The sequence below is a fragment of the Magnolia sinica genome, chromosome 9, assembly GCF_029962835.1.
Source record: "Magnolia sinica isolate HGM2019 chromosome 9, MsV1, whole genome shotgun sequence".
Lineage (NCBI taxonomy): Eukaryota > Viridiplantae > Streptophyta > Magnoliopsida > Magnoliales > Magnoliaceae > Magnolia > Magnolia sinica.
In genome coordinates, this window is record NC_080581.1 from 3,854,272 (window position 1) to 3,925,382 (window position 71,111).

At 41.0% G+C, this 71,111-nt stretch overlaps 4 protein-coding genes and 1 long non-coding RNA gene across 5 annotated transcripts in view; 4 read left to right on the plus strand and 1 right to left on the minus strand.

Annotated features, from left to right (window-relative positions):
• The window catches only part of LOC131256105 (uncharacterized), a 6,269-nt gene extending 5,434 nt beyond the window's left edge, over positions 1-835 (plus strand). The window contains exon 3 of the long non-coding RNA XR_009176593.1: positions 737-835. This is a non-coding gene — a long non-coding RNA (uncharacterized LOC131256105). The remainder of the gene's footprint in view (positions 1-736) is intronic.
• Positions 836-10,654: 9,819 nt separating this feature from the next.
• LOC131256686 (probable protein phosphatase 2C 59) lies at positions 10,655-27,809 on the plus strand. Its single transcript, XM_058257673.1, has 9 exons — positions 10,655-10,818; positions 10,936-11,164; positions 15,139-15,266; positions 15,538-15,636; positions 15,751-15,909; positions 25,612-25,698; positions 25,833-25,924; positions 26,541-26,615; positions 27,422-27,809. Exons 2-9 carry the CDS (start codon positions 11,085-11,087, stop codon positions 27,566-27,568), a joined length of 867 nt encoding a protein of 288 aa, XP_058113656.1. The 5' UTR covers positions 10,655-10,818; positions 10,936-11,084; the 3' UTR covers positions 27,569-27,809.
• Positions 27,810-32,208: 4,399 nt separating this feature from the next.
• LOC131256689 (glutaredoxin-C8) lies at positions 32,209-37,491 on the plus strand. The gene is made up of 4 exons (XM_058257674.1): positions 32,209-32,401; positions 34,648-34,721; positions 37,083-37,181; positions 37,279-37,491. The coding sequence occupies exons 1-4, from the start codon at positions 32,247-32,249 to the stop codon at positions 37,353-37,355; spliced, it is 405 nt and encodes a 134-aa protein (XP_058113657.1). The 5' UTR covers positions 32,209-32,246; the 3' UTR covers positions 37,356-37,491.
• Positions 37,492-40,427: 2,936 nt separating this feature from the next.
• Positions 40,428-41,157, minus strand: LOC131256106 (uncharacterized). Its single transcript, XM_058257153.1, has 2 exons — positions 40,854-41,157; positions 40,428-40,732 (listed from the first exon to the last, which is right to left on the minus strand). Exons 1-2 carry the CDS (start codon positions 41,061-41,063, stop codon positions 40,574-40,576), a joined length of 369 nt encoding a protein of 122 aa, XP_058113136.1. The 5' UTR covers positions 41,064-41,157; the 3' UTR covers positions 40,428-40,573.
• Positions 41,158-49,687: 8,530 nt separating this feature from the next.
• LOC131256296 (homeobox-leucine zipper protein HAT22-like) lies at positions 49,688-52,021 on the plus strand. The gene is made up of 3 exons (XM_058257265.1): positions 49,688-50,014; positions 51,266-51,345; positions 51,748-52,021. The coding sequence occupies exons 1-3, from the start codon at positions 49,688-49,690 to the stop codon at positions 52,019-52,021; spliced, it is 681 nt and encodes a 226-aa protein (XP_058113248.1).
• The last annotated feature ends 19,090 nt before the right edge of the window (positions 52,022-71,111 follow it).

The following is a 71,111-nucleotide window of genomic DNA, read 5'->3' on the forward strand; positions in this document are numbered from 1 at the left end:
TCCCGTACTCGCCTAAACTCGTGCGGTCTAGCCAACTTACTGACCAACCTTATTCGTTAACCATGTTTGCTCACATATGCATGGAACCTGGAACACCCTTCAACCATTGGAGCCCATTGCCAACCATTTGAAATCGATCCACTGACTCGAGAGCTGGGCATGGTGGAATGGGACACTGTGTCCGAGCTGTCGGCCTACGCTGGGGTGACGTGCCTCCCTGTAGTGACTGCGAGTGATCCCACATTTCAGCACTGCTCATGTTCTTGAAGTCGGGGATGGGGGAACCCGACGGGATCAAGGATCACGAGGCTTTGGCCTCACACGTTGGGGGCCTTGGCCTCGCAACCAATTCAGGGCATTTATACATAGGGTGTATCAAATTCCTCAACCTGCTGGATGAATGGACCTAACTAAGAACTCGGATAACATGATCACATTGCATCGCACTAGCTAGGGTGGCGACTTGGCAGTCGAGGTTGTTTTGAGGGAGTGTTGGTCATACGCGATCGTTAGATGGAGTCGTTTGAGGAAGTGTTATGGCGAGGGCATGCATCATATCATCTATCATGCATACGCATTAATAAGATTAGTTAGGTGTTTATGAATGATTGTCTTTTATTAAACGCATAATATAATTGATGCCTGTTACAACTCAAGACTAATAGCACCCACTGAGTTGATCACTCACTCCCACTCTGGGACGGTGTTTTAAAACACCAACTAGACTCTCCCGTAGTTGCAGGTAACGAGGAGTATGAGGAGCCTGGTGGCACGAGCTTAGATGAGGAGGATGAGCTGTCCTATTTCCAGTTGATGGGCGGCTCTCCATCGGCTTGACAGGTGGGATTTGGATCGCTGAGTTGTGGACTCAGCTTTATTCTTTTGGACATATCATTCTTTTGTGATTTTGTTGGGCGACGCCATGTGCGACCCATTTATATTCTTTTGGACCTGTGTATATTTTATTTCTTTCATTTCAGTAGGCACGTGTGGTTGTGCTTCATGTTCCAGAAAATTCCATGCTGCGCATTTAAACCTGATTAAACGCATAATAATGAAAATTGGTTATAAGTGACACTCGGGAACTCGGGAACTCGGGAGTCGAATGTATGCACGACCCTCGATTTCCAGGGCGTTATAACCATAGTACAAGATTTTATTATTTTTTTTTTTTTAAAATTTTTTTAAGCACACCATTAGACCCACACACAGACCGTGATGGTACTCAAACCCATGAACCTAGGACTTGTTTGGTGTATGGTATTACATGGAATTAGGTGGTATGAAATTACATTTGCCCGTTCAAATTCCCTATTATATTTGATAATAACAAGAGGATTGAATTAATCGTGATATTATATATTCCAATGCCAATGATAAATATTATAGGGTCTAATGAATTTTAAAATCCACTATATTTGTGGGCCTCACTTTGACGTGTATGTTTTACCTAGGCTATCCATTCATACATGCCTTTTATACTTGATGTTCAAGCTGCATATGCTCACATGTAACTAAATTTAGTTGTGAAATGTAGTCTATTGATTATAATTGCATGGTCCGCCAAATGCAAATTTCGTATAAAACAGTGTATTTCCCAAGGGAAAAAATTGATCGCAAACATGTGATTGATGGTCAAAATACCATGATATTACCATACATGTAATCATTGTACAATAAGTTATGTTAATTCTATCTAATATTATAACACCTCAAAATTTTGCCAACTTGTGAATTAGATGTGACCTTTGATTTCTCAATTTAAGTGCATATCCCATTAATTGAATTTCTGCTACATTTCTTTACCTGAATACCAACATCTGATTAATTGGTCATTAGTTGTGCGACTATTAGCAACTTTCACATGTGAAAGAGTGCCCATGTATTTTGGCTTTTTCATTGCCACTAGAAGGTCAATTTAGCCTTGTTTCAAAGTTTGGGTGGCTCGAATTAAGCTCCCGGATCAGTTCGGATAGAATTGGTGATGTTCTATAATAGACTTATATGACTTAGAGACCAAATATCCATTCCATTGTATTTTTAGGACTAATCACGCCCTTTATAAATTTCAATTTCATCAAACCTGCTTGTTTAGAAAAATCTTCCTTAACTCTTCATCCATTATCTTTATTATTATTATTTTCAAAATTTCCCTTAACTCCTTAAAATAAACCAATTTCTCTTCATATTCTTCTTCACCCTATCTTAATCTAATAGTCACCCTTAGGAAAGAAACCAAACATGATAGAGTCAGGACATGTGGCACATGATGCAGTAATCGGGCCCACCGTGATATCAGCATTGTATGCACTCCGTCCATCCATTGGGCTAGGTCATATTTGGACATGATTGCAAAAATCAAGTATTCGAAATTCATATTCTTCGCATCATAATAGAGATTGAGCGCTCGCCATGGAAACCTTCTTAGTGAAAATGTGAACCCGTGGCGTAATGGGATTACCGCGGCTATGCTTGTAGAAGCTTGACGTACCTAAGGAATGAAGGCTATGTCTCAGAGGGGGGTGATTAAGTCCTATTTAAAAATTAGTTGCCTAGCTTAAACTAATTAACAATTAAATTAAGAAATGCAATATAACTCTAAGGCCTCCAAGGTCCAATCACGTATACTACAAGTGATATGTAAATAAGCAACTAGTCTATATCAAGATAGTGTATATGTGTTTTTGGGATATGCTACCTATCAATCACTAAGCATTTATCTAATCGTGCATGTATAATTAAACATTCAAATACATAAGCATAATTAAACAAGTGCATAAATGATAATTTCAAACATGATCATATATAGTGGTTCGATTACTTACCTACCCCACTCCCACCGGACACACTCAATCCATGATTGTACCGAATTTCACTATCAGAGGTTTTAAATCAGGTTCACCTCAAACCTTTATAGCCCTACACAAGGACTCTAAAATTTAGAATCTACTCCTGAGCCAAGGTCCTACACAAGAACCCAGTCATTTAAGCTCTACTCTTGAGTCAATGTCCTACACAAGAACCTATAATTTAGGCCCTACACAAAAGCCAATATCCCCACATAAGAACCTAGTTCGAGCTTGGGTTTACAAACTCTTACCCTCAATCGTACACAAGGAAAGAGAGTAAACTTGGACTCTTACAATTGATAACTTACTTGTGGGATTGAGTCCCTTTTGTAGTGCCTTCTTGAGTAGCTTGATCGTCGCTCTCTTGTACTTCAATCAGATCCCCGATGCTCCCTTGATCATGATGTTGCTGTTTTACCAAGACCTCAGCTCCAAGATTAACTACCTTGCATATAATACTCTTCCGAGGTGTCCAAGGTGATGAGAGGTTAATTAAATCTCATTCAACTAGTAGATGTTGTTTTTTTTTTCCAGGGGATTCACCTTGATTGGTCTTATAGATGATTTGGATAATGATATGCCAATGTAGTTTAAGTCCAAATGTCAAAAAAAATGGAAGAGTTCAAGCACATCTCCAATATTGAGGTTGGAATCCTCATTAGAATTGTAATCTCAAGGAAGATTGCTTAGAACTGAATGAAATAGAGGCTTGAGATGAGATATATGAATATGGAATATTCTAAGCTTCTATTGCACCAAAAACCCATCAAAAAATTTAAGAGTCAAATGCCCTTTATAAAAATTTCAAGCTCTAGCAGTAAAAAAACAAACAAAAAATGACTCTTTTGATGTCATTGAAGGTTTCCTCGATGCCATTGATGAATCCAAACATTTATGTTGATTTGTCGTTGGACATATCTGGAGCATTTTCGATGTCATCGAAATTACCATTCGATGTCATTGAATGTGTCCTCGATGCCATCAAAAAAGTCAGAAATAAATTTGATTTCTTGCTGGACAGTTCTAACTCTCAATCGATGTCATCGAGGGGTCCTTCGATGTTATTGAACTTACCCTTCGATGTCATTGAAGGGACCTCAATACCATTGAGAAATTGACAACATATATCATATGCTTGTTGGATAGTTTTGACTCAAGATCGATGCCATCGAAGACTCATAGAAAATTGTTATTTTGGGCTATCTTTTACACAGCAGCTTCGCACATCTTCTAGTCTTATTTATCATATTTCACATGGCTTTATAAGGCTAAAGGATTATCAATTAGGTATTCCTATTAAGCCTAGATCATCCAGAGGTCTATGGTTGTTTTAGGCCAATGGTTAAGGTCACTAAGGCACCTCATTTACCAATTCTTTTACTCCTTGATGCTGCAACTTTACTCGTATCTTCAGTCTTCACTTTTCAAAGGCTTAATTGACTACGCGACATAACAACTCACATGGACAAATATAGTACAAAAATCAGTGCACTAACACTTAGGCCTACAAAAGCTCTGGATATACTAGTATTTTCCCTTTATCCAGTTGGCAATCAACTTATGAAAAGGTTGGATGGTATATAAACATCATGGTGGGTGTGTCCATCCTATCATTTTGTAAGGTGTGGCTCACTTAAATTTTGGATCTCCCTTAATTATTTTTGGCTCATGTCCTAACACAAGTTAATGAAATTGGTAAACAGATTAAATGTCACACATAAATTAGGGTGGGTTCTATAGACCTTTGGTTGCATGAGCTAGGGGTGGTAAGAAATTCCAGTCTAGGCTGGCTCATCATATTTTGATTGGGTTTTGATAGGGTGCCATACAACAATACTGTATGGATGGGGTTTTCACTCAAATTGCATCTTAAATGGTGATCTCAACCATTCATGTTCTCACTATATTTTTACATAAAAGCTAGGACCTTATAATCATATTTTATTGATAATCTTAATATTTGACACTTGGATTTGAATATAAGCCATTTAAATATTCCAAATATTATTTCCATATATAATCACCCCATTCAACAAATATTTCTTAGTATGGCAATGTAGCATGTAATCTATAATATGAATGGTCTAGATCATCATCATCTAAAATGCAATTAAAGGTGAAAATCCTGCCCTCTACACTAGCTAGGGTATGTGGCACCCTACCCTATCAGAACCTATTCCACCCTTACTTGACTTATTATCTCTGGTGTAAAAAGACTAGTCCCTCTACAACACATATTTTGCCTTTAAAATACCCAAGCTTGTAGGGCCTACCGTATTATATATGTAAAATCCACTATGTCCTCAAGGAATTATATTCTTGACCATTGGCCCAGGGGATAAAAATCAGCTCGATCCACAATTGAAATGGGCCACACCACATAGAACAATGGGATGGGGTGTCGACCATAGGTTTGTTTGTGTGGCCATCATGGTGTGAATCTTTCGTCGAACTTGTAAATAAGGTGCAACTCACATAGATGAAGGGAAGAGACAAAAATCAGCATATGATTAAAAACACGAGTGGGCCATATGGTATGAACTTAATGGATGCGGGAACAATTGTACATTGTTCCCATTGCTGTGGCCCATATTAGTTTTTAATCAGGCTTATCTTTTAGAAGTATGGTTTTGAAGTAATGGTTCTAACCTAAAGGACTAAGTAGATTTTACATGGACCCCACAAAGCTTGGGTGTTTTATATGCTATGTAAAACAAGTTTCGTAGATGATATCAATCCAAAGTGCGTTGCATGTGGGCCCCACTAAGTATGTTTATGGAGTCCAGACATGCCAAAAAAGATCTCCACCATGAAAGTCAGACGCCTTAGAAATCAAATTGATATAGCTATCATAAGTGCTGTCACATGAATTTGGACATTTTTTTATTTTCGGTGTTTATTATTTTCTATGGCGTGACTCACCTAATGATTGTATAGGCTTACATAATAAATGGATTGGATGGCATATACACACACGATGGGCCCACCATAGAGAACAATGGACAATAAAAAAAAAAAACCCTCCAAATTCACATGGTGGCCACGGCCCGTATGATGGTTGGGTTAGCTTGATTTTTGGAGTGTCCAAATTTCAAAGTAGGGCAACCTTGATGGAAAGATTGGATCCTATTCAGACACCTAGGTGGTCCCCATGTTCAATATTTGTACAATAAGATTAGCCTACAAAGACTAATAGAAGATCCGGACTTGCAAAAGATTGGTACTCGTCTACAGGTGTGACAAAAACAAAAAAAAATATTAACGTCCCTTGTCAAATGGTGGGGGTTGATGGGATTATTTAGCAAAATAAGAGGTAGGGCTAGAATGAGAATATAAAAATGAGATGAGAGGTTTGGTCTCTATCCCTAAAATGTTTACAATTTCTTATACTGAAAGGACGTGTCTTCGTTTTAAGAAAATGTGCAATCAACTGTGGGTGACAAAGTAGAATAAAATGTTACAAATTTCTTAGGTATAAATGCTCACATTCAACATTGTATATGAACTTTCTAACACAAAGTTCTTCTTTCCTTGCAACATGTTTGATTTTTTCTTTGGAGGTTTCTCGGTTTCTTTGATTATGGTTTTCGGTTTCTAAGTAAAGCAGATTTCTCCCTTGACTCTCTATTTTTTAAGTATGGAATTCTCTCACAGAGTTGTAGAACTCATGACTTTTTTAGGAGGAAGAATAACAAACTTTGACACGAGGCATTGAGAAGAAAGGGTGCTTATGAGGAGAGACCATCTATGGTCCATGGACTGTAACGGCTTCGAAGCTTATTAATAAAACGCGCTAGTGCGACAAAAATACTAATTAGTACTGTTTGGAGCTGGGTAGGTATTTAGATTGCTTTCTTTAATTTTTCCTTAGGAAACATGTGGGCCCACTAGATGATTACTCAAGAGCCTTTGATCAACTCAATGCTAATATATCTTGTTTCCCAAATTTAAAAAAAATAAAATTTGAGAATTGGCATTGGCTGCTCCAAATGGCCCCTTAGACAAGTTACTTCACTGATTGCTACTTTGTTTGTGGGTGTTTCTCAGTGGCAAAGGCCATCCACATTCCAAGAGAAAATAAAAACATAATATGGATGTGATTGAAAGTAGACTTTCTCTCTCTCCTCTCCCCCACTACATTTTTTCCATAAAAATGAAGGCTTTCATGGGGCAATGGATTAGTTTAATTTTTTTAATCAAATGTTATGATAATTATTTTAATGATGGGTCAAGACTAATTCTTTAAAATGAAAAGTAAATATGATGGTCAAACAACTTTGACCTGTAAACGCCGGTTAAAACATGATTTAGTAACATTTGGCTCTCAAAACTCATCTCACTTCTGATCACAAGCGGGCCCATGATTAACGCACTTAATGGTCTAGATTCATGTAAAATCATGTATCAATTGTCACCTTTGATCTTGGAGAACTACCATCATGATCATTTAGAGACTAGGTTAGATCTAGATGTATAGATTAATGTTTCTTATAATTCTATATTTAGTTTATTTATAGCTCGAAGACAAAGTCTTTGTTATTTTCATCACTGATCTTGACATCGACTTCTTTTTTTAGCATCAAATAACATCAAAGTAGTATAAAATCAGTCTATTTCAAATCTTAATTAGTTTTCTAATGAACTCTAGGTCATGTAAATCTAATTAGCCTTTGGGTAAGCTATAGTGGATTTGAGGCATATAATTTTGTTATTTTTAGGGATTAATACAAATACTTGCTTTGCATTGTAATTGAGTAGTTGTTAACTAGATTAAGTCGGTTTTCCCCTTTAACAAGAAGAAAGAAGAAGATAGTAGATATTATTTTTCTTATATCTTTTAGAGTTCATTTTTGTTTGAATCCCTTACGTACGTATCTTCCAATTTCGGAGAATTTCATGTTTCAACGCTTCAGTCTCTATTCAAAATTGAAATCGTTAACCTTGACCAACCATACTGTGATTTCATTGTCGCTCAAAAGCCTATTCAATTATGAATACTTAACTGCATTGTAGATTGAGGTTACATTAATGAAAACAAATAATTTTTCTTTGATGTGACGCTTCTTCTATTACGAACAAAAAGTATTTATCGGTTTACTTTCCTTGGCAATAAAATATTTTTTTTTTTCAAAAAATTTATTGATGAGAAAGTAATTTTCTTTAATATAAGTATCAAAGGTAAACATTTTAAGAAAAAGAAGCTTTCTTTTGAAAATTGCAACTCAATGGGCTTCAAAGGGCCAAGGAAAAAGTAATTTCGACCTTCCTATATAGAATGTATAAGTGCAAAGCTTTCTTTCTTTCTTTGCTGGTATGAGTTTACCAAATGCTTTGTGTCACAATTTTGCTTCCCAGTTCCTCCATCTAATTTACCTTCAATCCAAACATGGTATTAAATTAACATACTTCTTATTAATATTAAATTAATAGTAGATATTTTGTTAATTTCTTTTATTTTTAATCATTTTAAACAAATCTTTAGCTAAAAAAGGCTAGAGCAAATCCAAGCCGTTGGACCACCATTAATTATATTGATTAATATATAAGAATAGCTTTGCTAAGCCTACTCTCATGTACAAGTCAATGTTGCAGGCCACATATGCCAGCATGGCAGATGGGTGAAATGTCCAGGCCGTCCATCATGTGAACCTTAATTACCTTCTAGATAAAGGTGGTCCACTTAGAAGGTGTACTATGACATTAGAAATAAGTGGATGGCTTGGAAATTTGGGTTGATTCTTTCTCAACCACAGATTCTTTCGGTTAATTGTGGCCCACATGATTAGTGGATTGATCTAATTCTAGAGATAGAAAATCTCTACATAGTCGTGCCCTTCTGATGGATGGCTTGGATGCTACACCTGTCTGCGACGCTGGCACATGTGGTGACGTGTTCTTTCGATGTCTTGTACAGGCGTGTGGGCTTAGTAAAGCTCATGCAATAATTATCAAAATTGATCATACGCAGCTTGGTGGGTCCTAAGTTACATACATCCCTGTCTTGGACATTCACCGCTCGCCACTGCAAATCAGGCTAATCCACTCATCCGACAGGCCACACCGTTGAAATCAAGGGATGGACGGTGGATGGATTTAGTGTACAAGAGTGGCCCACCTATTGAGTGGATCTGCCTGATTTTTGTCATAGATGATCATGATGGTGGGGCCGATTGTTTATGCAGCTTGGATGTCCCACACGAGTGACATTTTCGGCGAGAAGACCCAGCTGCATGTGTGCTAAGTTATCATGAATCCGGCTGTAAGTGGTCATATATCATTAAGTATTCCATTTGCTAATATAAAAAAAATAAAAAAAATCATACTCACGCAATCAACGTTTGCGAACTGCCAATCTTAAGATCGTGACCTGGCACAATTTCAACCGTTCAAAGCGTCTCCCTCGCTGGTCGGAACTGATGGTCCATCAATGGCCACCCCATTGATGTCATAGAATGCAAAATCTCAGCCATCCGAACTTTCCAGCTAGTGGCCCCCAGATGGACGGCTGGAGAGGTCCATCGGATGGAAGGTTTGGATCAATCGATACAAACTTTCTACCATCCACGGTAGGACCCACTTGAATGTTTCCTTCTACCCTTCACTTGGCAATCTTGCACGCAAAATCTAGATCATCCAAGTCATGGCCTTGTCATAGAGGGAGATGTTGCGAAAACTCCACTTGGAAACGACCTTGACAACTATGTTTTGACCGTTGACTTTGGACTACTAACATTTTTCTCTGACCATCCATTTCATGGGCATCTATCAGACGGTTAGGACATTTCTACTCGTGTGAGCTCTTTCTACAAATGGATTTGCACCTATCAGACGGCTAGGATCTTTCTATTAGGTTGAGATCTATCTCCAATGGAGTTGCACCTGGAAGACGGCTAGGATCTTTCTATTACTGAGTTCCATCTCTACCCACGAGTTTGACGGTGTCGATTGGCATGCATGTATGCCCAAAACAGAGTGAAGCGTGGCAACGGCGCACCGTAGCTTCTATCCTTACTGCCAAACCATGTGCTTTCGCTACATAACAAAGGTGCGGCAAAGCCACTGATCCGCCGTACACGTGGCACACTGAAGATACTCCGAAACAACTCAATTATGACCCTTATTACATGATCCAAACCGTCCAAACGTTTGTACATTTAATCAACTATAAAAATAACACCACCAACGGTCCAAAACCCAACCGTCAGAATACTAGGGTTAAGATCATCTGGTATCTGTGGTATTCAGGCCACCTTTCATCCGCAGTGGGCCATGGATGTTCTTGGTGGGGGTGCATGCAGGCAACCTGTACGGTTATGATTCTGTTACAAATGAAATGTGGCCATTCGAGTCCAACGCGTCTGATAGATCAGTTACACTGAATGAAGGTAACAGTACTCGCGCGAATGAGATTAGTAATAAAAATTTGACAAATCAGGAAAATATATAAGAGATCCAGACCATTCATAAAGTGGGGCCCATTTTGAAATTTCCGAATAGAAATTTGTTCTGGTTCTCTAATCAGATCGGACATAATCGAACATTAACTAAAAAATCATTCTTTTTTCCCGTTAAATTATATTTCTCTGATAAAATACTTTATTCACTGATCATAGAATGAGACCAGTTGAAATAGCTAACCAATGGTCCAGATCTTTTCCAAGATTTCCATGCAAGCATGTGGACAACAAGCCATTTCAGAATCTCACTCGCGTGAGTCGCGTCGTTTGGTATGCTCACGTTTGCTGTTTTGACCGAGTCCTCGCCGTTCCAAACGTTATTTACCGGCGACACGTATTGCCTGTTTTTGGCACGAAGAAACAGAAATCCCACCCGCCCTTTTCCCACCCTTTTCCTGGTTTTTCTTTCGCCCTCTCTCTCTCTCTGGAAGCCGCTGGTTTTCTCTTTCCGTTATCTCCCTCTCTCTAAAACCTAGTTCCGTTTCTGCGTGGCTGTTTCTCACAATCAACAGGTCTCTCTCTCTCGCTCCACCAGAATTACAGATCCTGCCATTTTCTTTCAATTCAGTTCATTTACAATCTCATTTCTGTCTAGATCTTCTGAAATTCGGGATTCCGTTCTTTTGCAGGGGTAGTTTTATGAGATGATGATGACGCCGTTACAGAGATACCTAACTTCCGTTGATCCCAATCGCGAATAGAATTTTTTTACTTTTAAAAAAAAATCTTGCTTTTCTTGTTCTTCTTCAATTTATCTGAGAGCTGCAATCGTTGTACCATGGGATATCTGAATCCTGTTCTGTCCACGACGAGCGGGACACAGGTTGACGATTCCCCCGTTAGTGGGGGAGGGCTCAGGTAATCTACCTCACATGACAGTTATTTCAGTTTTCCGGTTACGGTTTCCCGTAGGATTTCTATTATTGCTGTATCTGGCAGTTATGAATCGAGAGGATTGTGATTGTGTGGAAAATTGTCGGCGGAATCTTGAAATTAGGATCTGTAGGAATGACGGTTTTATTATCAGCAGAATTGGAAATTTGAATTGATTAGGGTGCATGTGGATGGACGAATGTTGAGTTCTCGTTTGTTTGTCTGTCTGTTCCATTGAATAGGCTGATTTGATTCTCATTTGATGGAGCAAAGATTCTGGTGTCTGCGGTCGATGTCGTGTTCTGTCGGTCTGTTGATCGATTGACGACTAGCTAATTTTGAGTGTGCCACGGTGTATTTGGATTATGCGGTTTTTGGTAGACATTGTTGTAGAGTTTCGATAGGGCGGCGCGCATGCCTCCACGTATGTGCGGCGCCTTCACATGTGGCTGCTTCACATGGACGGCCATGTCTGAAACATGTGGCATGTGGGCCTTGCTGTGAGGATGACATGGGCTGAAAATCAGGTCTGTTGGCTCATCAGGTAGCCCATGCATGTATGTTGGATGCGGACCATTGAATTTTTTTACTAAATCAGCTAGTTTTATCTATGTGCGACTAACCAGATGAGCTCTTTGGACCAATTTTTGGGCCATGTCACCTACATGGCGTGGCTTACCTGATGCATGTCTCAGGTGTCTGCCCCACATGCAAATTGGTTGAATGTAGGGGCTCATTCCATTTTTGCCGGCTCCATAAAGCTCTATTGCTAAAATTGGCCTCGAAACATTTTTTGGTTATAATTATAAATACTCAAGTGACGTTTAAAGATAAATTTGAACCTGGATTTGATGGGTTCTAGGTTCTGTGTTGACCGGAACTTGTACTCAGTTGATTTTTTGAAATGCATGCATAACCGAATCGCAATAAAGCAGAGTTTGGGTATGTAGATGTCTCTCATTACTCATAATGGTGTCTCACACAAACAGCCTATAAGTTTTCAATCATTTATAGCTTCAGCGCTCCACTAATTAGATTCCAATCTTAACCCAGCTTTTACTGTGCATCCATGTATACTTCCACTCACTAGATGGCAAAAGTGCAATTTCATTGAATATTTATACCATTTTTACCTAAATAACCAACCCCCTATATTTTCCATTCCAACTTGCACGATTTGGGTTATGGGTCATTTACGATCCGGGTCAATAATTTTGCTGACCTAGAAATTATGGTTCTATATTTGTAGTGTCGATTAGGCTGTAATACAAGTTTATGAAATTATGAAGGTTATTACTGTAGATCTTGCATGCATGATATTTAGAACATTTGGAACATAGAGATATAAGCAAAAGCATGCATATCGTATAATACTATGCATGCAAGATTTATAATAATAAACTTCATCATTTCATTTATAAATTACAATATGAAATTATGAATTTGTATTATAAGATTGTATTGTATATATGTAGTGCATGTACTGGAGTGAACCACATGACCTTTCCTGCACCATGCGCTGGAACAGCCCCTGAGTCAGATAACCTTTCTGGATACAATTTATTCTACAAATTGCCGGCAATTATGAGATTGCTGAACTTTTTTTTTTTTTTTTTGATGGGCAACTAAACCTTAGTGAAAAGGGTATAAAAAGATGCCGAATTCATCAGGCTAATGGATAGGAAATGCAAAAACAAATGTAACAACATAAACAATCCTATGGTAGGGTTGCCTCTTAACTCATTCACCTCTCTAGGCACAATAATGAAAATAAAGGTTAGGACCTCATTTGACTACAAAACGAGGTCTTCCCGAAAACCTGGTTTTGTGGGTCTGCCTGATGAAAGCTTTGGTGCCCCTATATGCTCCCCAGAATTGGAGTGGTGAAAAACAAATAGGAGTTGGTTTTAAGGAACTCCAATTCAGGTGAGGAAAGGTCCCAAAGTTGAAAAGGTTGCTGACATGTTGCCAGTAGGACCACAAAAAACTAGGTTTTCTAGAAACCCAGTTTTGTAGTCCAAATAAGGCGTAAGAGAAGCCACCTAGACTGCAACTTTGTTCTTCGCTGATAGTAAAGGAAAACTGAAAGTTCCATAGACAACCCTGAGGCCCACGAAATGGTATTTTTTATAATTCCCTTGCACCATGACCTGATCAGAGAAGGCATCATCGAAGGGAAGTAACCAGGATTTTATTCCTCGGATTTCCACTTGGATCTCCCTCCACCACCATAACCAGTTATGAGAATATAAAATTTCATTGGTATTCATACCAAATGTTCTTAAAATTCACCTACATTAGTTTGCAAATTCGAACTCTGTTATAATTATGTATGCCCAAAATGCCAATCCATTAAAATCTTATTTCACACCACCCCCCCCACCCCCCCAGCGGCCTTTACATGGTTAGTAGGAAGGAAGAGAGTTTTAACAATAGACAACTTACAGAAGCAGTCTCCCATCATTCTGAATAGTTGCTTTCTTTGTTATCAAGCTGAGGAAACAATCGATCATCTTTTCATTGCTTGCTCCTTCATGTCCAAGGTTATGTTCATTTCTTCTTTCTTCCTTCAACCCGTTCTGGATAATGCCAGATAATGCCAAGGTTCTCTTGTGGGCTTGGTATAGAGGAGGTTTGGGTATCAAGGATGGGGCTCGCTGGCACATTTCGCCTCTGGTGGTGTGGTGGGATGTTTGGGCTGAAAGGAACAGACCTTGCTCTAGAAATGTTTCTTCTCCAATCAAAGTAGTTATAGCTAATATTTCGGCCCAAAATTTTGAGTGGGCCTCTCTTCTGAAGCAACTGGCATGATAGCTTTCCTTTTTGGTTTCCCTCTTTTATTTGGCCTTGTACTCTTTTCTAGTTGACTTTTGCCTTCGAGCCTTTAATAAAATTTCATTATCCTTGACAAAATAAAAAATTCACCCTTTCACCCTATCCCTATCCTTCTGTTCCCATGCGCATCACATGCCGGCTTTTCAGTTCTAAGTCACACCAATACCTTTAAAGTCATTATTCTACTGCTTAACCATGCACTGTGCAATACTTTTAGAATGATCCATGCAGGAATTTAATTAGTTTGCAGTTTTCTTTGATGTTTGGTTTCTCTTTCATCAATCTACTATATTTCAAGGTCTCTTATAGCTCGTTATATTTATTGCTTGGATACCTGTATATATTTGTTTGTCTGTAGCCCAGTTGAAGGCATTGCTGAATCTCGGTTGTTATTTTTAGAAGATTTATGAGCCATACAATGCTCCCTTGACTTCCGTTTCAAATCATATTAAACTTGCCTCCATTCCTTCTGGATATAGAATCCAATAGCACTGGTTTTCTTTTTACAGTCATAACTAATACATCATTATTCTCATTGTCAAAATGAGGGGTTTTGGTTTTCAAATTATTTTCATGATATTTTTTCACTGCCATCAATAATCTAACGTTTGGACTCATCATGAGTGCCTGAGTTATGCTTTAGATATCTGCTTAATTTTAGATGCTTTTTACCAATCATATCATGTTAATCACATGAGTTGCTTATATGGGATTTAATGTGATGAAGGACCACCACCACCACTACCACCATCATAGCCTTGTCCCAACTATTTGAGTTGGCAATTGGCATAGTGACCTGAAAATTTTTAATGATTGATTTTTAGATGTTTTATATATGTCTTAATTTCTTAATGATTTTGTTCCACTGATCAAGATTGATTCATGTTTGAAACAACTGTCTTAGTGAAAACTAATCCAGAACATTCATTAATCTAGGAAAAGTACCGATATATTCATAGCAATCTTACTTGCTTTATGGAACATGCTAGCTAGAACTTTTACTTGCTTTATGGAACATGATAGCTAGAACTTTTGCTGCTTTATCTATCATGGTGGTAGGCATAGGTTGTCTGCATGGGTTGTCTCATCTCCAGTACTTATTCCCAACATGTTTCTTGCAACAGTCAGAATGGGAAGTTTGGCTATGGATATGCCAGCTCTCCAGGGAAAAGGTCTTCCATGGAGGATTTCTATGAAACCAGAATTGATGGTGTTAATGGAGAAATAGTGGGTCTGTTTGGAGTATTTGATGGTAAGTATTTATAGTTTTCTGTACATACTAATGCCACAAAAGCAGAATCATATTTATATGGTTGTAGAAATGGAGCCCATTCTGACTTGAAATTGCAGGCTACTTTCTTTTGCTTTGCATTACTAACTGTTGCTGGAGAATCTATAAATTTAGTTGAAGCTGATATTAGTTTGTGCTTGCAACTGTTCTGAAGGATATTTTATTTTGTACTCTAGATTGCTGTGTAATTTGCCTTTCTTTTGTTAATCTTATGCATTTATTGTATCTTCAGGCCACGGGGGTGCTCGAGCTGCAGAGTATGTTAAACAAAATCTCTTCAGTAATCTGATCAGGCACCCAAAGTTCATTTCTGATACCAAATCGGCTATAGGTATCATTCTTTTTTTCCCCATTACACTTGTGTATGCTCGACTTAAGGTTCCATTTCATATTCATTTTACACATTGGCATTGAGATTGTATTTGTTTGCTTCCTGTGTCTGCAGCTGATGCATACAACCACACAGACTCCGAATTTCTCAAGTCGGAAAACAATCAAAACAGAGATGCTGGCTCAACGGCTTCCACTGCTGTTCTTGTAGGTGATCGTTTACTTGTTGCAAATGTTGGGGACTCCAGGGCTGTTATCTGCAGGGGTGGAAATGGTAAGGGACTGATATTTCCTTCAACCATTTGAAAAGTTTCCATGCATGATATCTCCACGGAATTTTTGAAACTTCCAATTGACTTTGTATAACTTTAATTCGTTTCTGATTGTTATTTGGAGAATTTGACCCGACCGGTCATGTTTCATAGACCATTTAAATCTTCAAACTCATATCCAGATTGACTGATTCAATAATAGATCTTGTAGCATAGTCTAGGACTATAAATTCAATTGGCTTCTTTCTTATAGTGCTTGCATGTGACAGGAAACTTGCCATTCTTTGACTACATTGCTTTCATCCTTACTAGAGAAATCTCATGCTGCATGCATTGTGCATATATTAAATTTTTTCTGTATAAGGTGATACTTGTCTTCCATTCACTACATTGGTTTTGTCCTTGCGTACTGAAATCTCATGCTGCATGCATCATGCATATATTAAAATTTGTTCTCTATTACGTGAAGTTTCATGATAAATTAAATGCATAAGCCATAGAGGAGAGATCCAGCATGGCTTGTCAGTGCTACATCAGAGTGCAGATGCATTTATGGGTTGGTGGCTTGCCTTTGGTTAATCTGGACCAAATGGATGCACAGGCCCACTTGGATTTGCACATTCTCCAAAATTCATTGTGATCGGATGACCCCTATATTACTAATCTGTCCACTTGTAGGTGGTTACCTTATCTAATGGTCTGTATCAATTAAAGGTGGGGGGCGGCCTATAATCCGATGAGGGAAGGGCACATTGCACTGGATTGTCTCCCTATGCCGTAAGAGTTCACGTACACGTGCATCATTAAATATGACAAGGGGAGATTTGCGTGACCCTTTTTGCATTCATTGGTATTAAAGATTTTAATGAAATGGTGATTGAAGATCCTTTAGGAGTGAGAATATTTGCAAATCATTGCCTTGTCCTCTGATGCAGGACATGAAATTTTAAACATGATATGCGAAATTCCAGGCTTTAGATCATACTAGTTCAAAAAAATCACACAAAATTCCACATCCCACATAAAGTCAAGCACTCAGTTAAGAGGAATCTATGCAGGTCCAGACCTACACATGCTAGGGCTGGATCAATTAAAATTATAGACCAAACAATACTCAAAGGAGAGTAGATTCAGCCACACATGCACAAGAATAATTTTTCCAATCTAAGGGATTCACAAGTTTCAATTAGGGAAACCCTAGGGTTGGAAAAAAGGCAAAGAAATTGGGAGTTTAAGACAATCTAGGGTTAGGGTTAGGGAAATCAGGTAAGAGAAGAGAGAGTGAACCTAAAGACCGCCCTCGTGTGTGGATAGCAGGCCATGCCTGATGCACGTGCACTGAGGGCAGTCCACACGTGCATGGGGCCCATGAACCCAAAAACCCTCTCCTTGGAGCTGGTTGGCTAGGGTTGGACTATAATCCCCCCAAGCTTCGGTCCGATCCGACGTACGGTTCATGCATGGTGTTTCGTCGAAGTTTCAGCCCTCCTGCAAGGCCAGATTCCAGAAATCTCTTGTAGAGAAGGAACAACTGTAAAATAACGATGGATTTGTAGGTGCAATGACTATAGGAGAAGAGAAATATGGATGGTAGAAGGTGGGGGCGAATCGAGATGGGTGTGGCTTCGCACCATGGTAGTTAGCCCTTTAAAGAAGGGAGGGCTTCGCACCCAATTGGATTTTCATAACTCGGAGAGGAGCAAGAAAACGTAGAAATTTTATTCAATCATCGATCAGAAAAAAGAATACAAGGGGTGCCTATTTATAATAAATCCTATGCCCAAAAATCGCGCCACGTGTGCACCCTATTACTTGGAGATGAAGTAATAAAAAATAACAACTAATCAAAGCAATCTAAACCGTTCATGATATTCCTAATAAAAATAATAAGCAAAACCCAAAGTACTAGATCATATCAAATAGTGGGCCACGATTATGAGATCCCATGGTAGGATTCACATGACGATTGAGTCCACTCCAAGGAACCAAAACACAGTCCCCTAGCTAGGAGGCCCCCTTTGGACATCGTCATCGATCTAGATCGATGGTGGGGCTCTCCTCCTCCTTGTGTACGTGCGTAGGGGGTGTGCGTGTGCGTGTGATGTCCCCATAAACCATCCTCGGCTGCGAAGATTTCGCCACTGGCGAAACAAAACTCCTGGATCGCTCCAAGATGTCAGGATCAAGTCTCTAAAGCTCCTCCTCAGTGAGCCACGTAATATCTGAAGCTGGGCATGATTTCCACTTAACTAGGTACTTTTGAAACCTACTGTCCGATGTTGATACCATCTGATGGTCCAAAATATCCTCTATTTCTTCTATAGGTGTGGGAATGGTAGGTATGGGAGATAGAGGCTGAAAAAAAGGGTCGGGAAGAGGCTATGGATCAAGGGACAGGTCTGGGGAATTAGGATGGTTGGGCGAAAGGCCGGACAATGTATCAGTGGTCCCTTGAAAAGCAGCTAGATCCTCCACATTGAATGTGGAACTAATTCCCATGGAAGGTGGAAGATCTAACATATATGCATTGAGACCGTTTCGTTTTATAACTTTAAATGGTCCAGCGCTACGCGCATATAATTTACGAATGGTTCCCTGAGGGTATCACTTGGGCCTGATGCAGACCATCACAAAGTCCCCTACATTGAATTCCTTGAAACGTTTATGCTGGTCTGCAGAAAATTTGTAATGTTCATTACTAGTTGTGATCTTTCGCTTGATTTCTTGATACAATGAATGAATGTGATACGCAAAGGACGGCGGACTCTGATGGCTTATAGGACAGTGACATAGGGGCAAGATCAATAGGCTTCCTAGGTTTATACGCCCAGACTGAATAAGAACAACATCATACCAAAATGTGTCTTTATATGATCCAAACTGAATATGAACAAGACAACGGTGCGAGACTGGAATGGAAGTTTCATCAACCTAATACACTATAGGGTTGAGGATGGGCTTCAAGTTTCAAGTCAAGATGGCTTACAGTGCCAGTTGATGTCATGTTGGCACAACTATCGCTATCCATGATCATCTTGCAGCTATTATCACCACATTTTGTGTTAGTATCAAAGATCGTGTTGCGGCGCCAATCGTCGGTATTCTTTGCTTGTGCAAAGGCGCAACGCATAATCGCAAGGTTTGCAGACTCTTGCGCTCCCTCTTCCTCATCAATAGGAGCTTCTGCTAGCTCATATTCTTCCTACTCACCGTTATTTTCTGGGGGCACTATTTCTACTTGCCCCTTAATAAGGAACACTTTTGGTGCCATCTTTCGTACCACACTAGTGAGCAAAGTGACCAAACCCCTGACACTTAAAACACCTAGTCGCCTTGCTTCTGCATGAGCCAGATCCGACTTCTTTACACTTATCATCCTTGGGCCTATACTGAGTGCTACTGGAAGGCTTATACTGATATCCAGTGCCAGGTTTATCCCCAGAAGGGTTGGCCTTAACGCCAAAATCACGAGACTCAAATTGCCTTTCCACAGATGCTTTGAAGTATTGCTCAATCTCTAACACTACTTGATACATCTGTTCAAGAGTATTTATGTCCTTGGCGACTAATTCTCTACTAATGAACGGAGGCCCGTCTTAAATTGAGCAAGGGTGAGTACAAGGTTCTCATCAACTTCATAACGGGTCAAGTGTTCTTCGAACTTCTCAATGTATTCAGCAACACTCATGGAACCCTGTCAAAGAGACTGTCATTCCTCAACCAACCTCAAGTGGTAAGAAAAAAGCGAGGTATTTTTCCTTAAGAGTTTCTTTCATTTCTCCCCAATGGACTATTGGGAGCTCCCTTGCCCTTTCTTTCTTTCACTCTATAGTAGCCCAAAACCTCTTTGCTTGGCCCATAAGCTTCATCTTGGCGAACCAGACTCGACGAGCATCCGACATGTCATACCACTCAAAATAGTGGTCCATATCTGCCAACAAATCTAGAAAAGCTTTAGGGTCCAAGTGACTATCAAACGTAGGGGCTTCTACTCTAACTCTCTTGAGGAGTTGTGCATCTGGGTCATAATGATCATGATGCCCCTTGCGGTGTGGGTGCACGAGTACGTGCCCATGACTAATTTCTTGGCCACCTCCATTCCTTGGCCTATCCTCCCGACCACATGCCTGAGACTGGACATCTTCCCCAATGGTGGGGTTTGCCCGGACTAAGGTCTCTAATTGGGTAACACGCACAGTACACTGATCCAAGCGTTGGTCAATACGTTGTTCCAGGCGCTTACCCAAAGAATCAAACTGTTGGGTCAGTTTGTTCATTGACTCTTACAATTGTTTCATGTTTAGTGTACCAAAACCACAAGCCATAAGTGTGGGCATACAACTACTAACTCAACTCAAAAACCCTCTACACAACTATATGCGTCTAAATGAGACTAATGATCCTATAAGACTATATGAGGGAAACTACGCAACGCTTCTAAAATTCCAGCAACAGAACTATTCAAACAGTTTGTTAACAAAAAATTCAGCAATGAAAATTGAGGAATTTCTGACAATAGAAAATTCAACAGTCTATGTTGTGAATGATGGGTCCTAAACAACACTATATGATGAAATTTAATGCAAAATAAACGCGAGTAGACCAAACCCTAAGGGCGTGTTTGGGAGGTAGGATTAGAAGGGATTAGGTGGGATGGGATTCAAAAAACATAATTATTACCCATGGTAGGGATTGTCCCTGTTGCCATGGGATAAGATTAATGACATGCTTTGTTGATAATATGGTGGTACATTGAATGGATATACCCACCATCATTTGAAATTACTGAGAATAACACACGTGTTATATCTAAACCGTTCATTTGTTTTGTAACCTCATTTTATGGCATGGGCCTAAAAATGAGGTAGATCCAAAACTTATGTAGCCTTAAAGAAGTTTTCAACGGTGAGTATTCAATCCCCGTTGCTTTCTATGGTGGGGTCCACTTGAGCTTTAGATTTACCTGATTTTTTGGCCCATGCTCTAAAATAATCTCAAAAAATGGGTGGACGGTGTGGATATAGCCCACACATCATGGTGGGACCTACACAACTTGCTAACATTGAGTGATATTGGCACGGGAACCAATGCAATTCCATCTAATCTAATTCCAAGCTTTTCCATTCTTCCCAAACATGGAGTGGAAGTGGCACGGGACCAGATGAATCCCATCCCACCTAATCCCTTCTAATCCCACGGCCCAAACACGCCCTAAATATGCAATGCATTCCCTGATAAGAACCCTAAGCTTTGATACCAAATTTGATGCAGGACATGAAATTTTAAATATGATATGCGAGATTCCAAGCTTTAGATCATACTAGTTCAAAACATTCATACAAAATTCCACATCCCACATAAAGTCAAGCACTCAATCAAGGGAAATCTATGCGGGTCTGGGCCTACACATGCTAGGGCTGGATCAATTAAAATTATAGACCAAACAATACTCAAAGGAGGTTGGATTCAGCCACACATGCATAGGAATAATTTCTCCAATCCAAGGGATTCACAAGTTTCAATTTGAGAAACCCTGGGGTTGGAAAAAGGGCAAAGAAATTGGGAGTTTAAGATAATTTAGGATTAGGGTTAGGGAAATCAGGTAAGAGGAGTGAAAGAGAGGAGAGAGTGAACCTGAAGACCGCTTGCGTGTGTGGATAGCAAGCCATGCCTAACGCACGTGAGCTAAGGGCAGTCCGCACGTGCGTGGGGCCCATGAAACCAAAAACCTCCTCCTTGGGGCTGGTCGGCTAGGGTTGGACTACGATCCCCTCAAGTTTCGGTCCGATCCGACATACGGTCCGTGTATGGTGCTCCGCCGAAGTTTCAGCCCTCCTGCAGGGCCAGATTCCAGAAATCTGTTGTAGAGAAGGAATGGTTGTAAAATAACGATGGATTTAAACTCGCGTCATGTGCGTACCCTATTACTTGGAGACAAAGTAATAAAAAATAACAACTAATCAAAGCAATCTAAACCGTCTATGATATTCCTAATAACAATAATAAGCAAAACCCAAAGTACTAGATCATCTCGAATAGTGGGTCACGATTATGAGATCCCATGGTGGGATTCACATGACGATCGGGTCCACTCCAAGGAACCAAAACATAGTCCCCTAGCTAAGGGGTCCCCTTTGGACGTTGTCATCGATTCAGATCGATGGTAGGGCCCTCCTCCTCCTTGCGTATGTGCGTAGAGGGGTGTGCGTGTGCGCATGATGTCCTCATCATCCTCTAATGGCAAAGTCTTAATGTTACTATGTGGTTGGATTTAATGTGAATAAGTGGATTCAGGAAAAATAAGGTCTGTGGAGATCTTCATCATTGATATTTTGGATTTGTATGACTATGCCGTCCCATTTTTGTCATATTCCAAGAGAGCCCAAGATCTGGGTGGCGCATGGTTCGAGATGTTCTTGATATATTCCATTCTTGTGTTTTAGTGGTATTTATAGAGGTCTCACATGCAACAAGTTGGAAGATGAAGTTATAGTCCTACTAGCTCACGAATCTCAACATGTCAAGTGTGTAGAAAATCCAATCCATCCAAAAGGTTGGCCCTGCCATGAGGACACAATGCAAAAATCAAGCTGATCTACTCATTATGTGGGCCACACCATAGAAAATAACTGACAGCCATTGATTTGACTCAAAGTACACATGAGGCCCAACTCACAAGTGGATTGGCCTGATTTTTGCATGAGTTGATCTTTGTGGTTGGGCCATCTTATTGGATGGGTTGGATGTCATTCACATGTGACATGTTGCTAATTGGAGCTCATTGGACAATAACTTTATTGTCCAGCTAGTTGCATATAGGCCTCCTCGTATTTTTAGAGTATTAATGTATTTGTAGGTATATAGTACTAATCTTGATATGTATTTTATTCTCTCTCTTGCACATTTGTGCACTAACATTTATGTCAAAAATGCAATTTTCAATGTCATTATAATTTTGTATGGATTGAGCAATTTGTATGGATTGAGCAAAGTCTAAGGCATGAGACTAATGGATAAAAAAATCAGTTTCGTTTCATGCTAAGGAGGTCTACCACTAGAGCTATTTTCCTTTAAGACAATTGATGGAGAAATATAGGGAGAGGGGAAGAATCTCCATGTGGTCTTTATTGACTTATAGAAGGCTTATGATAGGGTCCCGAAAGAGTTAATATGGTGGCTGTTGGGAGAGGAAAGAGTTTCAAGAGGAGGAAAGAGTTTCAAGAGGATATATTGACATGATCAAGGATATGTATGAGGGAGCAGTAACGAATATGAGGACCACTAATGGAGAGATAACTGAGTTCCCAATTACTTTAGGCTTGCATTAGGGGTCGACATTGAGCCCAAACCTTTTCGCATTGGTTATGGACTAGTTAACAAGGAATTTGCAGGAAGAGATTGCATGGTGTATGTTGTTCGCAGATGGCATAGCTTTGATTGATAAGATGAGGGAGGGCGTAAACACAAAGTTAGATTTATGGAGAGGTGTTTAAAATTAGTCGGACTAAAACAGTGTATTTGGAGTGTAGTTTTAGTAGCAATAAGAGTGAGGAATTAGTAAATATTGTTAACCAAGAAGTTCTAATGACCACTTTCAATATCTTGGGTCTATAATCCATGAGAATGGAAAGAATGAAAAGGATGTTGCCCATGGCATTCAACTGAGTTGGAAGAAATAGAGTTGTGCCTCTGGAGTTTTATGTGATCCTCATGTACCACTCAAACTGAAAGAAAATTTTTATAGGATAGCTACATGACCAGCCATGTAAGATGTCTATAAGATCAGCCCTGTTGACAGAATGTTGGGCTGTGAAGGAACAACATGTTCATAGGATGGTAGCCGAAATTAGGATGTTGAGATGGATGAGTGGCAAGACGGATAGAATTATAAATGAATGCATTTGAGGGAATTTAGGAGTAGCACCAGAATGTAACAAGATGAGAGAAAGTAGATTTACATGGTTTGGTTATGTGCAACAGAGATCAAGAACTATGTTGAGTGAGTTCGTACAAGTAAAGGCTATAAGGAGGAAAGGAAAGGCCCAAAAGGACATGGGTGGAGGTAGTAACAAAAGACTTGATGACCTATGGTCTAACTGAAGTTATGGCCCTTGAAAGAGTGGAATGGTATGGCAGAAAAGGATTCATGTAGCTTATCCCAATTAGTTGGGATAAGGCTTAGATGATGATAATGATTTTAATTTTGTATGGACCTACAAGCTTGTAGGTTTTCTAGGATTCTCCATGTGTCTGAGACCTCATGCCTATGTTTAATAGTGGCACATGTCCATGTCCATGACCATGTTACCTAGGCTTGCTCATAAAAATATACTCTTTTAGACTAATGCAATTTTATTAATAAAAAAGATGCACATTAAAGAAGATGAATGAATTCTAGACATGTAAATAAGATCTAGCAAAGGTACTCTTAAGCCTTAGCTAATGCGTTCGCCTCTCCCAACATGAGCAAGCAAAATATATCGCTTATTTGAAATGCGGGGAATTTTGCTGAAGATAACACAGATCAACATTGCCGCTCTAAATCTAGTGGATTCCTTTGGCAATAACCAGGCTGCAAGTAATGGCTGTAGAAGTTCTGTAGATCTCTTTAAGAGCCAAAGCCACTGATTCCTTTGGCGATAATCACACTGGAGAAATTGCTGATGAAGTTCTCTCTTGACCTTTAAGAGCCAATGCTTTTGCCTTGTTACATCTCCTTCATTGGCAAGTTTGGATAGGACAGTAATTTGTCCAATATCATTACTTGCTACTATCAACTATCAAAATGTAAAATTACTGATAGAAAAACTATATAAAAAAAGTAAAATTGTTGCAGAAGCTCATGTTCATCTTCAAGAAAGGATAATTCAATGAGCATATTGCCGTGGTCAGTTATAAGTCATGGATACTACAGGGACACAATGCTCTTTATTTTACATGCAGTTTTGGCTAGGTCCAAAGGGGCTTCTCCATGAGACTGATGAAGAGGAAGTAACAAGTTGTGGGATCTTATTGGCTGTCAAAATTGAGAATGATGCTTGACTAACCATGGGTGGAAAACACGAGCCGAACTGTAAAATTTCTTTGAATGTTAGTATCTCTTGTCGTCTTTTTTGCCTTTGACGTCCCATTAGGGCTCTGTGGCTAATCAAATCTCTGGCTGTAGGGTTTGGATCTGAATTTTTCTGGAAGGATAGGGGATGGGTATGGTGTCCTGATGCATCAGGAATGATACATGCAGTTTACTGATGTCTACACCCCCCCCCCAAACAACACACACACACACACAAAAACTGGGGATTGGGATGCCCCAGAAATCTTCCAGATTGTAAGACTCTTGCCCTCCAATATTTGGCCCTTTTCCCTGATTGTTACTGTATTGTTTTATTAACTGTCTATTTGTGGGCCTTTGGTTGGAAGGTTAGGGTCTTCCAATCTAGATGATTCCTTTTGATGGATGTGCTCTTGAGATTCAGTAACGTATCCTCTACTTGAAAATCTGAGTCCATGCTTGACAGTTACTACTTTGCCTGGAATTATTTTGCAATGGAAATTAATCCCCTGAAGAGGCTCTTTTTCTTTTTTCTTTTTTCCCATTCCATGGCCTTTTGAACTGTACATTATCTTCAAGTATAAGCATGTTTTGTTGCATTTTCCCTTTACTTTCTCACTCTCCATCTAACCAAACCATCTTGTACATTCAGCTATAGCTGTTTCACGAGATCACAAGCCGGACCAGACTGATGAGAGGCAACGGATTGAGGATGCCGGAGGTTTTGTGATGTGGGCTGGTAAAGGATAATCCATCCTAGTAGCATTTACTATATTCTGATATTGAAGCTGCAATCTTTGTTGTTTTGAGCATCTATAATCCTTGTTTTGAGCATCTATAGTCCTATGTACTCTCCAATATATGCAACTGCAGGCACTTGGCGAGTTGGAGGTGTTCTTGCTGTCTCTCGTGCATTTGGTGATAGGCTGTTGAAGCAGTATGTTGTTGCAGATCCAGAGATTCAGGTTGTGATATTCTTTGCAAACTTTTCAGTTGTTATTTAAGTCGCAGTTCGTGTGGCATATTTGTACAGTATCCAGATTGCCATAGCCTGAAACCCACACCACCCAGGCTTTCTATTTGTTCAACTGGAGGATTTTTGTCCATTGAATGTGAATCAGCCATCCCTTCATTCCCTCAAAAGTCGACAGATCCAATGGTTAGGTCCATGTGGCTGGTGTGACTGTTTGGCTGTGGCCAATGCAACATGGGCCTGTGTGATGAGTGCATTGGATGTTGTATGGGTCTGGAATGGGTCCCATGGATATCCATGCAGCAATGACAAGACATTGTCAACCCTCCCCTCTATTATGTCATCCATTTGGTAGATTATTTTTGCTATATTCTACCATAGCAGTGTGAGGCAAAACAGGAATGGATCAAATGCTGGAGGAATCCTTTGTTTCCAGCTTTGACATGTGAGTCTGATTTGTCTGCGAAACCGCCTCACAGAGGACCCTTGAAGGGTGTCACTTTCTTGGGATGAGATATCCTTTTCCAGAAATAATTTTCTGATTGTTTTCAAACGGTCGTGTGGTTTCTGTCATCATCTAACTGATTCAATTGCTTTGGAAACTGCAGGAAGAAGTGATTGACAGTTCGCTCGAATTCCTTATCCTTGCAAGTGATGGACTGTGGGATGTCGTGACAAATGAGGTTCTCTTAATTTTTATTTTTATTTTCCAGCATATGTTTCTCGTGCGTTTTGGTGTCTGTCAAATCATGGTCAGCAGGGCTTCCTAAGCAGACTGAGTACAAGTGCCTCAGCTTCTGAAGCAGACTGAGTACTGTTTCTGCTTGGGGTGGTCCAGGAAATGGGATCCACCCCAGGTGTGCGTTTGGACACAATTGACCTGAAATGCAATCAGTATCCTAACAAAGTGGAAATAACCAAATTGTGATTTCCTCATGGCCCGTTTGGGTGCTACTTAAAAATGAGTTCATATCATTTTAGCTAATCCTAGTCAAGAGTTCATGATTGTTAATCCTTTCCAAGAAGAAATATTGTTTATGATACATTACGATTAACTAGAAAGAGATGAACTCATCTTGAAGTGGCACCCAAACAGGCTCATGGATGTTGAGGGACTGGGCCGCAAATTGCAGTCACCTCACTTCGAGGCTGGACTTGAAGGGAATGTAACCTTGGATGCGGGGCTACTTTCTCATTATGAATGCCAGTAAACGCTACCACTTTTCATCACTTCCTTTTTATTAAGCTGAATATTTGCAATTCAATTTACCTGTGTATCCAAACGCACCTTAATACTTGCTTTTGTTTCCACGCTTCCTCCCACACGCGCTAACATGAGGCATGGGAAGGTCTCATTCGTGTGTTGATTGCGATTTGGGCACAACCATTGTGCCCGCCTTGGGAACTGGTAATGCCCCTGCCCCCCCTAGATTTGAGGCTTGCAAGGAACCTGACTCTCTTTGCCATGGTTCCTTTTGACTTTCTCAAGGAAGCCGTCTCAATGGTTAAATCCATAGAGGATCCAGAACAAGCAGCCAAGAGGCTGATGCAGGAAGCCTATGAACGAGGCAGTGCAGACAACATAACCTGCGTCGTTGTTCGTTTCTTAGCGGGCCATGGGGACCCATCTCAGTAAGATGACGGAGAAAGCATCATCGACCCGTATCCTGACGGAGATAGACTTGAAATAAAAATCCCCAACCAATGTCAAGTTTACAGAAAAACCACCATAGAATCAGAAAGTCTCAAAGTGGTAAGAAAAAAACACTTTTCAGGGCTGTAGTTACTGTAATGTAGTTTAGCTGATGATATAATGTATGAATCTGTAAAGACCATGTTTTCTATCTGCACGAGGTAGTATAGTTCCAAAAACACCACTGCTATGTTTCTGGTTTCGAGTTCAAAAGACACGCACACATGCATTCAGGGGGGAATGATCCCTTCTCCAGCATTCATCCTGCTAGGCAGGTCGGTTTGATTGGGCAATCCTAACCATCTGATCAATAAATGTATAGTGTTGAGGAAGACCGCTGCCCATGTTTCCGCCCACCCATTGATGATTGTAAATCTGATTGGAGTACAGTGTCCTGCGTGCTTGTGTTGCCATGTGAGGGGGTGTTTGGGAAACATGTGCTGATGGCTTCCTACAATTCCTTGCAGCCAACTACTAGGAGTGCATCTGTGTGTGAGATTGTGAGTTGCTGTATGTGCACTACACATTATCTGTTTGTGAATTCTCCTGTGTGGTGTCCATGCTATTTTCTGTGTCATGCCTGACTGTTCGAGCATGACCTCGCATGTGTGGCTTTGAGCTCAGCAGTTTGCGGAGCGTCTGCGTCTCGAGACACTATGTCAGTTGCTCCTACATGGGTTGTGCATATATTGATGGGCTGGGGATTGGTATTGGATGAATCTATGTTTGGCAATGTGAGTTGACGGTCGAAGATCTCATCCGTGGGAGGCATGAATAGTCGGAATAACGGTGGTTGTACTAGGGATAGGGGTGAGGGTCAACCAAGCCCGACCTGACCTCAAGTCGACCCAACCTGCAACTCAACTCAACCTGAAGCCCTCTATACCCAACCCAGCCTGACCCAAATGCACGAACTATACCCAAGCGAACCTAATCAGAATTTGCTCAACCGGGACCTAACCCAAATTCAAATCGGGTTGGTTTTTTTAAATTTGGACCCAGCCTGAGGACTTTGACAGCCCAATTCAACCCAGACCCAACTCAGGTGGGGTCAGTTGGGTTCGGGTTGACCGGACCCAAGTTGCAGCCCTGGGTAGGGAGCAGTGGTGTGGTTGACCATGCTCGTGTGCCTCAGACATGGCTCGCGTTGCTAGTCATGCACTGATTCGACCTCTTAGTTGTTCGGTGTGGTTGCTTGCCCTTAGGAGCGAGCATGTAATGGGTAGGTTGGATGCACGTGATACTTGGCATGGGGCTGGCCCGTTGGAGCATGGGGGTTAAATGCCTGCAGAACTGAGTCGACTTGCTGAGTCAGATATGACTCGGATTGGTAACTTCTGCCATACCTTTGTCAGGGCCGTTAAGGGGGTGATGATTATGGGGATATGGGAGTCCATGATGACTGGATGTGTTTGATAATCAATACCATCTCGCTGGTAATAATGTCTTAGCCCATTTCTTCTTCAAGTGGACCGTTTGACCACATTTTGTTTTAACCGTCCCTTTGAATGCTACCAAGCTGATGTGCGAGATCGTTTATTTTCAGCCCCTAGCCCATCCGTGGAGGGGCCCCATCAATGGGTTCTCGTGTTATCTGATCATGTGGCAATGAGGAGCACCCACCAGGAGCAAGTGCCCGAACTACGTTGATCCTGGGCATCCATGAGGATATTGAATTGAAGAGGTGCTGCAACACGGCACATGTGCAAATGTGACACGTGTATGAGATCCAGGCCAATGGGATGGGCTGGTATTTGTGAGCAACATCCGGCTCATAAATCAGGCCAATATGATCATGAGGTCTCACAATTTAGAAGCCCTTGGACAAAAAATGAAGAAGAAGAAGAAAGGAATAGGAAAAAAAATAGAAGAAGAAGACAGAAAATAGTGCATGCTTACTGTTTTGTTGAGAGGAAACAAAATCAACGGTTAACATGGTCCGTCGTTGATGGCCTGGCTTGATTCCTGGGAAGGGGCAACACGGATTCGATTTCACACGTGTGCTGTGTGGGCGCATGGTTGGCATGTAGACGGACTCTTATACACACGCGTGGTTCACCATGTGCAATTTCCTGCCCTTGCTTTTGCCTGCAAATGTATTTGGTATGTCATTTCTCGCCCCATAATACCTCCACTTGGCTCCATCTAGTTCGGTTTGACTCTGCTTGAAAGGTGACACAGGGGAGCCAAGCTTCTATGATTCAGCTTGTTTGAAAACGAGATGAGTTCCAGCAAAATGAAGCTCAGTTCTGAAATTGTGTGGTGTGATATATGATTATGTGTGGAAGCTTCTATGGAAGTTAAGGATTGAATGGTTATGTTCTAAATATAACGAGGGAGGAGGGGAGGATAAAAATTTATGCCAATTAAAAATACAATTGCCTAACTCAAATCAATATTCCAATTAAAGCTAAATAAAACAAATTAACATTAATGCTATACAAAATATGCCAATGAAGCAAGTAGTTTATAATCACGATAATGTATATGTGTAGAGGGATATGGGAACTATTCTACACCTAACAAATATTTAATTATGCATACATAATTAAGTAAATTAAGTCCATAAGTATAATTAGAAATGTGCTCAAATGACAATTCCAAACATAAGTATGTATACTGGTTCAATTTTTCTATTCCATTCTTGGCAAACATACTATCTCTTAAAGTATTCTGAATTTAACTATCAGACGTTTTAAATTAGATTCACCTCTAACCTTTACAGCCCTACACAATGATCTAGTGTACACTCCCGTTGAAAGCTCTTACAAGAGACTTTAGTTGGTCTTCTATTGGCTAACAAACAAATTTGGTCCTAGTTAAAGAACCTATATTTACTCCCGCCGGAGGTTTCCATAGAGACTAACACATACGCACATATTTGGTGAATTCAGCCATATACAAAGCCTAGGTCCTACATAAGAACTTATTGAGTTTATGTTACAAACTCGTACCATTAATCCTACACAAGGAAATATATTATAGACTTATTAAATGACAAACTTATTTGTTAGATTGAACCCAATTGATGCTCAATCTCAGGTTGCTTAATCGGTGTTATTTTACGCTTCAATCAGCTCCCATTTTGCTCTATCTGATTATTAATACCGATGCTTGCCCATGCTTCAGTTGCAAGATCAAAACATCTTGCATGTGATGCTCCATTTGGATGACCAAAGTGATGAGAATTGAGTTGAATCTCTTACAACTAAATATTGGAGTTGATACTTAGTAGGGATTCACCTGAGTTTTGGACTTGTCTGATACTTGGGATTGAATGGTATATGAATGACACGGTTGCCCAGAAAAATTTCTATGGTGGATGTCTCCATTCCACTTTTCCCTATGGTGTGGCCCACCTGAGTTTTGTTCACTTGAAGTTTGGTCTGAGATCCGAGCATGAGGTGTCACAGCTGATGGACGGAGTGGATTTCTGACACGCTCCGAGTTGGACCCACAGAGCTCTAGTGTTGCACGCTCTTACTATCGAGTTTGTTGTTCACCTGTCCTGACATTTGGGCCGGCGGGCCTGCTTTGAGCCCAATCCTCTTTTAATGGGCTAGGCTTGGACAAGCCGTGGTTAGGCGCGTCTAGTTCCCCATGAAACCCGCCGTCGGAAGAGAAATAAAGAGCAGTCCAGTCAAACGATACTCAGGATTCGCATGACGCTCAATACTCAGGCACTCAGAAATTTTCCACGCGAAATAATTCCAATTCACCATCCCAACAGACTATTGGTTGAACAATCCTAACTTCTGATTTGCGGACACTTGTTTGCAGGAAAAGTACCGTTGGATTTTATTTTATTTTTTCTCATTTTAACCGTCCAATAAATGTGCGCCAATCCGATAGTCAGATAACTAAATAAGCCTCTTTTTTTTTGGCTGCATGATACGTCTATACTGGTTACCATGGATTTGGAAAGTTTAATTTGACTAATTTTATGACACGTGTGTAATTCTAAATGCCTGCGTATCATCTATCACACTCTGCAGAGCGTCAAAGTTGCTGTCATCAGAGAAAATCCCCGACAAGGAAAAAAATGGACGCGGATTGGATAATGACACTGCCATTAGAGACCTCCTTACTGGACGCTGGCCTGTGGTCCCCATAATTATGTATGTGATTTATCCACACCGTCCATCCATTTTTTCAGTTCATTTTAGGGAGTGAGGTTTAAAATGACGCAGATAAAAATATCAGGTGGGCCACACCACAGGAAAATAATGATGATTGAACCCCACCATTAAAAATTTCTTAGGGCCCAGTGTAATGTTTATTTTCCATCAAAACTTTTGATTAGTTAAAAAAGACATGGCAGAAGGGAAAACACAAATATCAGCTTGATCCAAAACTTTCGTGGCCCTCAACCAGTTTTTAATTGTGAGCGTTCAATCACCACTGTTTCCTGTGGTGTGGTCCATCTGAAATTTTGATCTGGCTAATTTTTTAGTTTATGGAATAAAATGATCTGTAAAAATTGATGGACGGCGTGGATAAAACACATACATCATGGTGGGGTCCAAAGAGCAATCCGCGTCCGAAAAAATCAGTCCTACTTCAGAAAAAAAGCTTTAAAACTAGAAAGCGTGCCACTCGGTCCAGATCGATCTGGGGTGCGATGGCGAAGAGGACTAACGGCGTTATGTTCTCCGTTATGGTGGCCGTCATCTCTCTCATTGCCTACACCGGCGCTGCTGCTTCGAGAGAGGAGACCTTCGTTCGGAAAACCGTCTCTTCTCATGACATCGTCATCTTCTCCAAATCCTATTGCCCGTACTCTCTCTCTCTCTCTCTCTCTCTCTCTCTCTCTCTCTCTCTGTATTCTACATGAATTCATTTCAGATCTGGGCTTGATTCTGTTTGAAATTACGGATTCTGAGGTTTTGGGATTTTTTTTTTTTTGGGTTGATAATTAGGTCTGAATTTGCAGCAGTTGGAGTATATTTTCTTTCCGTTTTAGGGTAGATTTTCATGCATGTTCCTCAATCCAGTCCGTCCAAATCATGGGCCTCAATCTGGATGGAGTATAGCCTAAAAATCACGCCTACTAGGCGTTTGTATCTATGTGATTTCGCCTGTTGTTTTTATGACTGTCCATTCACGGACTGGATTGTTAGGAGAGTCTGATCAGTGCGATTTTCAGAATCGGTGTATGGTGGGGCCATGTTTACGGTGGATGATAACTCCCAACCCCCATCTTCAAGCACCAAACAAAAATGCGCTGCACATGCAAACACGCGATGTGTGTGCAGGATATTGGGATTTTCATGGGGTGACCCAAGGAACAGATCTGTCTCTAGAGATCAGGCTGGCCCACTCATTGGGTGAATGGTGCATGAACGATGAATGTGGGTAAAGATGATCTGCCGTGGCAAATCCCCTTGATTCTTAGGGGTTGGTGTAGGGTACAACCATATTTCTAAAGATAGAGAGATTCGCTCTCTGTGACAGCTCATGATTTTGAGAGATTTGCTCTCAATCAAATCTAATACAACTAACAAGAATATTACAGCCAGCTTGGATGAGATCTAGGTCAAAAGAGGATATATGTGAAATGCCTCTCGTAAACATTCATGCCTTGCATCGTTAACAATTACCTAGGGAATAACCTATTGTACCCATTAGAGGCCCATTATATGTGGAAGCCTCCTAATGGAGGGATGCGGGCCTTGCCCATGCCTACCAATGGTAGAAGCTTGCCGAGTGCAAATGCGCGTTGCTGATATTCAACCAAGCAAGTGGATTGTTTCTATTTATACCTACTTAATGCATCATCAACATCGTTTACAACATTCATATTAATTACATCATTTGCGTTGTATTTCTGATTTTCATGCGACTGTTATGCTTTACTTGTGTGTATTATTTTAATTGTATCGTGCACGAACCATGATGGCTTCACTCACTAGCCAGGCCAGCTAATGTTGGGATTGACAACCGTACAAAGAAGAATGAAACAGTGAATCCGAACCAAGTGCTGGAAAATATCGCGGGACCAATGGCCGTATCTGGCGGAAGATGAACTTGCTACGCTTGATTAATGAATTATTTATATAGTTTACTGTTTAGGAGTTTGATTTCTTTATTGTATCTATTTGTACATAAATATGGTTCATCATTGTTTATAAATATGATCATGTTGAACAATATTTGATTTTATAGTTGAATGAAGTTTCGAATCAGTGGACTCAGATAATTTCTGTTCAGATGATGTGGTTTTGAATGTACAATGATGGAGATTATAAGATTTAATACAAACATGGATGAATGGATGTTAAATTTGGATGTGAACTTACAATTCATGAAATTATACCTTCAGATAACTGTATGAAAAAGGAATTAAGTACACTCATTGTATGAGTCATTTGCCAAAACTTGGGTTTGAGGGTGCACTCTATATTCGAATTTCGGGGTGTGACAAAATCGTATCAGAGAGAAGCTTTCTTAAAAACCTAGTGTGACCTATCGGTTACGTACCCTCACACACATTCATAATTTGTAGACCCATTGAATTAGAAATTGTACGCTTAGATCATCATGGTCATGGACGTTGTTGTCATCGCCTGAGCCTTACCCACCCCAACTAATTGGGGTTGGCTAAACAGAAACCTTTTGATTGGATGGGTGTTTCATATTTCATTCATTTCTGATGTGGGACTAATTTATAATCTTGTACATGACTCGTGACGGTCAATAGGCATCGAACCTGAAGAAATCTGTATAGGGTTTTGAATCTTCCTTATAGTTTGATGGATTAGGTAGGTCCTGCAGTAACTGATATATTGAAGATATGGACTATTTCCCTTTGTATTAATGATACAATTCAGTCCATATGACATGATTCTCGAAGCATGATACACTTTAATGGTGATCATACTTGTTATGCAGTGTCCTTTTCTTGGGGTGCAGTATTGCTCACATTTTGTCAATCTGTATATGTTTAGCAACCACTTGCATTAGTTTCAGTTAGAGAATGTATTTGTTCTTTCACCTTACTAGTTACTCCTTGCAATGTACAGTTACTGCAAAAGGGCGAAAGCTGTTTTCAAGGAGTTGAAAAAGGAAGCCTATGTCGTCGAGCTAGACCAGAGAGGTTTGTTCTCTAACAACTTTGTAGAATCCTTCTAGCTGCCAAAGGTCTTACTGTCATTGGGATGTCTTTTGCAGTCTCTCCCTTTGTTTGTCAGATGCAATGGCCTAATATAAGAAATTCCTTGGAACAGTGGTTGGGAGAAACAAGGCAATGCTAACTGAAAATTCTCTGCTGGTGTTTCTGTTACTCCAAATTAGATAGAAATCACATGAAAGCATCATCATGTAAATTAACATGGCCGCGATGATTATTGCAGTGTTTGAAATAGCACGTAGTGTATTGTGTAGCATTCAACCCTTATAGCGTGTAGTGTAAGCTATGTTGTGTGTAGCGTAAGGTACATGATACTAATTTTTTAATTAAGAAATAGGAAAAGATATGATAAAATTGTAAGAATAAATTGTGTATCCTGCAGAGTTCCCTGTCCCTGTGTGTAGCCTGCATGAAGAGGAGACCATGCCATGCTTCGTGGGGTTTATCATGTTGGATATGTAAAATCCACTCTCTCCATAAGGTGAGAACCATTGTTTGAACCTTATAAAATATAAGCCCCATTAAAAGCTCACATGGGCCACACCAATGGGAGCAATTTGTTATTGCTCCCAAAGCCAATAAGTTCACATGGTGTGGGTGTGGCCCACTTAAGTTTTTAATAGGCTGAGTTTGGTATCTTCTCTTCATCTTGGTGAGTTAGACCTGATTAACGGGTTGATGAGGGACACATGATGTGGCTGTCCACATCCAAACCTCTAGTCGGCATCCTGTTTCACCATTGCATGTGGTGTGGCTTGTCAAATGGCATAAGCGATCCTATGTGATTGCTTATGACTAATTGATTATGCAATCACACAATCGCATAAGCGATCACACAACTTTTTTTTTTTTTTTTTTTGAAAAAATTAAAAAAATGGAAAAAATATAAAAAAAATGGAAAGTATGCGATCGCATATACCATTATGTGATCACATAATCGCATATGCAATCACTTTATGCGATATGCGATCGCATACTATTTGTATGGCATATGCGACCATCGCATATGCCATATGGTTGGCATTATGTGATATGCGATCCCATAATTGATTATGCGATCGCTTTTGACAACATTGGGTGTGGCCCATATGAGTTGTGGATCTAGATGAGTTTTGACCTCATGACCCAGCATCGAGTGTAGAACCTGATCTATGAAGTAGATTTAACATGGTGGGTTCCACAGAAGGTGTGTGAAACAGGTGTTGTGGAGGACTCCAAGTCTCTGCCTCTCTCCTTTATTCTCCCCTCTGAATCTCTCACCCTTTTCTCTCTATCCCCTCCTTGCTCCACATACAGCGCGTCCCTAGTCTGGAAAAAAGAAAAAGAAAAAAGACAAACAGAAAAGTAGTAAGAGGCCCTAAGTCTAGGGTTTAAAGAACTTCATAAAGAACGTGGAGTTTGGCATCTTCGGCTGCAACTTGGCCTGACAGTGGCTGCATTATCTCAGTGTTCTTCGGTTCCCTGCCTACAAGTGCTGCCCAGTTGGCCGAAACTTTGGTGTTGTAGGAAGTGATTCATGTCCTTTTATATCTTCAAAGATTGCATGGTATTTGTGTCCTTGCAACTAGGTCAATGATTCCCTTTGCCGATGCTGGCAGGGAAGCAAATTTTATCTTGGATGAGTTGGCCAAGGTTGGTGTTGGCTGCTCCTCTCTCTGTATTGTTGATTCTGTTCCTCATCTTTAGTTTTTAATGTGGAGTTTGGCGTGGCCCACTGCCATTGCAAATGTTATTTAAACGAAGGTCAGCTCCTTAGCAGATCCTTCTGCCATTCCCAACAGGATAGAAGCTAAGGTCGTTAAGGTGAAGTCCTGCTTTGCAAAGCCTCCGGCAATTCCAAATGTGATTGAAGCTAGTTCTGACAATATGGCATGGGTCAAGCTCCCTGTGGTCTGTCCTTCACGAGTCAGTGCAGTTTGTTATTTTAGCAAGCTGTCTCAATCCCTCTAGTTGTTTTTTTTTTGTTGAGTTTGAATCGATTATTTGGAGCCTCATCTTCTTCTTGGTGGGGCACATCTGGCACATCTATAGGGAATGGAACTTGAATCAAAGGCTATTAAGCCCGGAAGCTTACACTGCTGGGTCCTCATTCATTGAGTCTATCCATGATCTTGCTCTTTTACTTGACATAAAAGACTTCAACCAGGATTTACACATTTATCTTTTGATGCAAGCCATGCACATTCGATGCAATGACACCTATTTGATTCAAATGGATAAATGTAGAATGATATGCATTTCTATCATGTGTGTGAAGGGACCCAAACCAATGGACACATGCAGCTGTTTGTTCTGTTCAAGTTTTTTGAAATTTCATGCATTCCACAGATGACGGGAGAGAGATCCAAGATGCCTTGAGTGAGATCGTTGGTAGGCGTACTGTACCTCAAGTGTTTATCAATGGAAAGCACATTGGTGGCTCAGATGGTAACTAACTTAGCCCCTATGTTTTTCATATTTTTGTCATTTTCTCTTCCAAAGTGAAGAACTGGGTGATTAAAAATGATTCATCTTTGTATGTCAGATACCGTCGAAGCATATGAAAGTGGGAAGTTGGCTAACCTTCTTGGGCTCGCTTCTGAAGACAATGATGACCTTTGAATCAAGAGCCGACAGATTCCGGGAGTAGATTAACATGGAAGGCTCATGTGCCTTTTTTCCCCTTAAAAGCTGGGAGTAGATTAGTTTTGTATCCGGTCGACATGAAAGCAATCTTGAATAAGAAAAATTATAGCAAGATCATTGCACATTTGTTGGTTATCCAGGCAGTGATATTTACACCCACCTTTTTTTTTCGTAGATAGGCACTATTCTTTTCCTCTCTTTTAGCATGGAAGGCCTCGCATGGAACCAGTTCTAGATGTGAAGTTCAAACAACTAGCTGCGTGTGTGGTCCACTGTGGTGTGTACCATGTATGGCATCCAACTGTCCAGTTAGGTTGCCCCACCATGAAAATGGGATGCCCCAAAAATCAGGCTGATTCAACCATCCATAGAAATCCATGGACTAGAAAACAATAGACCAGCCCCCAAAACCATGTCAAAGTTTTGGGGTGGTTCTCTATTGATTTCTACAAGTATTACCCACTTGATGGCTGGATTGCCCCGATTTGGGGTGTCTGATTTTATGGTAGGGCAACCCTATCCGATGGGTTGAATGGCATACACAACACGGTGGGCTCCACACATTTTTGTTCATTTGTCTATTGATTTTCTATCGTGCAGCCGCCTGACGGTTGGATCCGCCTGATTTTGAGGTGTCTGATTTTCATGCTAGGGCGATCCTGTTGGACGGGTTGAATGATGTATGCACACCAAGGTCGCCCCATGCCGGACAAGTTGCATGTGAGTCCAAATGTAGAAAAAAAAAGGGTGTATCAAAAGGGGTGGGTGTAAGTAGTGGATATTTTGTTTAAACCAAGGTTTAGAAATGGTGTTAAGCACATCATATCATTCACCACCGATATAGGATCGTATTGCCCTGAATCTCTGTTTCAGGCCCATATCAGGCTGATACACCCGTAATACTGTATGGCAAATACCGGTCCGAGTCAGGCAAAACATACCGATTTTGGATGATACTTTCAATCTTGGTTTAAACTAGCATGAATAATTTCCAAGATACTCATATTGGATTGTATTTTTTTTCCTATCCTCTTTGTTTATCACATGCTTCTGATTTCTAGGATTACTAGACGTGTAGCTTCAACTGTAAAAAATAAAGGAAAAAAGAAAGATCATTGTCTTCTGTAATATGAAATGCATGGCTTACCAAGAGTTCTTTAATGGTGTGTTTGGATGCACTATGGAATCGAATTGCAATAACTTGTCTAATAAAGTATAAAGAACCAAACTGTAATTGGATATTCATTAGTGTATTGAAGTAAAAACTACCATGGTGGATTCTCCAAATTGCAATTACGTTACTTTCAGGTTGGACTTAAAACGAGCATAACTGCAATTGGAGGCTGTTCCGCATTATGAATACTCGATGAATACTCGGAAACATGGTAAATTCTCTAATGTTTGAGATTCAAACCACTTGTGCAGCCAAACGCAGCCTAAGGTGCATGCAAGCACATTCTATCTTAGATCCCATATGAGTAAGGACACTTGAATAAGAACCAAACAGGGTGATTCATGAAGCTGTTATTATTATTATTATTTTCAATTTTTTAGAAAGCGAAACGTGAATGTTGGCACATTCTCAGGGATGTTTGCAATGTTGGGAGACTGCAGAAGCACACGGAGGATGTTCAATCAAGTCCAATCACAAACATTCCAAATTTAACATGGAAAAACTTTTACGGAGAAAAAACCACGGCACAAAGCAACATTAATGCATTATGAAAGCAGAAAATTACTAGAGATAAAGATTACCCAATTCAAACAAGCCTCGAATCTCCCCAAGCTATGCTCTTGAAACTGAATTTAGAAAACCTAGAACACATCTTTATCTCCCAAAATCCCGATCACACACACATATATAGAGTCATGCTTGCCTATACACCTTTGCACACGTGTCATGGGCGTTTAATCTGAACGGTCCATGTGATGCGGAATCCCATGAAACCTTAGGAGACAAATTTTCACCCTGATCTAAAATTCTGGTGGGTATAGCAAAGAGAAATGCAAATCAAGGGAGGAAGCTGTTTTCATTTTTCATGGCCCACCAAAGTTTTGGATCAAAGTAAAAATTGGGCCTGGGAGGTTTCATGAGGTGTTGCTTCATGTGGACCGTTCAAATTTTGGAGTCACATCACGTATGATGAGTTCTAAAAAATGTTCGCACGAGTTCTATGCAAGCTGGTGTGGAGCTGAGCATTCGGCTACACATATGAGAATCCTAATTGAAATCGGAAACAAATTCCACATTTACGCAATTCTGCACACGCACTCGATGGAACCTTTGATGGCAATTTGATGTCATCGAACTCCTTTGATGGTATCAAACTCCTTCGATGGCATTGAGAAATTACCAAAATATTTCAGTAAAAAAACATGGATTTTTCAAATTTTTTTATGGCATCGAGCACCTGTTTGATGGCCTCGAACAGTCTGTCAATGACATTGGCAAACTCTATTGCTCACAAATTTAAGACGTCAACAACATGCAACGCTCCCTTGGATATTTTAATCACATGTGGGATGGCCATCCATCAATCTAGATGGAGCAGTCGTTCATAGCTTTACTATGATCTTACCTATTGAATGTGAGCCATTTGTTTATGTCTGTCCTTTTTATTACCTACAGATGGATAGTTAGCATTGTCGACCGAAGTACTCACTTCACCAATCCCTCCTGATGATTCCAAGTTAATGAAGACGATGAGACCTATTAAATAGACGTTTCTGATTCGACCTATTTTGTTTCTATGTTCTGTCTTGACTGTTGCCTTTCTATGCTATTGATTAGATGGTTAGGATAATATGATCAGCATGATTTTTACACAACAGCTTTCCCTCATTAGTATAACTGAATGGACTGTCTAGATTGATGATTGCTTGTGGATGTGCCATGTTTTACTTAAAAAGCTTTGAGGAACTTAACATTCCCCTTTCTCCTGAGTATTCAGCAAGTAACGAATGCCGCCTCCCGATCCTATTGTAAGTGTTTGTGAAAATTCCAGCTACTAATGCCCCCTCCCTCACGGTCTGTATCAGCAAACACAGTGAAAACAGAAGCTAAGGTCGAGCTGCGATGAGTAATTCCATACCCTTGTAGTAAGTATTGTATAGTACATTAATATAGAGGAAAGAAAAATAATACATGACAGGAATAACGATATTTATATATCTTATCCCATCGACGGTGAATGCTATGGTTGAGGATGCTTTGGTTTGGGCGACGGTGATGGATGTGTCGTTACTCCATGGTAATCCACATTGTAAATGAGCCCTTCTCCTTCATTGTCGCCGTCGAATTCTCCTTGGGCTGAATACACTTCGTTGGATATCTCCATCCCCGCTTTGATGACCTGGATCAGCGTCATGGTTAGTTTCAGATTCGGTCCATAAATCATTATAACTCGAGAAAGAGTAGCTAGAAGTGGGTGCTTGCAAAATCTATATAACAAACACTAGCAACAGCCAACAAACCTCTTTCTTCTTGCCTTTATCTTGGGAAGAGATGGATGCCGTTGAACTTTGTTCTTTTGTGGGCCGCTGACCATCGAGTGGTGAGATCAGATTTCTTTTGGGCTGCCCTCCATCGATGATGATGGAAGGAGTGTCTGTGTTTGTCTGAGATGTGAGACGGATGGCGGCTGTCGTTGTAAGCAGGCAGAATACAATGCAAAAGGATTTCATTGTGAAAGAAGGGAAGTGGATGGTGTGGAGCTGCTTCTTGGAAGGAAATGAATGGTGGAGAGTTGCATAAATAGCTGAAGTTGGGGTGAGCAGTTTTTCATTGAAGAGAGAGAAAAACCCAATAATTGAAAGAATGGGAAGGGAACATGTCTGAGCCCATGCTAGTGGCTATACTTGAAAGAGTTACATGGTCCGCCAACACAAGGTTGTGCAGTTTCTGAAAATGGGTCCCACGGTCAAGTGATCCAGACCATTGATCTAATGGGCCCTTCTTAGGAGGGGTCACCCCTTAGAAAAACCCAAAACCCAAAAATCCATCCGTCCATTCTTTAGCTTTATGCTAGTCCGTCTATTTGAACGCCTTTCCCAATGGAAGTGTTATGAGTTAGGACAGTCTACAATCATGGGTTTTGTTGCTATGGTCAATCCATGATGGGGTCCGTCATTTTAACGGTTTGGATTGCGGAAATTGGGGCCATATTGCACAAATGGACGTCAAGCAGATATCATGCGCGCGTGGACTGGGTTGGTGGGTCATGTGATGGCTGGCCGGTCTCTGTGACTGAAACAGACCTTTGGAAGGTCTTTCCGTATGACTCTCTACCTTCCAATTATTTATGAGCAAGGGAAGGGTAGAATGGGGAAATAGGGATATTTTGGCTGAGGAATGGGAACTGTTTTCTCATAAATGGAAGAGCTGGGACATTGGTTTCACGTGTGGTATTCCAAGCCCAAACAAGACCATTCACGTAGGATGCTTTTCCCATGTCTTTTGTCGTCCACGATCACGATGAACGGTGTGGATTGTCAGTTTTTGCTGTGGTCCGTATCAGCAAATCGCGTGATCTCCGTCTGATAATTTCGATAAAATAATATTACAATTCATGGTATAGAAAATCACCTCATTGGTCAACTGTTATATCTTAAAAGGGCAGTTATTTAATATTCTAGTAGAGAGCGGATTAGGTACAGAGTAACTCAGTACGCTTTAGTAAACTCTGTGGGCCCACACGTGATGTATATTTCTTATCCACTCCGTCCATCCATTTTATTAGATTATTTTAGTAAATAATCCTAAAATTTAAGCATATCCAAGTTTCAAATGGACCACACCACATGAAACAGTGGGGATAATAACGTCCACTGTTGAAAATCCTAGGACCCAAAATGATGTCTATTTGTCATCCAAACTGTTCATGTGGTCACAAAGATATGGATGAAGGGAAAACAAAAATATCAGCTTGATCGAAAACTTCTGTGGGCCCCAAGAAGTTTTCAACGGTGGGAATTTAATTCCCATTATTTCCTCTAGTTTGGTCCACATTAGCTTTGTATATGCTTCAATTTTGGCATCGTGCTCTAAAATGATCTGTAAAAACGGATGGACGGTGCGGATAGGATACATACATGATCGTGGCCCCACAAAGTTCAATCCGCTCTCATTCTGCCGGAGTATGACAGTTGGTACGCACTCAGCACTCAGAAACTATACACTTGGCACATATTATCTCAATCAAACCCAGTAAATGCGGAATACATTAAAATACAGCCATTGAATATTTTTCATTGTTAAAGATATATTTAAACTGAGACCTACAATGTGGACAGTTTTAATTTGAATTACTTGAATGCCACGTATACAATATCTAAACGCCAGGTATCATCTATCACACAACCGAGAGTATGTTTTACAAAATAATTCCTCTAAATTTCAAACTTACCAAAGGAGGCGAGGCTTAGGTGGATCCCTGGATCACCAAAGAGGGTGAGATCCCTGACCTTGGGGCCCACCGTGACGTGTGTGCCTTATATCCAGGCCATCCATCCGTTTTGAAAACTCATTTTAGGGCATGACCTCAAAAACCCTAAAATGAAGCAGATCCAAATCTCAGATGGACCATAATACAGGAAACAGTGATAACCTACCGTTAAAAATTTCTGGTGGGCTACAAAAGTTTTGGATCAAGCTGATATTTGTGTGGTCTATTCATCCAGGTATTTTTGACCTTATCAACAGGTTGGATGGAAAATAAACATTCCATTGGCCCATGAAGTTTTTAATGGTGAGGATTCAATCACAGTTGTTTCTCATGGCATGGTCCACCTAAGATTTGGATCTGCTTCATTTTTGTGACAGTAAGCTAAAATGAACTTTCAAAATGAATGGACGGTGTAGATGTAAGGAACATATACCACAGTGGCCATAGGGATTCACCGAGCTAGGTGGATCCCGGATCCATCCAAGCACACCTCAGTTCTGTTTTTCGAGAGAAAGGAAATTATTGGAGTAACATTTCAAAAAATATATATATATATATATAATAAAATTAAATATTTTTGAAACTCCTAGAGTATATGTATGGCGTCCAGCCTATCAAACATATGAACCTAATCATAATAATTATACCGACCAAAATTCTTAATGATTGAATCACTCGATGATCTGCACGTGCATTTTAATGTTTTTAATTAGTATATATTATTTTTTATTGTATGGCTTATCTTACAAATAATTAATTAAATTTTTAGTTCTTGTAAATATTATGGGGGATTACATTTATTGGACGGGTTGGATTTCATAAATATATCACATGGGCCCACAATTCTACAATTTACCACTTTTTAAAGAAAAAATCATCATGGTCGTTATGATAATTTCATCACCCAAAGAGCCTTAATTGGTAAAATTTGAATTTGTGAGGAATTATCCTGTGAAAATCCATTTCTTAAACTAGGATGGTTCTTTCATTGTCAGATTGAAAGGAAATGTGGCGATCATGTCAACGTTCAATCATAATCGGGCGGTGATAGGTTGCGGGTCCCACATCTCATCACTTGATCTGATTTTTTGTAGTTGATTCGCTAGGTCGGTGGATAGATTCTCCACCGTCCGATCAGGATTAGACAGCGATAGAAGGGCACACAATTAAAAAAATAAAATAAAATAAAATAAAATGGACGGCAGCCTGGATTCTAAGGATGTGGCACTCGTGTCCAAATACCTGTACCATCCAAATTTCGTGTTACATAGTGAATGGATAATATCTGTAAAATGATACTGATCAAGCAATCCTAGCCATCCATTTGATGGTTATCAAATGAATGGTTAAAAAGTACGACAGTTAGTGGTCTAAAAATCAGATGGTTATTATCATCTTGTCCGTATATTTTTAAGTTATGCTCCATCAACAACTGAAAAGATGGCCCCATGTGATTTATGTTTGACATCTAAATCAGTTGAGTAAGTACAATTAATCATAATGATCAAATAAACTAAAAATAATGTGGATCGACATCACGTGGGCCCCACTTGAAATTTTAGTTTTCTAAATGGTGTAATTGTTTTATTTTTTAATGGGTGTGACCCACCAATGATTGAATCATTTTGATTTATTTATATCCGATCATCATGATGGGGTATATCTGTTAGAAGGGTTAGATGTTATACCAACAACAAGTGGACCCCACAATCCTAAACTCCACATTCTTTAAAAGAAAAAGTGGATGAGGTCATCTTTGCTATTTCTATTTCAGAAATCATCTTATGGTAAAAACTTAATTTCTGAGGAATTCTCCACCGTAAAAATTCCTAGAAAGACAACAATCAGGTGAGCGTAGAGGGCACATCTTAAGGGTAGGACCCACGGTCTAGATTATCTGGTAGGAAAAATCAGTGATTTCAATGTCTAGGTAGTTAAGACATTCACCGACATCCACGTATACGTAGGGAAGGATATGAGGTCGAGCACGCCTTCTTTAAGGGGATTAGGATTCCCCACGAAGAATTCTCAAATCGAGGATGAAAAAACACAAAAAACAAAAAATAAATTTTATAAAATTCACAACCCTATAAATAAGGATACTAAGCAATAAAAGAAATTTCAAAATCAAATTACCACTAAAACTCTTAAAATTCATAACTTATTATAAATAATAAACTTAGACATTTAAATACTACTAGTGGGAAAGGTTTTCAGCTAAAAATAGTAAGTACTCCGTTTGACTTCACCACGTTATGCTTTTAATTATTCCAAGCAACTCCTAAAGCCCGAATGGATGAAGAATTACAATCAAACTAAAACTCACTATTTATAATAAAAACATAATTAAAATAGGAAACGACCATCGATTTGATGGTATTTCATAAATCCAGCTTGCGCAACCTAACATAGCGGGTTGGGTGGCTAAAGTAGCTCGTCCTACCTAAAATCATATATTTTATATCCAATAACTCATTTCAGTTTACTAGATACGTCCGTTTTAAGTTTTGATGGTTTGGATCATCTCCATCTTTGATCGGACCTTTTGTGGTCCATCTTGGTCATGAAATTATCAGCGATCCACTCTACATCAGTGGAACAGTGGATGCTCTTCAGACCGTCCATTGTTTTTGAAGGTATACAGCCCACCTGATAGTTGACCGCCCACCTGTATATGTCCCACAATATTGCAAAACTATATATTAACGGTCATGATGGAAATAATTTAGACCTGCCATTTTCAACCTCTCTTTTTTATTCATACACGTCTGTCTAGTGACTTATTTTCCTCACATTTAAGATTTAACACTGCTGCACATCTTAAATTGTGGGTCCCACTGTTGACGGAGCATATGTCTAAAATCAAACATATCAGGCAATCCTAACCATTTAATTAATGGCTATCAAATTGGATTAGATACTTAACCTATAATTTCTCTGTGCAATTTTTAGGTTATGTGGATGTGGATTAGTTTGGAAGGTCCAGATCACCGTAAGTACTAGACTAGATGTGTGGTTGAAAATTTACTATCATTTTTTGAATGCCGCAAAACCAACATTGCACATGGGCTTACTTTCAAGCATGCTTTAAGTGGGCTCTATCTTATAGTAGCTAGTCATCCAATCAAATCCCACGGTATTACACCCATGCGCGATCCACATGGGATTGCATGTACCTTACACTACAAGCGCGTGGTACCACACAAACCAAGTACCTATGGTATGACATGATGGGATTTAACTGGATGACATGCCAATGTATAAGAGGTACTATTATCTTTGATTTGATATTGCTACACAAAGCATGCTCGAAATTTATCATGTATCAGGGCCCCATTGGATAGTGGTATTAAGTTGTATTAAATGGAATTGTATTATTAACCCTACTTTGATTTAAAATGACATGCTTGGAAGGAGTGTGAGATAGAAATTAAAATTAACTTTGTAGGATTTTGGATAATAAGACTTGTGTGTGGAAAGGGTGAGATAAGATTACTCACGGCTGATATATTTCTGCATCATCTAAGTTAATCCAAATGTAATTTGAAAGTAAATCTCAAGATTTATTTTTTAATGCATACATTCCATAATAGATCCCAATGTTCTCAGTTGGACCTACTCACGTGACCTTATCAATGGATTGGATGGTAAATAAACACTATGGAAACATCAAAGTACGCCCTAAGAAGTTTTTAACGTAGGACGGTCAATCATCTCGGTTTCTTATGGTATGCTCCAACTGATAATTGTATCTGCTTTATTTTTGGATAGTGTAATAAAATGATCTAGAAAAACCTCTGGACGGCATGTATGCATAATACATACATCAAGGTGGGCCCCACGGTAAGAGCCGCACCGACTTGGGTGAGGCCGGGGTCTCACGTAATCCGCTCTCCTCTGATAGCAGCTGCTGCCAAATCAAATCAACACGCGTCGTACATGTTAGGTAGCAGCCAATCCGGTCGATGAAAGGAGCACGGGCATGACTTGTGCGTGCACCCATGCCATCTCCACTCCACCAGACATGGCAAACTTATGTCTTTGATTCCATGAGCCAGATGTGGATGGACAATAGGCCATCATTGCGATTGGACAATCCTAGCCTTAGAGTCCGCATCTCTCAAATGGAAGAACGGCCCACATGGGTCCAAAAAAACATAATAGATTAGGTGGTTCAGATCCCTAAGAGTTTCGGGATATGGGCTGCTTTTGTGATGGACCACCAGACCAATGGTTCTGATCACCAATTTAAGCGCCATATGCGTATAAACAGGGAATGCAGTTGCACAATGACTTGATTAGCCGGACACATGTTTTTAGAACAACGAAAACGCAGCATCCCATCCTATTTGAAAAGAAAAGAAAAATGTTAAAACGCCCGACTCGCATTAGCATCATACGATGTAAAGGGTAACTCCCAAAGTGGGCGGGCGTCTTATGCCATCACGGTAGGGTACACCTTTCCCACGGTTGAATATTATGCAAGTAATGGGTTACATATTTAATTAATGAAATTGGCGTTGTTCAATTATTTTTATTTATTTGTTCATTTTTATTCTTTTAAGAATATTATGATTGTATTGGTGAAAAAATAAATTCTTAAAAATAAGATAAAAAGAATTCATTCGGAAGGGCTAAGCCCTTTCATTTCATAAGTTGCTTGATCGTTGATCATAGTCAGTGATTGAGAGGATAGTAGAATTTTGCATCTAGTCTTTAATCAATCTGACTTAATGTGTCGATACCAACATTCAATCAAATATTGAGTCATCAAATATTGAGTTGAGTAGACTATGGTATACCCGCACATCAAACTTATGTACGAAATTCTAATACATACCATCGATAACATGTGCGGCCTTGTGTTTGATTGAATTAATGACAACACATAATATTCATTTTAGACCGGCTTAAACTATCAAATATGGGCATCACATGATTGACAGCCCAAATCAAAGATTGCAATTTCTAATATAATCAATTTTAATAATGTCTTCTTCGCAATTGATCCAATGATTTAGTAAAATGCCTTTAGAGAGAGATATGGGCAATCAAGGTTGGGATACACATTCCAAACCTTTGATCTAAGGTTGCAAAAACCAAAGGCCCACATTTATGTGAAAATGTGGCCCCATCAAGAAGGTGGGTGATTGATCCATGGAGAAAAAAGGAAAAAATATTAGTATTTAAAGCATTAATCAAATAACATAACAATAATATCATGGTGTAGTTGGTAATCATTATTGTTGTTGCTTTTCAAATTTGGACACGTGAAAAGTGTGAGCATACTAGAATTGAATTTACGATTCAATTTAAACCAAACAACTATGACCCCAAGCGTCGAGATAGGTAAATATCCAGTATATGATTGAGATCGAATGAGATTGATTGTCTATTCAGCACTCGCTCAGTATGTAAATAAGATCAGGCGATATTTAGAGAGTAGGGTTCATCCTTTGATAATGAGTTATACCTTTACCTTCCGTACAAAAGAACTTTTTAGTATAGAAAAAAGATTGAGAAAGTAATTCTTACAGTCGGTCACATAAAGCAACTGTGGAACACCTTACTAGATGAATAATTGAATCCAACGTATGAGTGTAGGCCTAAATTATAGTTAAGATTATCAGCTACCTGATTACTGCTACGAATTACACTATAAATGTAAATAGTTGGCAAGAAGTAAATGATTATACTAAAAAATGTAATTGATTGGACAAAAAAGTAGAGTGATTGCACTAATGAATGTAAATGACTGGTAATTAAAAGATATGTTTGAGTTTAATTGGGTTAGTACTAGACTAAATCTTCATGATGAATTCCACTACTATTTATAGCCTTATTTTGGCCATTTACATGTTTTCATGGTTACTATAACCATTTTAGCACTATATGATCTTCTTGAGATTTCCTTGCCAGTTGTCCCAGTTACCACTATAGACATTCTTGCCAACTCGATTGAATTTCATTCAGCCACTCTATTGACCTCCTAGATGACTATTAGCCGCTTGTTTGCTTTTGAACATATTTCAATTGTTTCTTATCTTATCATCATGTTAGTTGTAATTGTGTAAAATAACACTCCATGCATCATTAAAGATCTTTAGTATATTATATTTTTTCCTTGCTATATGTCTTTTCCAAATGTGTTTCCCAAGAACGGTAAAAAATTCAGTACAACAATCATGTTAGTCGAATCGAAGCCAGGATAATCTTCACCGTACGTCCATTTCAGCTACGGCCATTTGGCTGTATATTATAAATATCCATCTTCATCAGGGTATGTCCCCCAACCCATGTTGTCGTCCACGTCCACCCGATCGATCCGGAGTGCTGGGCTAAACCAGATACCAACGGATAGGATTGCCATGTGAAGGTGGGGCCCACATGCATAATCCATACGGTGGACCACCTGCTTCCATAATTGTGGGGTCCACACTTTTGCGATCCAAAACTTTCATAAGGGTGGATCATTTTACTTCCTGAATGTGGAGCCCACCATTTTCTGATCCGAAACCTTCTGAGGGGGTCCATTCATCTACAACCATCGGTTATAAATTGTAAATATCAATCTTCATAAATGCATGGTTGTCGTCCATCCAAATCATCCAAGTGCTGGGCCAAAGCAAATAAGAACGGATATTATTACGAAAGGAAGGTGGGCCCCACAGTGTTTATAAGCTCTAAAGTCCAAAGGGCAGTTTTTGTTCCATGCATGTATCACACATAAATTCCAAAATAGTAAAAGCTTCTGAAGTCCCAAAACGCACACCACCTTACTACGCTACACTCTTCTACCATACTCCTCTTTTCACTCTCTCTATATATTCCAATCCTCTCCTCCTTTCCGTGAAAAACAGGAGCATGGAAGAAGAAGACTCATGCAATACAGGACTTGTTCTTGGGGTCGGCCATGGAAGCCTCCCGTTTGAGCCCCACCACGATCTACTGCAACGAAAACCGCCCATCAGATTACATATCCTGTTCCCGACTCATACCGACCGTCCGATCGTAGAAGAACAGAACGAGGTATACAGATCAAAATCAAAGGCTACAAATGAAGAAGAAGAAGATGTTAACAGTAATAGTGATATGAACATAAAAAACATTGCAAGGAAGAAACTCAGGCTCACCAAAGAACAATCAAGCTTGCTTGAAGAAACTTTCAAAGACCATAATACCCTTACTCCGGTATATGTTTTCTATTGTACGTATATATGTACTACATACATGTACAAGGGGAATGATCATATTTACACCCACTTTTTTTTTATTGCATACACCCTTTTTTCCTGCTGGAAGTAGGCATAAAGGTGTATGTGTGGATGTAGATGTGGCTCCCAAAGTTGATGTATCATAGGAAATTGATTTTTACACCCACCCTAAAATTTGATAGATTCATCCCTTTTTCTACTTTTGATGTCCTGATAGTTGTATCACAATAGTCAGAAAAAGGGGTACCTGTCAAAAGGGTGGGTGTAAATAGTCACTCCCTATATTTACATGTACATGTCAATGTTTCATTTGGAGGGCTATTGTACATATTTCATTCGGAGGGCTATTATATATTTACACCCACCCTATGCGATGAATACACCCTCTTTTTAATTTTTGGCAAGGCAATAGTACCAAAAGTAAGGATGGAAATGTGTCAGGAAGAATAGGAAGTGGATTGCGTGGTGTGCCACACACAACCGACCTCCTGGCGTGTTGACGTGGCAAAGTTACGTGGTCCCTATCAAGATTTATGTGTTATACCCGCACCATCCATCCATTTTACAAGATCATTTTAGGATCTGAGCCGAAAAATGGAACAGATGCAAGGCTTAAGCAGGCCATGCCACTTAAGGAATTGGGAATTGAGTACCTACCATAAAAAAAAATCCTGGGGGCACGTCAAGCTGATATTTGTGTTCTCCCTTCAACTGGGTCAGGCAAATAAACATCATGGTAAGTCCTAAGGAGGTTTCAACAGTGGGACTCATTATTGCTATTGATTTATGTGGTGTGGTCCACTTGATGTTTGGATTTGTCTTATTTTTGACTTCATGCCATATAATGATCTCTCAAAATAGAGGGACGACATTATGGTTGGGCCCACGGAACTTTTCCTCATTAACACACCACCCAAGTCGATTGGTACACCATACACCACACAATCCACTTGGTTAAAGTAATGGATAGATCTCAATTTAGAGGTTAGACTTATTTTAACTTGGACCTAACTTGGCTTGACTCGGATTTTAATAAGTTGGACACAGGCCAAAATACAAATCCCTTCATGGGTTGTGTTCGAAACTTCCTTACCGGTCCCATTTGCAACTCCCGCTAATAGTATTATTTTCTTACTGGTGCAAAATAGATTGTATTTGTCGGTTTTGGTGGACGTCTTAATTTTAATACTTCTATTTGCTGAAATATAAGAATGAATTTATTTAACAGATGGAGAAGCAAGAATTAGCGGAGCAGTTGAATCTACAACCCCGACAAGTCGAAGTTTGGTTCCAAAACAGGAGAGCTAGGTACTAAAGATTAAAATGTAATGATACCTGTTTGGAATTGTTGAAAAATTTGGAAAGAAAATGATCTCCATGGTAATCTTTCATGTTTGAGAAAAAAAGAGTCTATAAAAATTGCTTTTTTATTTTTAAAAATTTCCTCAAAAGATATGAATTTCAATTTCTTTAAAAAAAAACTTATTAGATATAGTTTTTCAAGCCCAGATATCTTATGATTCTATGTTAGTTTTCCATATTCACGTATTAGTTTCTCTCATGAAATGCTGAGAGTCTACTCGTGAATTTTCAAAATCCCAACTAAAATGTATGTCGAGATGGGATTACGGGATGCCGTGCACATGAATTGTCCACATGCAAATTTTTTATTTTTTATTTTATTTTTAAGCCATGAATGGCTCGGCACAGGACTAAGTTGAAGCAAACCGAAGTCGACTGTGAGTTCCTGAAGAAATGTTGCGAGAGCTTGAGTGATGAAAATCGAAGATTGAAGTTGGAATTGCAAGAAATGAAGTCGATGAAGCTCCGATCACCGCCGTTTATTGTTCAGCTGCCGAAGACGGCCGCTGCCACAATGACTATGTGTCCAATGTGCCAAAATGTCACGACAAACAAGGGAAAAACTGTGAAAAAGGAATTCCATGTCCATGGGACAATCAAAGATTACTCAATGCCATGTTAAAAGCTACTAATCTCTACTTTAATATCTTCAGTTATCAGTATCTAGCTTTCTTAGTAAGAAATTCAAGAGAAATTGTCATATTCAACCCACGTGAAGCATAGCACGCTAATGTCATGCATCTGAGCCATTCAAATGGTTGGCCCCATCACGAAGATCACCTACAGAAGAAATGCGCGCGTGTATACACTCATTAGGTGGACTGACCATTGATACCAATGGTGCGGCACAACATGATGAATGGATTGGCCTGAATTTCACGCTAGGTGATCTTTATGATGGGGCCCACCTCTTGAACGGCTTGGATGTCTATATCACATGTCGGTGAGAAGAGGGTCATCGCTACTTGGAATCATATCTTTGAATGGACTAAAAATCCCATTGAAATGACTCTCAATGAGTTACCGATAATTTAGGCTTTCAGGAGTAATATCATACTCGGGCTGCGAATGAGATGCTTGATACACAGGCACTTAGAAATTGTACACGTGGCAAATGTAAACTCAAATAAAACGGATTACATTGTGCATCTCACTTTTACCACGTTATATCCCAAGATAAGATTGTCTGAACAATCCTAGCCTCTGATTTTCGGACCACATGTTTCCGTTGGAAATTTTCATTTTTAACCGTCCAATAAATGTCCATCAATCCCATAGCCACATAATTAAATAAGCTTAAATTTTGTTCTGTAATCCACCTATGGTGGATTTGATAATTTGGACAGTTTAATTTGACTAATTTTATGCCATTTATGCATTTTTTAAGTAATTTCTAAGTGCCTGTGTATCATCCATCATATTCTGCTAGAGTATCAGAAATTTTCTGTCTTGGAGGGGTGATTTCACCCTACCTTTTTGATAGATACAGCCTTTTCGTGTATTTTTTGGAGTGGAATAGTACACACAAAGGGTGTATCTATCAAAAAGATGGACGTGAGCAGTGGCTCTTGGAAAAACACTGATTGATACGTACCAAACAGAATTGAAACCGAGAATTGAAATCTTTTTTAGCACATTACGCACGCATGTGGAAGATCTGAACCGCTCGTCAGGTGGACCCTTTCAACTTGAAAATCATTCTGATCTGACCATCAGATGGGCAAACCAGATACGAAACAAATCAGCGGTTAACGGAATTCGAATGGATGTTCTAATTCTATATGCACACGCGATGATTGGACGGGCCTAGTTTATTAGAGAAATCATCTACGGAGTGGGAATGGCCCGATGAACGGCTCTGATCTTTCACTCATGCGACCTGTTGCCACGTATGGTGTGTTCCAAAATAAATGCGCATGCTCGAGTGAACATAAGCATTCCACAAAGTAATGTCAGCTTTCATAAATGATTTGAATTTGATGTGTCTTGGAATGGAAACGTAATTGCTATCATTTCTCATGTGTGCTAGAAATGCAATGCATGATAAGGAGAGGTGGATTGACGATGATTGGCAATACAAGATACCGTGAATGTGTTTTTCCTTTGAAAATGTGGACCTTAAAAATTGAAAAAGAATATTAGATCAAGAGACAAAAAAAGGAAAATATTTGAACTTGGTTGCGTAAGTTGATTCATGCGAGGATGCACGTGTGCTAACATGGCAAGCATGTGGAAGTTAGGGTTCGCTCAATGCCTGTTCAATCAATACATCTATAAGAAAAATGGAGAAAAATACAAGATTTTGATGTCGATGGGTGTGCCTTAGAGGTGGCGATGTTCTGGCTATGGTCATGCGAGAGGTAAATAGGAAATATAATTGGAAGTAAATGAACCGGGAATAAAAGGAAAGAAAAGACTTACAATCGCCCGTTACGATGAATTATAAGAATGCGTCTCTTAAAAGAACTGTTTGATATTATGTAAAGAACAAATTTAGTATAAGCTTAGATTACAACTAATGATTATATCTAATAATTACCACTATTGTATTATTGTTATTCCTAGTATAAGCTGAGATAAAAGATAAATTGATAGATTTGATTTAATTGATTGTTGTGTTGGATTGGTTTTCTGGTTGAGAATTTTTTTCTATCATATTCCTTTGTCATTTAGGGCCTGTTTGGATACGCATTTTGGGATGTATTGTATCGTATTAGAAGTTATGATTTGACGTTTACCGTATTTGGATTAGAGTGAATAAGGGTTGAATCCCATGCATGCGAATACAAACTCCAGTCAAATTTTCGAACCGACGGTAGAGTATTGCCAGTGGGTTCTGTTGCCGTCAATACTTCGTATTCATTGCGCCGTATTCGGCAGCAGATGAAAGTTTGAAATTTGTACGATTACAAGATATCTAGTATATATGCAGTGTAAGATCGGGATCGTTCATTTGTTACATTTCAACGTGAAAATCATTTGGGCTAGAAATTAGAAAGTTTCATACATCAAACATGCCACCTAACCCAATTAAGATTGTACTATACGCAGACATAATACGTCCTATCCAAACATTGATCTGTATAATGTATTGTATACTATGCCAAATAATACCTCCTATCCAAACATTGATTAGTATCTGATTGATTTGGATGTATTCTTGAAAACTGTCTAATATATATATGAACAGTACCCAAATACAATACAATACAATACTATACGCGAATCCAAACAGGAATTCCTGTTGTAGCTTATTCCTCAAGATCCTTCTTCCATTACTGCAACAGTTACAACAGTCCAAAAGCCTTTCTATATTCTTCTATTTTCTATGTCATTTTTTTAGTATGTTTTTTTAAAGGGTGGTTTCACTACTGAATGTTTCTTGGTCACTTAACTTTTGTCGGCCAAGGTTTCGTTTTGGTTGCTCTCGGTCGCCTTTTATATGTTAAATAGTTTGACTGCGCTTCTTGTATATCGATCGCAATACTTCATCGACCATCAATTGATGTGTAAAACTAAACTTATGCTAACTGTAAGTTCGTAAAAAGTGCTCCAAATCTTTAAAAATCTTTTTATCCACATGTCACCCTTCTGTTGAATTTTTCAGAATTGTCAGAAATAAAGTACAAAACTCACCATCACTTTTATTACGTGATCTTAACGACTCCATTCATGGCTTAGAAAAAAAAAACTATTGGTTACAGAAATAAGAAGGTCAATCTATTGATGGATTGGACCATCTAATCAATATGATTTTTTGGATATAAACCTAATGGACGCTTTGGATGGATTGATTGCATTGTCCAGGTCCTGATGCAAATAGGAGCACTATAACGCCCATGTTTGACATTATCAAACAATATTCACATGTATCATGCATGACAACATTTATACAAGTACAATAATACTTGTTAATATTCACATGTATCATGCATGATAACATTTATACAAACATAATACTTGTAACATATGTAGGATTTATGAACCATTTACTACACACACCCTCTTATTTATCCATGCACCTTTATTAGGATTCTTTTTTCTACTTCCGATGAAACAACATGGGGCTTTATATAGGGCATCTGATCCACCCCGTCCATTGTGTTCTCAAACTCATCTTCACTGGTAAAACCAAACTTTAGGCTGATCCAAAACTTAGGTAGGCCAAGGTAGAGAACTAGCGAGGATTGAGTACTACCCCACCAGGACATGCACATCTAGAGAACCGTGGGGCTCACCATGATGTATGTATTTTATCCATGTTGTCTATCCGCTTAGATAGATCATTTGAGGGCGTAAGCATAAAAAGGAGGTGGATCGAATTCTTGAGTGGACCACACCATAGGAAGCAGCGACAATGACACCCACAGTTGAAACCTTCTTAAGGCCCACCGTGATGTTTATATGCCATTCAACTTATTTATAAGGCCAAACAGACCTAGATGAAGGGAAAACATAAATATCAGATTGATCCAAAACTTCTATGCCCCCATGAGGTTTTCAACGGTAGGTGTTCCATACCCACCATTTCTTGTGGTGTGGTCCACTTAAGCATTAGATCTTCCTCCTTTTTGGGATTATTCCTAAAAGTGATATGTCAAAATGGATGGACATGCAGTAAGCAGCATGGATAAAACACATACATCAAGGTGGGGGCCACAAAGCCCTTGCCAAGTTCCTCTATCTCAGGGTCTTTACTCTTGCTCCTGTGGTAGACTCTTTGGGCCTGTTTGAACAATGGTATTAAGTTATATTAATTGGAATTGCATTGCTAATCGCACCTTGAAATTCGGAATGCCATGTTTGGAAGGAGTGTGAGATGGGATTAAAATTAAATTTGTAGGCTTTGGAAAATGAGCCTTATGTTGGAAAGTGTGAGATGGGATTACTAAGCCCATGGATGATGGATTTTTGCTTCATCCATGCTCAATCTAAATGCAATTTGAAAGTAAATCCCGGGATTTACTTTTTAATGTATACATTCCAAACATAGTGTTAGAAAACATGGAATACACCCAATCCGGGGACAATACCTTACACATGCATTTATTGTGACTTTTACAATTCCATCCACCTTAATCCCACCTAATGCAGTTGGCCAAACATACCCTTAGGAGTTTCAACACCCGGTTAAGGGTTCGAGTATCCATAGGTGGTGAAATCCCACTACGGCGTGAGTGTGTGGGGGTGTGGTGCGTGTGTATTAAAAATAAAAATAATATAAAAAAAAAAAGTTCCTCTATCTCTAGCTAGGTCATGATGGGGTAGTACCCAATCCACATAAAGAACAATAAAACATCATGCACAAGACTTACTCTAAAACAATAGGTAAAATAAAAATGCTTAATTCTCTAATTCTTATTAAAGTATCTCATATTGGATTATATAACAGATGCCAAATAAGCCCTCATGTAAATATTTATAACCATAATTAATTAACCTATGTAAATTAGACTTTTTCTTGATATAACTTTGTAATTCTTATATATTGATCTTTCTATTAACTGTTTATAACTTTACTGGAACATGCTTGTATTCTACAGTGGAATTAAAGATAGCATTGCTCATTTGCTTTCTTCTCCCAAAATCATATCCTCTACCTATTGTGAGGTCCTTTATATACTCTCATTTTCTTACGTAAAAGATAGAATTAATTAGGAATACAAAACAATCATATCCTACTACAAATATCCTCTTTTACCTAATTAATTCTATCTTTTTAGAATTGTTTTGTATTCCTAACATAAATTTCCTACCGGTGGCTAGACTTTTCCTTGAGACATTCAAGATCATTGATATTTGTGATTCATGCATATGCCCACAATATGGTGTAAGAGATGAAATGTAGGGATGTCAATGGCATGGGTTGGTCCATTGGGTTCCGGGCTTGGCCTGGTTCAAGATAGGTTTGGGCTGTAATACTAGGCTTGTGGGTTGGGTCCATGCTTAAAATTTAAGGCCGTCTATTAATCAAGATAGACTCGAGCTGTGTCTCAAGGCACTTTTGTTATATTGTATCATGCTAGGCTTGGGTTGTCTGTAATGCCACTTATACAGTGAGTAATGGGTCACACCTAAGGAAAATGTCACGCCCCAGACTCGGTAACCAGACTCACAAGGAACCCGATGGCCGGTTCTGGCCGCAACAGCCTCCGTAGTACCCCATTCTCGGCTCCTGAGGTAGCTTCCGATCTTGGGATCCTACAAGGAGGATTTTCATAACAGTATAATCACTTTCAATGCGAGCATACCCAAGATCACAGCAAGTACATCTGAAAATAACAAAGGCACACATCACAAAATCCACTAAAAATTTAAACTTTTACAATCATCCAAAAGATCCAAAAGGACATACATGAGAATAAAAGGAAAAGAGAGAGAAATCAGCAACACTGGAGTCCTCACTGCTCAACTCTACTCCACGCTCTGCTGCTACGGCGCCTACCTAGAGTCTCCTGCACGCATCAATCGTGCATAAGCTTATAGAAGCTTAGAGGGTGGTGTAAGTGTGTGACAATGGTGGATAGAAGAATAATAGGAGGTATAAGGAGAGAAGCATAATCAATGAACATATCACTAGTCTTACCAAGGCTTACCATGAATGCGATGCAATAAGTAATGGGTGCCATACCAAGGCAATGTATGAAAGGGGGGCTTGTACAGCCAATGCTAATGCGATGCAAGTAATGTCAGTGCTCATATCCAAACCATAAGTCAAGTACATGTTCAATCATAAGGAAATCATCGGGGTCCATTATACTGCTGAATGACTGCCGCTCTACAGACCCCGCACAGTCAAACGAGCGTAAGAGACCTCACTACTCGCCTGTGGACAACCAATCACCAACAAGGCCTGAAAGTAGCGGACCTATTTACGAGCTAGTCAGACTCAACCTAGCAATGCCTCCTCACACCAGGCAGGTAAGGCCACACCCCTATCCAACCGACTACACGACAGTGGGAGTCGCGGCCTAACGGTATAAGGCCCTCCTGCGCTCATGTATTCCACCCGGTCATGGCGTTGGAGCAGATCTTTGGTACCATGAAAGTTTTGAAAATTTCACCCATGGACATCCTATGCACCCGGTATGCTTAACAAATATTTTCGGTGTCCACACATACGGCCATCCACGAATACCCTTGTGGAGGCAAGGCCCTGATGAAGTAAGGGCGGATATCCACAAGCTATGCAATGCCAAATGCATGAATCACACAATCACCCATGCATCAATTCCAAGCATCCATCTCTCGAGGAGATAGCAACATGTCCTACACAATGACACAGCCATGGCCAATCATACCTCAACCAAGCATGCATATGATGCGTATGAGAGTGGGCCATGAAGATGAATAGGGGTGCCAATGAGGTGAAGATGAACTCTCTACCTAACCATGAAGGGTCTAGGTACTTAACCAATTCCTCATAAGGAATACAACCTCTAGTGGGGGCCCATACACCTGGGGTAGCCCATGAGACTAAGGAGAACAATGGTATGGCCTAAATAGATGAAACGGGCCTAGCAAGGGTCTGTGGTGGACCTTTAACCACCCATAGAAGCCCGTGGGCCTACCTTAGGGCCACCAATGTGGACATCCAACCACAATTGGTTCCCAAAAGGTAGCCTATTTCTAATTGATCATGGATCAAGGCCCAAGGCCCACGCAACATCAGAAATAAGAAACGGGCAGCCATAATCATACCACAAACACTCATGTTGGGCTTCAAAAAGGTGGCCCAAAGCCTATCCAAAACATGGGTCCAAGGGAAACACACATAGCCCAACCAATATATACCACTATGGGCCCATAGGGGAAAGGTTAGGGCCCAATATAAAGGCCACTAATCCCGTATATTGTGGTGGCCTAGTGGGCAACCCATTGCTCAAACCACATGGGCAAATGTCATGCTCTTAGTCAAGTAAGTTGGGCCTACAAACCGGCCCAAGTATTAAAGTTGATTGGTGGGCAACCAAGGGCCCATCTACTTGTGTAATCCGGCCCACTAACCCAACACAATATTATGGTAAAAATGGCCCAAGAGTTCAATGGGCCTATCTGGAAAGTTCCAGCCCAATTGGGCCTAAAGAGTTCAACAACCAGCTACATTCATAGACCCGATTGAATTCAACTGTGGTGGGCCTCAAAAGTGCATTTATCAAGCCTAACATTTAAGGAACCAAAGGTATAAATTATTCTCTCTAAGATCTTCACAATGTGGTGGGCCCCACTCTTCAAAATTTCAGCCCAAAGGCCAATCATAATTATAATAAGTTGCTGGATTTTTTTTTTAACCCAACAGGTTTATGGGCTTATTGGAGTCCAGTAATTGTTTCATTTGATTAGGACATCAGCCCAAGTGGTCCAGCTATCAAGTCAGAGGGCCCCACCACATAGGGCTACATCATACTACATAAGGGAGTAGGTCGGCCACACTGCTAGACCAAAGTCCAGCAGGTAGCCCACATGGGGCGTCCCATATGGGCCTGGGTATTTGGCCCAAACTGACCCAAATTTGCAGGCCACACCACAGTCAGTTCGATTGTCCGTTGGGCCTAAAAGTTTGCAGAGAGATACTTCTATAGGTGGGTCACATCCCCAAAAAATTTCAAAATTTTTGAACACTTAAAAATATTTTAATTTATTTAAATGAAACAGACTGTCCAGAAAATCGGACTGATCTGGACATCATATTGTAATGGGCCGGTCCAGCCACCACCATGGTATGTACAGGTGTCCATTGGCCCCAAAATTTTGTAGGTGGGTCCTACCATGAGTGAACCACCTCTCTGCAAAATTTTATGATTTTTGGATACTCATAAATATTTTAATTAAATTAGGAATTTTAATCTGTCCAGGAAGAGATGTTGCTGTCCATGCATTGTTTACGCAATAAGGTGGGCCCAACCTTCATCCAAGAGGGGGAAAATGGAGGTTTAGTATTTTCTTCATAAAATAAAGTAAGGTGGGGTCCATAAAAGTGGCCCATCCCTCAGAGAAACCAAGCTGAAGTGTATGTTTTCCCTCCATACATGTGGGCTGGACAGCCGAACAAAGTGGACCGCCCACTCCTATGGGCCTCCTTTTTGGTTACCATTTCATGGGCCATCTGAGGTATGAACCATCATACCTCACGGTGGGGTCCACACCAACTCATTACACCCCATAATTATAAAGAAAATAATGGCAATCATGATCCAAAAATTCATGCCAAAGATTGAACATGACAGTCATGCAACAGTCCAGGTTTTTGGACAACAATACATGGCTGGACACATCAGCCTATATCTCAATAATCTCAGCCATAAAAAGAGTGTGTGGCCTTTCTCAGTAGGCCCCACATAAGTCCAAATCACATACTAAGACTAGGACACTTGCATACATTGATTAAGGTGTCCAATGATCACGGAGTTAGGTGGTAAGAGCATCCCACCTTACTGGATTTTTATTTTTATTTATTTTGGGACATCCAAGGCCCACTATAAATGGGCCACACACACATTATCATCCATACATCAGAGAAAAAAGAAGAAAGAAAGAGAGTAATCTGGCCATGGGGGTAGGGCCCCGCCACTAGTGGGCCCTCCCAAGAGTGAATCATACCCATACAACTACATTGATTGTACATGCAACATAAAATCACTACATGCATGATCTATAATTGTTATGGATGGTTTTGATACCATCCCAACATGATCCTTAGGGTCTAGATGACCTTAAGATGGAGTGGATCATTAAATACATCATGATGGGGTCCATGGAGAATGACCCCATCATGGATCATGACATGCATGTAGGATGGGCCAAAGGGCCACATCTATGGGATCAAATGGGATCCCCACCATGGATTGGTGGGTCCTATATGATCCGTCTAGAAAGAAAAATAAGATCAAAGGGTAGAAAAGAAGATCAGCAATTATAATCACCCACCTTAATGGATCCCACTCCAAAGTTACATCAATCTTCTCTTTATGCTCCAAGGGACATGTTTCAATGGGTGAGATGGATTATTGAAGGTTAGATGGGAGGGGATTTGAGGGAGAAGGGGCTGGAGAAGAGGGAAAATGGGGTTGGATTTTTTTCTAAGAGAGAAAGAAAGAGAGAAGAGAGTAGAGAGAAATGAGAGGGAGAGTATGGAAATTGCTAGAAAAGAGAGAGGGGAAAAGTAATCATCACTCTCTCTCCTAGATAAGAGAAAAATCATCATAGCCTATGGTGATATAAATTATATTGCTAGGCTAGAGTAGGGATGGGTAGTGTGTGGGTGGTGGGTGGTGTAGGATTTGAGGGTTTAGGTAGTGTATGCGTAGTGTGTGTTGGAATTTGCACAAAAAAGGGTGGCCACCTTGAAAAATGTGCCCTCCACACTAGGTGGGCCACATGATCATGCTCAAAGGTTACAAATGAGATGCACATAACTTATGATCCATACATCGGATGGACACACAAGACGCATCGTTGGAACCGCGGCAACGATGCGGTCACAATGATATAGGTCTCAACTCAATCCGAGTCGGGTCTTTACGACTGGGCTCACGGATGACCGCAAACACTATCCAAGGGTTACGGGTCACCAGGATTCGACCGGTAGGATCGTGGGATCAAGACGGACGGAATGCATACTCACACACACATATGCACACCTGCGAACTCTGGTCGGGTCTCATAACCCTCCCCACCAAACAAAAAATTTTATCCTCGAAATTGAACAATCTAAGACAAAATAAAAGACAAAACACCACCATCATATAGCAATCATCATATAAGGAAGGCAATACAAACAATCATATATCAATCAATCATTAAACAAATGGGGATAACGTTCTCTAATCTCGGCCTCGCATTCCTAAGACGCCTCGGCCTCTGAATGATGACCCCATTGCACCTTCACCAAGGGAATGACCTTGGTCCTGAGGACCTGCTCCTTCCGATCAAGGATACGAATCGGCTGCTCAATATAGGAAGCATCCTCACGGACCTCAAGTGGCTGCCAATTAATCACAGGAATAGTGTTTGACCCACATCTCCGTAACATAGAAACATGAAACACGTCGTGGATTACAGACAACTCAGGAGGTAAGGCAAGCTTATAGGCCATAGCGCCCACACGATCAGTAATCTCAAAAGGTTCGATGAATCTCGGGGCAAGCTTGCCCTTCACACCAAAGCGAACCACGCCCTTCATAGGCGAGACCTTGAGATACACCATGTCCCCGACTGTGAACTCGAGGGGTCGACGCCGACGATCAGCAAAACTCTTCTGCTGGCTTTGGGCTGTGCGCATCCTCTGCCTGATAACATCAATAACCTTTGAAGTCTACAGCACAAGCTCGGGACCTAAGAGACGACGCTCTCCAACCTCGGTCCAACAACTAGGAGATCTGCACGGTCTGCCATAAAGTGCCTCAAAAGGAGCCATGCCGATAGTCGCTTGATAGCTGTTGTTGTACGCGAACTCGGCGAGGCGCATATGATCATCCCAATTCCCTTCAAAGTCGATCACACAAGCCCTGAGCATATCCTCAAGGATCTGGTTGACCCTTTCGGTCTGCCCATCTGTCTGCAGATGATAAGCGGTGCTGATATGCAAAGTGACCCCCAATGCCTGTTGAAAACTCCTCCAAAACTGAGACGTAAATCTGGAGTCTCAGTTTGAAACGATCGAAACGGGAATGCCGTTCAGTCTCACTATCTCCTCAATGAATATCCTCGCTAACCGGTCCATAGACCAGGAAGCACGTACTGGAATGAAATGAGCCGACTTCGTTAGATGATCGACGATAACCCAGATGGTATCGTGACCGTGCTGAGTCCTCAGCAAACCTGCGATGAAGTCCATCGATACATGCTCCCACTTCCATTCTAGAACGCTCAACGACTGCAAGGGACCAGGGGGTCTCTGATGATCGGCCTTGACACGTTGGCATGTGTCACACTCGGCCACAAAACTTGCAATCTGGTGCTTCATCCCCTGCCAGAAGTACTGCCTCCTCATATCACGATACATCTTCGTGGAGCCCGGGTGGATAGTAAGTCTCGATCGGTGTGCCTCGGTCATGAGATCCCGACGCAACTCTGGAACGTCCGGGACACACAATCGGCCTCTGAAGCGTAATTCACCATCGGAACCAATCTGTCAGTCTGACTGCTCCACGGATGCGGCCTCTGCTCGGTACTCCTGAAGTGACTCGTCCGTCTGCTGAGCCTCGATCACCCTGGCCACTAAGGAGGGTTGAATCGACAAGCTCGAAAGTTAAACAATGGAAGACTGCAGACCGAACTCAAAGTCAAACTCTGATACATCCTCAAGCATCTGCCACTCAGCACCATCATCTGTGCCACCAGGCCTCGTGGCTGGCGGCTGAGTGCGTCCGCCACCACGTTTGCCTTGCCCGGGTGGTACTGAAGGTCAAAATCATAGTCTTTCAACAACTCAATCCATCGCCTCTGTCGCAGGTTCAATTCAGACTGTGAAAATAGATACTTCAAGCTCTTATGATCCGAGAAGAGCTCAAACCTGACCCCATATAGATAATGCCTCCACACCTTCAGTGCAAAGACGACTGCTGCGAGCTTCAAATCATGAGTGGGGTAGTTCAGCTCATGGACCTTGAGCTGGCGTGAGGCATACGCCACTGGCTTCCCATGCTGCATCAGTACAGCACCCAAGCCAACACTGGAGGCATTAGTAAAAATAACAAAACCCTCACTCCCATCAGGAATAGTGAGAATAAGAGCGGTCGTGAGGCGGTCCTTCAACTCTGTAAATGCCTTTTCGCAAGCGTCACTCCAGACGAACTCGACGCCCTTCCGCGTCAACCGGGTCAGCGGTGCTGCAATACGGGAGAAACTCTCGATAAACCGTCAGTAATATCCCACTAGACCAAGGAAGCTGCGAATCTCGGACGCGTTCGTGGGTTGGCCCCACCGACGCACTGCATCAACCTTCGAGGGGTCCACAGCGACACCCTCCCTCGTCACCACGTGACCGAGGAACTTCATCTCCTCCTGCCAAAACTCACACTTCTCCAGCTTCGCATACAGCTGGTGGGCATGGAGGGTCTCAAGCACAATCCATAGGTGCTCAGCATGGTCCTCTCGAGTCCTCGAATATATAAGAATATCATCAATGAATACCACCACGAACTGATCAAGGAACGGCCGAAAAACCTCATTCATCAGCTGCATGAATATAGTGGGCGCGTTGGTCAGTCCAAATGACATGACCAGGAACTCGAAGTGACCATAACGTGTCCGAAAAGCTGTCTTCAAAATGTCCTCCTCTCGGACCCGAATCTGATGGTAACCAGAACGCAAGTCTATCTTGGAAAAATACTGTGCACCCTGCAACTGATCGAACAAGTCATCAATACGAGGAAGCGGGTATCGGTTCTTGATGGTGACTCTGTTGAGCTCACGATAATCTACACAGAGTCGCAATGAACCATCCTTCTTCTTCACAAATAATACCGGGGCTCCCCAAGGTGAACTACTAGGACGAATGAAACCTAACTCCCGAAGCTCATTCAACTGCTCCTGCAGTTCCCTCAACTCCAACGGTGCCATCCGGTAGGGGGCTTTCGAGATGGGCGCAGTACCGGGCACTAAATCAATCTGGAACTCCATCTGCCGACGTGGAGGCAAACCCAGGATCTCCTGAAACACATTCGAGTACTCACAAACAACTGGTAGTAGCTCAATATTCTCTACCACAGAATCTTCAATGACTAAAGCCAATAAACTAGATAACGGCTCTCCTCTGGGCTCAGCAACGAACTGGAACATTGGCAAGCCTGGAATGTGAAACGTAACCGTCCTCGCGGCACAGTCTAAGATGGCACCATACTCCGCAAGCCAGTCCATACCCAGAATCACATCAAAACCTGACATCGGCATCATGAACAAATCGGCAGGAAGGAACATCTCGCCCACTAACACCGGGCAAGAAGGACAGCGAAGGGTCAACATCATAGACTTCTCCATGGGAGTCAAAACGGTCAAAGTCTCAAACACGGACTCCGATGGAATACCAGTCCATTGGCAAAACTGCTCGGCCACAAAAGAATGAGAGGCACCAGAATCAAATAAAATATGAGCAATGCAGGAAGAAACAAGAAAAATACCCTCGACTACTCCACCGGTTGATGACTGTGGGTCCTGGCCTGGCGCTTGCTGTACAGAATAAAAGCGGCCCTGAGCTGGTAGGGAAAGTAACCCGGAAGACTGAGGGTCCTGAGTTTGTGCCTGCTGGGCTGCAATACATAATTAACCCACGGACTGGACATAGGGATATCCTCTCTATTGGTGCTATTGCTGATTCTGCTGTTGTCTCTACTGAGGAGTTCTGCCTGGCTGCCTCTGCTGTTGAAGAAGAGCCCTAGGAGCGGCGGGTGGAAGCTGTGCTCTCTACTGCTGGTGCTGAGGAGGATGAAGAGGGGGGCAACTGTGGTGGCCTCTGCTGCTGAATGGGGAGAGGCACTCACGGTTCCGATGCCCGGCCTATCCACAATTGAAGTAAACACCGAAAAAGGGGCCAAAACATAAAGCGGCTAGTGGTGCTAATGATGATGATGAAGCTACCGTCTGAGCTATAGGCTGCTAAAATCCTGACCTGCCCCTCCGTCTCTGCTAACGGTGCTGGCTAGAACTGCCGGCTGGTACCATCCTCTTCCGGTCTCCACCGGAACTCTGCTCTCTCGACCTCTGGGTCATAGCCCAGTCCTCCTCATAAACCAATGCCCGATGAACGACTTGGTCAAACGTCTCCAAACAATGCCCTACCACACGACTGCGAAAGGCAGGACGCAAACCAGCCACAAAACGACGAGCCCTCATCTTCTCATCGCTGGTGAGATGAGGAGCAAATATAGATGTAACATCCTGAATTTTCACTGTTTTGGATTTTCAAAAATCCATCAATTTTTATTTTTTAAGTTTATTTAATTAACCTAAATATTACTTAATAACCATTAGCACTCAATGTCAGTGTATACAGGGGTGGTACCAGTAAAGAACTGCACCAGTCCAATTAATCAACCGTAGAAAGCCAATAAATTCGCCTGATCACTTGAACATCAGGTGTAGTGTAACGTCCCGCCCAACCAGAACAGTGTCCTGGGGCGTCCACGTAGGATTTGCCATAGGACCGTTTGTTAAGCCACTCGTAGGGAGGTATCACGAATAAATTAGACCAACATTAGCCCAATTGAATAGACTAGATGGGTCCTGATAGAACCTGGTGTGGGCATCCAAGCCAGATGGCCGTTAACACCTAGCGACAGCCCGTGCGGGCTATACCGTGACACGAGAAGGTTAGAAAATTATAAAAATTTAGGGGAGCATAGGTCTTACTGGGCTTGAGGACCATCACGAACCACGGACCCAATGGACACCCAGAAGTGGAATCTGGCACTTGCCAGATGTGCCCCACCAATGCCAAAATTATAATTTGACATGTGTAAATAAAACTGAAATGTAAGACATTTCAGCCGTCAGATTTTTTCATAATTTATGATGAGGGTCTAATGTATTTTTCTACACCCGCCCGCAAAAATCTGGGACCCGATCGTGAAACGGTGATCGTTGATCGTAAATCGGACCGTTGTGGTAAAACCCCGCATCCGTTTGCCCCCAAATTTTGCATGGCCCTTCATCGGGCCATGGAGCACCTATCCTATAAGTTTCATGGTCAGAGGACCACCAGAACTACCCTGATTCTCCAAACAAGCTCTACACCGCTTGTTGGTGGGCTACTAGTTCCAAAACTATAGAATAATGTCCGTCTCACTGGGCTTGACGTCTATCGCGAGAGTCGGACCTGGGTACTGCCCAGAACTGGTCAACTTGAACCGAAGGACGAGTGCATGAGAAGTGCAAATACCCTAAAGGAAGGAGTTGGAACTTAAGTGAATTGAGTCGTCCACTCTTATGCAAAGTTGAGAATTTCGGACCGTCAGTTTGCGACCAAACTTCACACATAGAGTGAGGATATTTCCCTGCTCATATCTGTATAGCCGCGGCCTCGATCAACCACCGACGACCATTGAACAGACTTCTCATCATATCTGTCGATCGGCGCATCCAAATGGCGGGCCGATCATATCCATACGTAGATCATCATTATGACTAACTATCCTACGATGTATATTGACTTGTACACCCCATAGTGGGCATTAGAGCTTAGAAAGATCCTCTCATAGGTCTAGTATAGTAAAAACCCAACACTTGGGGCCATTGTCACCAAATCTGGCATTATAAAAAGGGCCTCATTTGGGGCACCCTTCTCTCATACGAATTTACCCTAGGGAACAAAGGGAGAGAGGAGAGAAAAAGGAGAAGGAAGAGAGGAAGAAGAGAAAAGAGGAGAAAGAGAGAAGGAGAGAAGGAAGAAGGGAGAGAAAGGTGGGCCAAAGGGAGGTGAGATCTAGAAACCCCTCGTCCCTTTCCTCAAGAAACCCCACATCCACAAATGCAAGCTATTTCCATCCGATTAGGGAGGTAAGCACCCATCCTTTTTGTAATCCTTTGTGTTGAGCTAGGATTTGCATGAGATTCTAACATGCAAGTGCAATGTCTTAGGAGTCCGGCCAATCAACATCGAGTTTGGCGTTTCTAGGTCGTTTTCCAAGATCTTAACGATCCATAGGTACGGACTATTATCCTTAGGTGGCCTAGCACCAATTATAGTTGGAGTTTCATGATTTTGTTTGCTTGGTATGTTGTATGGAAGAATCTAGAGGAACCTAGGAATGGTATGTTGTTGGATTGTATGGAATGTCATGTTTATTTCCCTTTGACGTTAATCTTGTCTCTCTCATGATCTAGTGTATGGATGATTACATGCTCATGTTTGGTTGATTTCTTTTCTCATATGTGTTGCTTCATATCGTGTATGAATCATTCGTTCTTATGTATTTGATTCCTTGAGGTGTAGGAAGTGCTTAACTTCCTCACCAACCCACACCACACACATACACCTTATTCATGATATTAATAGTTTGCTTGCTAGAGAAATTTGAATTGTATGTTGAGCAACATGAGAACATAGTGTTGAATATGCTTGATGTTACATTGGTAGTTAACATGCTATGAATCACTATTCCTACCCTTGGGTTGGTCAGGAATATGAGGAGAACGAAGGTGGTTCCGTTGGTAGGACCACCTTGAGGCTAAGTCCATGGGTTTGGACGAGTATGTGTGGGCGGTAGTAGTTAGGCTACATGGGTCGCTTGTACCCGATGTCGTTCCGTCATATACTTGCCTGGGCTCGTGCGGTTTAGTCCACTGGCTAACCCACCTAGTTTGTTAACCTATTTGCTCACATATGTATGGAAACTGGAACACCCCACCACCGTTGTAGCCCATCGATACCGGATGTAATATTGATCCACAGCCTCGTGAGCCGGGCATGGTGGAATGGGACACTATGTCCGAGCTGTCGGCCTACGCTGGGGTGACGCGCCTCCCCGTAGTGACCGCGAGCAACCCCACATTCAGCACCCCCCATGTGCTTGAAGTCGGGGATGGGAGAAACCCGACGGGGTCAAGGATCGCGGGGTCTCGGCCTCACACATTGGGGGGTCTTGGCCTCGTAACTAGTTCAGGGCATTTGATACGTGGGGTGTATCAAATTCCCAAATCTGCTGGATGAATGGACTTAACTAAGAACCCGGTTAACATCATCATTACATGGCATTAGCTAGGTTGGCGACTCGGTAGTCGAGGTCGCACTGAGGGAGTGTTGGCATTGGCGACCGTTAGATGTTGTCGCACGAGGGAGTGTTGTGGTGAGGGCATACATCATATCATCCTGCATGCATGCACATTAATAAGACTAAATAGATGTTTATGATTGCTTACTTTTCATTAAATTCTTATTATAATTGATGCTTGTTGCAACTTAAGGCTAATAGTACCCACTGAGTTGATCACTCACTCTCACTCTGGGATGGTGTTTTAAAACACCAACCAGACCCGTTCATAAATGCAGGTTGTACAGATTTGGTGGAGCCCGATGATGCGAGCCTCGAGGAGGAGGACGAGTTCCCTTCCAGCCGATGTACGGGCCCCGTCGGATCAGTAGATGGGTCGTTGGATCGCCGAGCAGCGGCTCAGCTTTATTCCTTGGGACATGCCATTCTTTTTGTGATTTGTTTGGGCGTCACCTTGTGCGCCCGTTTGTATTCTTTTGGACATGTATATAATGATCTATTTCCATTTCAGTAGACTAGTTGTGATCGTGCTTCTTGTTTCAAGTAATTCCATGCTGCGCCTTTAAACTTGGATTAATCGCATATTAATAAAAACCGATTATAAGTGACCCCGGGAACTCGGGAGTCGAGCGTATGCACGACCCCCAATTTTTAGGGTGTTACACTAGACAAGGCCAAGAAACGGGCCTCATACTGAGATACGGTCATATCATCCTGCACTAGGGTCTCAAACTCGATCGCCCGCTGGATCTGAACATGCTCAGGGAAGAACTTCTGGTCGAAACGGACCACGAACTCCTCCCATGACCAAACAAACTGAGGTTCGACCATCCTAGATACAGATGACCACCAATGGTGGGCCTCACCTTGAAGGAGATAGGTCGCAAGGGATACTCTCTGACCCGCAGGACACTGAATAGTGTCAAAAATCCTCACAACCTCATTGCACCAAGCCTCGGCTGCAGAAGGGTCAGGGTCACCACTAAACCTCGGGGGATCATGCTGCCTGAACTCTCGAGCTATCGCACTAGCTTGTGGTAAATCAGACTGCCCAAAAACCTCAGCGGTAGCTGGCTGACGGGTCTGCAATGCGGTGGCAACAAGCTGCATCAACTGCTGAAAATGCTCAGCTTCTATAGGTACTGTTGGAAAGGCAGGGGCGGCACTCACCTCAGGCGGAGGCACGGGTGCGGCCGGAGGAGAAGGAGCCTTAGTAACTGGAACAGCAGGCTGAGTAGGGGGAATAGGTGGGGGAACCGGAGCAACTGGAGGTATGGGCGCTACGGGCTCAACTGGAGGAACAGGCCGGATCGGGACCGCAGGAATCGGATCTTCAACAACGGGAGCAGGATGTGCTTGAGTAGAAGGGGTAACTCGGGCGCCTCGTCCACGGGCACCATGACCACGGGTGCCACGACCACGGGAGCCACGTCCACGCGGCATCGTCTACAAAATAATGATGAAGCAAGGAATCAAGACAATTACAAGCTCAATACGGAGCGAAAGGAAGGATCTCGGGACACTACTTGTCCCATGTTCTTAGCAGACATGCGATGTCATCCTTAGTCATTCCAGAATTACTTGCTATGCTCTGATACCAACTCCTGTCACGCCCCAGACTCGGTAACCGGACTCACAAGGAACCCAATGGCCGGTTCTGGCCGCAACAGCCTCCGTAGTACCCCATTCTCGGCTCCTGAGGTAGGTTCCGATCTTGGGATCCTACAAGGAGGATTTTCATAACAGTATAATCACTTCCAATGCGAGCATACCCAAGATCACAGCAAGTACATCTGAGAATAACAAAGGCACACATCACAAAATCCACTAAAAATTTAAACTTTTACAATCATCCAAAAGGTCCAAAAGGACATACATGAGAATAAAAGGAAAAGAGAGAGAAATCAGCAACATTGGAGTCCTCACTGCTCAACTCTACTCTACCCTCTGCTGCTACGGCGCCTACCTAGAGTCTCCTGCACGCATCAATCGTGCATAAGCTTA

Coding starts and splice junctions, on each gene's coding strand:
- LOC131256296 (XM_058257265.1), top strand. CDS start 49,688: ATGGAAGAAGAAGACTCATGCAATACAGGACTTGTTCTTGGGGTCGGC. Junction 50,015..51,265: donor ACCATAATACCCTTACTCCG/GTATATGTTTTC, acceptor TTTATTTAACAG/ATGGAGAAGCAAGAATTAGC. Junction 51,346..51,747: donor TTCCAAAACAGGAGAGCTAG/GTACTAAAGATT, acceptor GGCTCGGCACAG/GACTAAGTTGAAGCAAACCG.
- LOC131256106 (XM_058257153.1), bottom strand. CDS start 41,063: ATGAAATCCTTTTGCATTGTATTCTGCCTGCTTACAACGACAGCCGCC. Junction 40,733..40,853: donor ATAAAGGCAAGAAGAAAGAG/GTTTGTTGGCTG, acceptor ACGCTGATCCAG/GTCATCAAAGCGGGGATGGA.
- LOC131256689 (XM_058257674.1), top strand. CDS start 32,247: ATGGCGAAGAGGACTAACGGCGTTATGTTCTCCGTTATGGTGGCCGTC. Junction 34,722..37,082: donor CGTCGAGCTAGACCAGAGAG/GTTTGTTCTCTA, acceptor TGCATTCCACAG/ATGACGGGAGAGAGATCCAA. Junction 37,182..37,278: donor GCACATTGGTGGCTCAGATG/GTAACTAACTTA, acceptor TTTGTATGTCAG/ATACCGTCGAAGCATATGAA.
- LOC131256686 (XM_058257673.1), top strand. CDS start 11,085: ATGGGATATCTGAATCCTGTTCTGTCCACGACGAGCGGGACACAGGTT. Junction 11,165..15,138: donor GTTAGTGGGGGAGGGCTCAG/GTAATCTACCTC, acceptor TTCTTGCAACAG/TCAGAATGGGAAGTTTGGCT. Junction 15,267..15,537: donor TCTGTTTGGAGTATTTGATG/GTAAGTATTTAT, acceptor TTGTATCTTCAG/GCCACGGGGGTGCTCGAGCT.